The sequence below is a fragment of the Arachis stenosperma genome, chromosome 10, assembly GCF_014773155.1.
Source record: "Arachis stenosperma cultivar V10309 chromosome 10, arast.V10309.gnm1.PFL2, whole genome shotgun sequence".
NCBI classification, from domain to species: Eukaryota; Viridiplantae; Streptophyta; class Magnoliopsida; order Fabales; family Fabaceae; genus Arachis; species Arachis stenosperma.
Genome location: NC_080386.1, coordinates 91,561,135 through 91,633,223, shown reverse-complemented (window position 1 = coordinate 91,633,223; position 72,089 = coordinate 91,561,135). Strand labels below are relative to the sequence as shown.

The 72,089-nt window shown below is 39.0% G+C and overlaps 1 protein-coding gene and 1 non-coding gene across 2 annotated transcripts; both read left to right on the top strand.

Moving 5' to 3' along the window:
- Nucleotides 1-11,765: 11,765 nt before the first annotated feature.
- Nucleotides 11,766-71,168, top strand: LOC130957341 (uncharacterized). The gene is made up of 4 exons (XM_057884207.1): nucleotides 11,766-12,259; nucleotides 38,321-38,433; nucleotides 39,015-40,823; nucleotides 71,155-71,168. Exons 1-4 carry the CDS (start codon nucleotides 11,766-11,768, stop codon nucleotides 71,166-71,168), a joined length of 2,430 nt encoding a protein of 809 aa, XP_057740190.1.
- Nucleotides 67,256-67,363, top strand: LOC130958546 (small nucleolar RNA R71). The gene has a single exon (XR_009077660.1). It is a non-coding gene; the product is annotated as a small nucleolar RNA R71 (small nucleolar RNA).
- Nucleotides 71,169-72,089: the final 921 nt, after the last annotated feature.

Here is a 72,089-nt window from a genome sequence, read left to right as displayed (position 1 = left end):
CTCCCCCTATCCTGGCGTTCAAATGCCAATGAGGGGTCAGACACCTACAAGTGTTGATAATAACTCCCTCAAGAAGGCTTCTCAACCTGCCTCTGTAGGAAATAAACCTGCAGCAACCAAGGTTGAAGAATACAAAGCTAAAATGCCTTATCCTTAGAAACTCCACCAAGCGGAACAGGATAAACAATTTACCTGCTTTGCAGACTATCTCAGGACTCTTGAAATAAAGATCCTGTTTGCAGAGGCACTTGAGCAAATACCTTCTTATGCTAAGTTCATGAAAGAGATCTTAAGTCATAAGAAGGATTGGAGAGAAACTGAAAAAATATTTCTCACTGAAGAATGCAGTGCAGTCATCTTAAAGAGCTTACCAGAGAAGCTTAAGGATCCTGGCAGCTTTATGATACCATGCACATTGGAGGGTACTTGTACCAAGACAGCTCTATGTGATCTTGGGGCAAGTATCAACCTAATCCCTACATCCACTATCAGAAAGCTTGGCTTGACTAAAGAGGTCAAACCAACCCGGATTTGTCTTCAACTTGCTGATGGCTCCATTAAATATTTATCAGGCATAATCGAGGACATGATTGTCACAGTTGGGCCATTTGTCTTTTCCACTGACTTTGTAGTGCTGGAAATGGAGGAGCATAAGAGTGCAACCCTCATTCTAGGAAGACCTTTCCTAGCAACTGGAGGAACCCTCATTGACGTCCAAAAAGGGGAAGTGACCCTGAGAGTCAATGAAAATGAGTTTAGGCTAAATGCTGTTGAAGCAATAAAGCATCTAGACACATCAAAGGACTGCATGAGAGTTGATATTATTGACTCCCTGGTAAAGGAGATTAGTATGGCTGAGAATCTCGAATCAGAGTTAGAGGACATCTTTAAAGATGTTCAGCCTGATCTAAAGGTACCAGAGGAAATAAAAGAACCTCTGAAAACTCCTCAGGAAGAGGATAAACCTCCTAAACCCAAGCTCAAACCATTACCACCGTCCCTGAAATATGCGTTTCTGGGAGAAGGTAACACTTTTCCTGTAATCATAAGCTCTGCTTTAGAGCCACGGGAAGAGAAAGCACTAATTCAGGTGCTAAGGACATAGAAGACAGCTTTTGGGTGGTCTATTAATGATCTTAAAGGCATTAGCCCAGCCAGATGCATGCACAAAATCCTACTGGAGGATAATGCCAAGCCAGTGGTTCAACCACAAAGGCGGCTGAATCCAGCCATGAAGGAGGTGGTGCAGAAATAGGTCACTAAATTACTAGAGGCTGGGATTATTTATCCTATTTCTGATAGCTCCTGGGTGAGTCATGTCCAAGTTGTACCCAAAAAGGGAGGCATGACAGTGGTTCATAATGAAAAGAATGAACTGGTTCCTATGAGAACAGTTACAGGGTGGCGTATATGTATTGACTATAGAAGGCTCAATACAGCCACCAGAAAGGATCATTTTCCTTTACCATTCATAGACAGATGCTAGAAATACTAGCAGGTCATGACTATTACTGCTTTTTGGACGGTTATTCAGGTTATAACCAAATTTCAGTAGATCCTCAGGATCAAGAGAAAACAGCATTCACATGTCCATCTGGAGTATTTGCCTACAGAAGGATGCCTTTTGTTCTGTGCAATGCACCAGCAATCTTTCAGAGATGCATGCTCTCTATCTTCTCTGATATAGTGGAAAATTTCTGGAAGTCTTCATAGATGACTTCTCAGTATTTGGAGACTCATTCAGCTCCTGTCTTGATCATCTAGCACCTGTTCTGAAAAGGTGCCAAGAGACTAACCTGGTTTTAAACTGGGAAAAATGTCACTTTTTGGTGACTGAAGGAATTGTCCTTGGGTATAAAATTTTGAACAAAGGAATAGAGGTAGATCAAGCTAAGGTAGAGGTAATTGAAAACTTACCACCACCCACCAATGTTAAGGCAATCAAAAGTTTTCTGGGACATGCAAGATTCTAGAGGTTTATAAAGGATTTCTTAAAAATCGCAAAACTTCTGAGTAACCTGCTAGCTGCTGATACACCATTTGTCTTTGACACAGAGTATTTGCAGGCCTTTGAGACTCTGAAGGCTAAGTTAGTCACAGCGCCTGTCATTTCTGCACCAGACTGGACATTACCATTCGAACTAATGTGTGATGCCAGTGATCATGCTATTGGTGCAGTATTGGGACAGAGACATAACAAGCTTCTTCATGTCATTTACTATGCCAGCCGTGTTCTAAATGACGCACAGAAGAACTACACAACCACAGAAAAGGAACTGCTTGCAGTGGTTTATGCCATTGGCAAGTTTAGATCCTATTTAGTAGGATCAAAAGTGATTGTGTACACTGACCATGCTGCTTTCAAATATTTACTCACAAAGAAGGATTCAAAATCCAGGCTCATAAGATAGGTGCTTCTTCTGCAAGAGTTTGATATAGAAATAAGAGACAGAAAAAGGACAGAGAACCAAGTGGCTGATCACTTGTCCCGGATAGAACCAGTGGCAGGAGCATCCCTCCCTTCCACTGAGATCTCTGAAACCTTCCCCGATGAGCAACTCTTTGCCATTCAGGAAGTGCCATGGTTTGCAGACATTACAAACTATAAGACTGTAAGATTCATACCCAAGGAGTACAGCAGGCAGCAAACAAAAAAAATTGATCTCTGATGCAAAGTACTACTTGTGGGATGAGCCATATCTCTTTAAGAGATGTGCAGATGGAATAATATGTAGATGTGTGCCTAGAGAAGAAGCACAGAAGATCCTATGGCATTGTCATGGATCACAATATGGAGGACATTTCGGAAGTGAGCGAACAGCCACAAAAGTTCTCCAATGGGACTTCTACTGGCCTACCCTCTATAGAGACTCCCGAGATTTTGTACATAACTGTGACAGTTTCTAGAGAGCTGGTAATCTGCCTCAAGGTTACGCCATGCCTCAACAAGGGATCTTAGAGATTGAGTTGTTTGACGTATGAGGATTGACTTCATGGGGCCTTTCCCACCATCATACTCAAACACTTATATTCTGGTGACTGTAGACTATGTATCTAAATGGGTAGAGGCAGGTGCAACACCCACTAATGATACTAAGACAATGCTGAAGTTCCTCCAGAAACATATCTTTAGCAGATTTGGTGTCCCTAGAGCACTAATCAGTGATGGAGGCACTCATTTCTGCAATAAACAACTTTACTTTGCTATGGTCAGATACGGAATTAGCCACAAGGTGGCAACTTCATATCATCCACAGACAAATGGGCAAGCTGAAGTCTCTAATAGAGAACTAAAGAATCCTGGAACGGACTGTAATTGCCCGTAAAAAGGATTGTGCAAGGAGCTTGGATGATGCTCTCTTGGCATACAGAACAGCATTCAAGACCCCTATAGAAACTTCTCCATACCAGCTTGTGTATGGGAAGGCCTGTCACCTGCCCATGGAACTAGAGCATAAAGCCTACTGGGCAACCAGATTCCTAAACCTTGATACCAAATTAGCTGGAGAGAAAAGATTGCTCCAGCTGAATGAGCTAGAGGAATTCAGACTCAATGCTTTCGAAAATGCAAAAATTTACAAGAAGAAAGCAAAAAGGTGGCATGACAAAAAACTGTCATCCAGAGTCTTTGAGCCAGGACAAAAGGTTCTGCTGTTTAACTCTAGGCTCGGACTATTCCCTGGGAAATTAAAATTCCGATAGAGAGGACCATATGTGATTACAAGTGTGTCACCATATGGATATGTAGAGCTTCAGGATAATGACTCTAACAAAAAGTTCATTGTTAATAGACAGAGAGTCAAGCATTATCTTGAAAGCAATGTTGAGAAAGAATGCTCAAAACTAAGACTAGATTAAAGCTTAGTAAGGTCCAGCTAAAGACAATAAAGAAGCACTTGCTGGGAGGCAACCCAGCCATTGGCATAGTTTATTTATTATTTAAATAATAATTATAGGAGTTTGATATAAATTATCTTCAACATTGATTCTCAATTACAGAAGTTCACAGAGTTACAGAAGGATTCAGAGCATAAAGCAGAGAAAAAAAGAGCTCACTGGCACAAAAATGCCAGTAAGGGGTATTTTGGGCGTTAAACGCCAGAATGGGCACCATTCTAGGCGTTTTAACGCCAGTGAATATACCTTTCTGGGCATTAAACGCCAGAATGGGTACCATTCTGGGCGTTTAACGCCAGAATTGCAGCATCCTGGGCGTTTAGAAAAATGCCCAGTGATAAAGGCCTTCTGGCGTTTAACGCAAGCCAGGGTACCTGGCTAGGCGTTAAACGCCCAAAACAAGCAACAATTGGGCGTTAAACGCCAGAATGGTTGCCATTCTAGGCGTTTAACGCCAGGAATGTGAAGGGGAGGAAGTTTTGTTTCCAACTCAATTCTTTTCAAATCTTCATGTTTTCATCCATACTTTCTTGCATGAACATGTTACAAATTCTCATTTTTTAATTTCAATTTCAAAAAAATCTTAATCCTAAAAAAATCTTTCTTCAACTTCTTTTCAAATCTTTTTCAAAATTCATAAATCTTTTTAATCAAATCTTTTTCAAAACTCATCTATCTTTCTAATATCTTTTCAAATCTTTTTCAACTCATCATACTATCTTTTCAAATTTAGATTTATCTTTTTCAAAAATCTCTCATATCTTTTCAATTTTAAAATTACATCTTTTGCATATCATACTTATCTTTTCTAAATCATATCTTCTATCATATCTTTTTTCAAAATTTTTGCGCACCCCCTCCCTTTTAAATTCACATTCGGCCTCCCCCTCTCCTCCACCACTCGAATTTGACTCTCCTCTTATTCCTCTCATTTCCTTTTTTTTGCTTGAGGACAAGCAAACCTCTAAGTTTGGTGTGTTTATCGTGATCACTGGGCTAAGATTCACCAAGATCATGGCTCCTAAGAGAAAACAAACCACTCCAAGAGGCAAGAAAGAGAACACTCCAAAACCACTTTGGAATCAAGAGAGGTTCTTAACCAAAGAACATGCAGACCATTACCACAAAATAATGGGTCTAAGATCAGTGATCCCGGAAGTTAAATTCGATCTGAAAGAAGACAAATATCTGGAGATCCAAGAGCAGATTCGAACCAGGGGCTGGGAAATTCTAGCTAATCTTGAGACAAAGGTGGGTAGAAATATGGTTCAGGAATTCTACTCAAATCTGTGGCAAACAGATAAGTAGAGAATGACTGGAACCGCCTTCTATACCTTTTGAACTATGGTCAGAGGGAAGATTATTTACTTTGACCTAGACAAAATAAGAGAGGTTTTCAAGCTGCCTCAACTACAAGATGATCCAGAATCCTTTAATAGGAGAATGGTGAGATTAGATAAGCGCTTGGACAAAGTTCTAGAGGACATATGCCTCCCTAGAACCAAGTGGATAACCAACACAAAGGGTGTCCCAAATCAACTCAAGAGAGGAGATCTCAAACCAGTCGCTAGAGACTGGCTGGACTTCATTGGGTGTTCTATACTGCCCACCAGTAACTGCTCTGAAGTCACTGTCAAAAGAGCAGTGATGATCCATTGCATTATGCTGGGAAACGAAGTGGAGATTCATCATCTAATTTCTTGTGAGCTTTACACAATTGCAAACAAGAACTTCACTGACGCCAAATTGGCTTACCCAAGCTTAATCTCTTTGCTATGTAAAGATGCTTGGGTAAAGATGGGAGTGGATGAGTATATCTCAGTCGAGCACCCAATCACCAAAAAGTCAATGGAAGGACAATAAGTGCAAGACAACTCCATCAAAAGGAGGGCGCAGGAGTTCCTCCCAGAAATCCCTCAGATTGACTACTGGACCCGCCTAGAAGCATCTATCACCAAGCTACAAGAAGCCATGGATCAAATGAAAGAAGAACAGCAAAATCAAAATAGCATGCTATGCAAACTGCTTAAGGAACAGGAGAAGCAATGGCGTGAACTACAGGAGCTGAAGCGCCAGAAGCTATCCCTTGAAGGACCAGACACACCACAGATTGAAGGAGTATCCATCTCCCAAAATAAAGGTTGTTGAGTCCTAATCTTAACTCAGTGATAACTTCTGCTATTAGAGATCTACCTTAGGATTCATATGAATAGTAGTAATTAGTATTTTTATTTTTTATTTTTTATCATCTCCAAGTAAGCTATAATTTATTTTTCTCATCATCATTAAACATGATAGCAGATTTTTTAGAATAAGGAGACAATTTTTTTTCTCGAGTTCTTAATAAGAAAAATTCAAATTATTTATATGTGGTGGCAATACTTTTTGTTTTCTGAATGAATGCTTGAACAGTGCATATTTTTTATAGTGAAATTTATGAATGTTAAAATTGTTGGCTCTTGAAGGAATGATGAAGAAGGAGAAATGTTATTGATAATCTGAAAAATCATAAAATTGATTCTTGAAGCAAGAAAAAGTAGTGAAAAACAAAAGCTTGCAAAAAAAAGGGGGGAAAGCAAGCAGAAAAAGCCAATAGCCCTTTATACCAAAAGGCAAGGGTAAAAAAGATCCAAGGCTTTGAGCATTAATGGATAGGAGGGTCCAAAGGAATAAAATCCTGGCCTAAGCGGCTGAATCAAGCTGTCCCTAACCATGTGCTTGTGGCATGCAGGTCCAAGTGAGAAACTTGTGACTGAGTGGTTAAAGTCGTGATCCAAGGCAAAAAAAAAAGAGTGTGCTTAAGAACTCTGGACACCTCTAGTTGGGGACTCCAGCAAAGCTGAGTCACAATCTGAAAAAGTTCACCCAGTTATGTGTCTGTGGCATTTATGTATCTGGTGGTAATACTGGAAAACAAAGTGCTTAGGGCCACGGCCAAGACTCATAAAGTAGCTATGTTCAAGAATCAACATACTAAATTAGGAGAATCAAAACCACTATCTGAATTCTAAATTTCTATAGATGCCAATCATTCTGAACTTCAAAGGATAAATTGAGATACTAAAACTGTTCAGAAACCAAAAAGCTACTAGTCCCGCTCATCTAATGAGAATTTGAGCTTCATATAAAACTCTGAGATGTTATTGCATCTTGATTTTCTTTCTATCCTATTTTATTTATCTAGTTGCTTGAGGATAAGTAACAGTTTAAGTTTGGTGTTGTGATGAGCGGAAATTTTATACGCTTTTTGAAGATATTTTCAAATAGTTTTAGGTAGAATCTGGCTACTTTTTAGTATATTTTTATTAGTTTTTATGCAAAAATCACATTTCTGGACTTTACTATGAGTTTTTGTGTTTTTCTGTGATTTCAGGTATTTTTTGGCTGAAATTGAGAGACCTGAGCAAAAATCTTATTCAGAGGCTGAAAAATGACTGCAGATGCTGTTGGATTCTGACCTCCCTGCACTCGAAATGGATTTTCTGGAGCTACAGAAGCTCAATTGGTGTGCTTTTAATTGCGTTGGAAAATAGATGGGCTTTCCAGCAATATATAATAGTCCATACTTTTTCCAAGTTGTGATGACGCAAACTGGCATTTAACACCAACTTTCTACCCTATTCTGGCGTTAAACGCCAGAAACAGGATACAAGCTGGAGTTAAACGCCCAAACTGGCACAAAAGTTAAAGTTAAACACCAGGAATAGCCTCTACACGTGAAAGCTTCATTGCTCAGTCCAAACACACACCAAGTGGGCCCCAGAAGTGGATTTCTGCACTACCTATCTTAGTTTAGTCATTTTTTGTAAACCTAGGTTACTAGTTTAGTATAAAAACTACTTTTACAGATTCATTTGACATCTCATGACATTTTACATCTGAATTTGTATCTTCTACGGCATGAGTCTCTAAACCGCATGGTTGGGGGTGAGGAGCTCTGTTGTGTCTCGATGAATTAATGCAATTATTTCTGTTTTTTATTCAATCACGCTTGTCTCTATTCTAAGATATTCATTCGCACTTCAACATGATGAATGTGATGATCCATGACACTCATCACCATTCTCAACCTATGAATGCGTGCCTGACAACCACTTCCGTTCTACCTTAAATTGAATGTATATCTCTTGGGTTCTTGGTTCATGAGTTTGACTGCCTCTCCTGACAACAGAGCATTCAATCTGTGAGACCAGAGTCTTCGTGGTATAAGCTAGAATCAATTGGCAGTATTCTTGAGATCCAAAAAGTCTAAACTTTGTCTATGGTATTCTGAGTAGGATCTGGGATGGGATGACTATGAAGAGTTTCAAACTCACGAACGTTGGGCGTAGTGACAGACGCAAAAGGATCACTGGATCCTATTCCAGCACAAGTGAGAACCAATAGATGATTAGCCATGTACATGGACCTTTTTCACTGAAAGGACAGATGGTAGCCATTGACAACGGTGATCCACCAACATACAGCTTGCCATGGAAGGAACCTTGCGTGCGTGAAGAAGAAGATAGTAAGAAAGCAGAGATTCAGAAGACAGAGCATCTCCAAAACTCCAACCCACTCTCCATTACTGCATAACAAGTATTTATTTCATGTTCTTTTATTTTTTGCAATTAAAATTAAGAACCATTGTTGATATCCTGACTAAAAATAATAAGATAACCATAGCTTGCTTCAAGCCGACAATCTCTGTGGGATCGACCCTTACTCACGTAAGTTATTACTTGGACGACCCAGTGCACTTGCTGGTTAGTTATACGAGTTGTGAAAAGTGTGATTTACAACTTCGTGCACCAGTACTAATGCATTTATCTTTTGCATAACAAGGCTCAAGCACATCAAGCCTTTTTGCAATATAAATTGCTCTTTAAAAATAAAACAGGTTATAAAATGAAAACACTACAGACAGATAATGGAAAGGAGTACACCTCTCATGCCTTCACAAAGACACTAATGCAACATGGGATTGCACATAGAATGAGTTGTCCCTACACTCATGAGAAAAATGGGAGCGCTGAACGAAAGCATAGACATATAACAGAGATGGGTCTTACTCTCCTATCCCAGGCCTCAATGCCGCTAAAATTTTGGGATGAAGCCTTTCTTACAGCCACTCACATCATAAACCGACTGCCCTCACCTGTTACTCACAAAAAAACACCGTATGAGCTTATAAACAAGCAACTACCTGGCTATTGATGAGCGGATAATTTGTACGCTTTTTGGCATTGTTTTTAGTATGTTTTTAGTATGATTTAGTTAGTTTTTAGTATATTTTTATTAGTTTTTAATTAAAATTCACTTTTCTGGACTTTACTATGAGTTTGTGTGTTTTTCTGTGATTTCAGGTATTTTCTGGCTGAAATTGAGGGACCTGAGCAAAAATCTGATTCAGAGACTGAAAAGGACTGCGGATGCTGTTGGATTCTGACCTCCCTGCACTCGAAGTGGATTTTCTGGAGCTACAGAAGCCCAATTGGCGCGCTCTCAACGGCGTTGGAAAGTAGACATCCTGGGCTTTCCAGCAATATATGATAGTCCATATTTTGCCCAAGATTTGATGGCCCAAACCGGCGTTCAAAGTCACCTTCAGAATTCCCAGCGTTAAACGCCGGAACTGGCACCAAAGTGGGAGTTAAACGCCCAAACTGGCACAAAAGCTGGCGTTTAACTCCAAGAGAAGTCTCTACACGAAAATGCTTCAATGCTCAGCCCAAGCACACACCAAGTGGGCCCGGAAGTGGATTTTTATGTCATTTACTCATCTTTGTAATTCTTAAGCTACTAGTTCCCTATAAATAGGACCTTTTGCTATTGTATTTTTCATCTTTGGACATCTAGTTCTTAGATCATTTGGGGGCTGGCCTCACGGCCATGCCTAGACCTTGTTCTTATGTATTTTCAACGGTGGAGTTTCTACACACCATAGATTAAGGTGTGGAGCTCTGCTGTACCTCGAGTATTAATGCAATTACTATTGTTCTTCTATTCAATTCCGCTTGTTCTTGTTCCAAGATATCACTTGTTCTTCAACTTGATGAATGTGATGATCCGTGACACTCATCATCATTCTCACCTATGAACGTGTGACTGACAACCACCTCCGTTCTACCTTAGATTGGGTGAATATCTCTTGGATTCCTGATACACGATGCATGGTTGATCGCCTGACAACCGAGCACTCGCCTGACAAACGAGCCAGCCATTCCGTGAGATCAGAGTCTTCGTGGTATAGGCAAGAACTGATGGCGGCATTCAAGAGAATCCGGAAGGTCTAACCTTGTCTGTGGTATTCTGAGTAGGATTCAATGATTGAATGACTGTGACGTGCTTCAAACTCCTGAGGGCGGGGCGTTAGTGACAGACGCAAAAGAATCACTGGATTCTATTCCGGCCTGATTGAGAACCGACAGATGGATAGCCGTGCCGTGACAGGGTGCGTTGAACATTTCCACTGAGAGGATGGGAGGTAGCCACTGACAACGGTGAAACCCTTGCATAAGCTTGCCATGGAAAGGAGTAAGAAGGATTGGATGAAGACAGTAGGAAAGCAGAGAGACGGAAGGGACAGAGCATCTCCATTCGCTTATCTGAAATTCTCACCAATGGAATACATAAGTATCTCTATCTTTATCTTTATGTTTTATTCATCATCTATACCCATTTGAGTCTGCCTGACTAAGATTTACAAGGTGACCATAGCTTGCTTCATACCAACAATCTCCGTGGGATCGACCCTTACTCGCGTAAGGTTTATTACTTGGAAGACCCAGTGCACTTGCTGGTTAGTTGTGCAAAGTTGTAGTGATCACGATTTCGCCCACCAGCTATACAGCTCTTAAAACCTTTGGCTGCTCCTGCTATCCCCAGCTAAGACACTATCAGCCCCACAAGTTTGCTTTTAAGACCTTAAAGTGCCTATTCCCTGGCTACTCACCCTTCCACAAAGGATACAAGTGCCTAACCCAAGCTAGTAAAATCCTGATCTCCATACATGTGATATTTAACGAGACTGAATTCCCCTTTCCTGTCCTATTTTCAAATTTTACCAATGACCAAAGCCTTACCTGTGCTGTACCACATCAGCCCCATACCACAACCACCCAGTTCTTTAGACCTGCTCCACACCCAATAGCCCATGCCCTTCAGCTCACAGCGCAGCAGCCTCAACCCAGCACCATTCCCCTTCCTTCCCACCCACCCTATTCCAACCCAGCAACTAGTGCACCCTCACCAACTCCCCCTTCCAACTCTCACCCTTATAGCACACAACCAATACAGCTAATGTTTATTCTTGTTCATTATCTAATAATACAGATATTTGCTCTTCTACTACTGTGTTTCCCTCTTGTTTTGATGCAGGGTTAACCAAGACAAATGATCAGTCAGCACCCACTCGGACGCATCCCATTATCACTAGGTCACGTGTAGGTATCTTCAAGCCAAAAATGTATCATCTTCAACTCCAGAGTTCTTTACTAGATCTCACAGAGACTGAACCAGCCACGGTTGCTCAAGCACTATCCTCACCACACTGGAAGGCTGCCATGGATGAGGAATTTGGCGCATTGATGAAGAACAATACCTGGCGATTGGTCCTTGAGACTACTGACATAAAAACAATTGGGTGCAAATAGGTGTTTCGGGTCAAACGACAGGCTGATGGAAAGGTGCAAAAGTACAAAGCAAGGTTGGTTACAAAGGGTTTTCGTTAGAGAGAAAGAATGGACTATGATCAGGTGTTCAGCCCAGTAGCTAAACCTGCTACCGTAAGGATAGTTCTCGCAGTTGCAATGACAAAGGGCTGGAAGGTCTAGCAGTTTGACTTTAACAATGCGTTCCTCAATGGGGACTTGCATGAGACGGTCTATATGGTGCAGCTAGAAGGCTATGAGCACGGGTCTGGTGTGGTATGTAAACTAGAGAAGGCGCTCTATGGGCTGAAACAAGCCCCACGAGCCTGGTACCTTAAGCTCAGCAGCACCTTATTCAGCTTTGGGTTCACCAGTACAACCTCTGATCCATGTCTCTTTGTGCGTTCCTGCTCGATATCCACCACTTATCTCCTGGCCTATGTAGATGACATTCTCGTGACGGGAACAAGCGCCACTGAAAGCTTAAGTCAACAGTTGCATGCGGTATTCACCCTCAAAGATCTAGGAGAAATGAGCTTCTTTCTCGGGGTCGAAGTGGTCAGGGACTCGTCGGATTCCCTTCCTCTCAAACAGTCCAAATACTTCAAAAAGCTTCTAGGAAGAGCTAACATGCCAGATGCCAAACCAGTGCCGACTCCTATGCTCAGTAGTCCCAAGCTCACAGCAAGCATGGGATCACCCTTCAAAATCCCTCATTATATAGATCTATGGTAGGGGGCTCAGTATGCTACCATTACCAGACCTGAGATTGCTTATTCTGTCACCAAGGTGTCCCAATACATGCATGCTCTATCAGATCTGCACTGGAAAGCAGTTAAGCGGATTCTTCGCTACATGGCCGGGACAATTGATCTAGGGTTGCAGATCCACAAGAGCGACACCCTAAAAATCATGGCTTTCAGTGATTCTAACTAGGCCACAGACACTGATGATCTCAAGTCCGTATCAGGATACTATTTTTTTCTTGGCACGAATTTAGTTACCTGGTCGAGTAGGAAGCAGCGAACAGTCTCAAGGTCCAGCACGGAGGCTGAATTTCGAGCGTTTACCACCTGGCCCAGCACCCACAATGTTCTGTGACAACCAAAGCACAGTACTGATGACCTAAAATCCAGTTCTCCACAGTCGATCAAAACATTTTGAGATAGATCTACACTTTGTACGGAATAGAGTAGTGCAGTAACTAGCTCATGTAGTTCACATACCCTCACAAGATCAGCTTGCGGATATACTGACTAAGCCACTGTCGTAGCCAACTTTCCACAGTCTCAGGCCAAAGCTTCGTGTTGCCACAGACACACCAAGACCTCCCATAAGTTCAAGGGAGGATTTCAGTGAGGCTATACCAGGGAAGCAGCACCCCTCAAGTTAAGGGAGGATGTTAGGAGTAGCCTATAGGCAGTTAGTAAATAGTGGCTTGGCACCAATTCTGTTATCTGAGTTCTGTTATCTGAGCTATCAATCAGTTAGGAATGTGGTTAGGAATATGGTGAGCTGGCATCAGTTTGTTACAGCCCTCACTATGCATAAATAGCATATCACAGCTCAGTTTAGATATCACTTCTGTAACCCTAATTTCTAGAACTCTCTCTCAAATTCTGGAATTCTCTATGACTCTCATGACACTCTAACATCTTCTTCTTCTTCGTTCTTCTTTTTATCTAGTTCTCTGATACCTTTCACATCATTGAGCAAGGAGATGAGGGTACTTGGAAACAGTTGTGGAAGATTAAAGCTCCACCAAGAGCTTTGACTTTCTTATGGAGGCTACTTGATAAACCACTATTTTATGGTTTATCTTATGCTCAATTGAGTGGTTTTTATCAACTCTTTACTCACTTATTCATACAATTCGCATGTTTTACATTCTCCTTCCTGATTTTGTGCTATGATTGAAAACATGCTTCTTTGATCTTATATTTACTTATTATTAATCCTCTCTTATTACCATTAGATGCCTTAATATGTGTGTTAAGTGTTTTCAGATATTATAAGGCAGGAATGGCTTGGAGGATGGAAAGAAAGCATGCAAAAGTGGAAGGAATGCAAGAAGTTGGAGAAATTGCTAAGTTGTCCAGCCTGACCTCTTCGCACTCAAACGGCTATAACTTTAGCTACATAGGTCCAAACGACGCGTTTCCAGTTGCGTTGAAAAGCTAACGTCCGGGGCTTCGATTTGATATATAATTTACCATAGCTGCCCCGACGCCAGGCGACGCGAACGCGTGGGTCACGCGGACGCGTGACCTGGCAGGAACGCAACCCGCGCGGCCGCGTCACTCTTCTGCGACCTGTACAGACCAGAAAGCGCTGGGAGTGACTTCTGGGCTGCTTTTGACCTAGTCTTCAGCCCAGAACATACAGATTAGAGGCTATAAAGTGGGGGAATGCATGCATTCATAATTATTCACTCATAATTCACTTTTCATGTTTTAGATGTAGTTTTAGAGAGAGAGGTTCTCTCCTCTCTCTCTCTCTTAGGATTAGGATTTAGGACTTCTTCTTGTTTTGGGAGTAACTCTGGATCCAGGTTTAAATGTTCTTTTATTTTAGTTCTACAATTATTTATTCCAACATTTGAATTGATTATTATAATTTGATTTATGAATTATTCCATGTCACAGATTGTTATTTGAATTAATGATAATTGAGGTATTTTCAGTCTATGATTGTTCTCTTTGATTTAAGTTGCCATTGCTTCCCATCTAAGGATATTTTTATTATTTCAGCAAATTTACTTTTTCCCTTTTGGTTCTGGTTAAGAATTCAGTAACTCAACAGTTATTAAACTCAACATAATTGATAATCGTTATCTTGCTAATTGAGCTGAACGTAAATAATCCCAACCTTTTCTTAAGAAATAATTAGGATTCAAAGGTCAATTTAATTAGTCCCTTGACTTTCCTTTGCCCTGGTAAAGTTTGACCAAGTGGAATTAAGATACAACTTTCATTATTGTTGAGAGGGATAACTAAGTTGGACTTCTAATTTCCCTTATCTTGCCAAAAGTTGTTTTACAGTTATTATTTATTTTTAATTGCCATTTAATTCACTCATCATTTAAATCACTTGCTTCTCACCTTCTAAACCCCGATTACAACCTTTATAACCAATAATAAGAACATACTTCCTCGCAGTTCCTTGAGAAGACGACCCGAGGTTTAAATACTCGGTTATCAATTTTAAAGGGGTTTGTTACTTGTGACAACCAAAACATTTGTACGAAGGGATTTCTGTCGGTTTAGAGACTATATCTACAATGCGACTGTTTTTATGAAATTCTTTACTGGCAAAAATCCTGACGTCAAAATGGCGCCGTTGCCGGGGAACTGCTAACGTGTGCCTTATTATTGGCTATTGTAAATATTTTTTTTTCTTTTGCTTGTTTATGTATTTTCGTTGTTCCTTTTTATCTTTATTTGCTACTATAAACTCTCACACCTCTCGCTTTGAGTTTGGTTCTAATATTGTTAAAGGAAATAGAAGTTACAGCAGGAATGTGCATCATGGTCAGACCAATCAAGGATGGATGGAACCAAGAGGATCTAATCAACCCTTTTGGCAGCAACACCCTCCGAGATATCCTAGACAAAGACCATTCTACCGCACATACCCAGCTGAAAGACATGGTGGACAACCTTGTAACTACCAACAAGCCCCACCCCGTGCATATGAACCATCCCTTCAACATAACCTCGAACCACCACACTCACACGCTTCTCTTCACCATTCGCCATCATATGATCCTTCCTTACCCCAATACCAATCCAATCATTCCCAGTCATCACCACTTCCCTATGTATCATGTCTAAGTCCAGCAAACCGCGAAGCAGAGGATCGCCTAAAAGAAACAGTAATTAAATTTCAAACAACCATTCAACAACTGGAGCAAGCACTAATCCAATGGGCCACTAAGCGCTCAAATATACAAGGATCAACCACAGCTCCATGTGGACAACCCGATGAAGAGCGTAGCATGAAAGAAATACTAGAGACTCCAGTGGACAAGGCAGAGAATGAATTCGTACTAGAACAAGTGGAAGAAGTTGTCATTGTTCAAGAAGAAGAGAAGGTTGAAGATCTAGGCAATGCTGAACTTCCTTGGGAATCCAGAATTGAGGAAAACTCCGTCCAAGATGCCACAATTGATGCTAAGGAGGATACCGTACAATCTCCAAGGCAAGTCGTTTACGAAGAATCAGACGGAGTAATCCAAGAAGCAATTTTCCTTGATGGTGATAGTCACAAGTCTAGTTCTCCTAGTGATGAACTTGCGTCCGCAAGTGAATTCTTTGAGATCGAAGAATCTTCCCCAAGTGAATATGAAGATGACGCGGAGGTAGATTTCTCTCAACCTCCAATCTATGACTTGAGTGATGAGGAAGACATAGAAAACTTTGACCAGGATACAAATACAATTGAAGATCTTTGCAAGGAGGTGGAAGAATTCACAGAAGAGCACAAGGAAACGGAACTTGCAGAACCACCAAAAACACCTATTCCAAGGCCATTACCACCTAATACAAGCTTCAAGTGGGGAAAATCCTTAACTCTTATCTTTACTTTTCCACTTGAATATGGTTTGCTTGAAACAGATGGCCAGCTTAGAGCTCTTTGCGGCTTTAAGAGCAAAAGGGAAATGGCTCATACTCAGAGCCGGTGCACAAGGTTCAACAAGGTTCCACGCTTCACTTCGAAGTACACGGATTGGTATCATGCTCAATTACATGGATCACGGAGAACGTTTGGTCACCATGGTGAGATTCTGCTTTTTAAACCGTCTGAAGGGAAACATGTAGATCAAGACAGAGGCGGATTTAAAAGAAAGGCTTGGAATCATGGACTCTATCCTGGCATTTGTCATTCCAGGAGCCTGATATTCTGTTTGAAGCTGCTCAGAAGCTTTACATGCCTAGTTTGGGACCCCGGAGGCTATTGGCATTCCAAGCACTGGTGGAGATTTTTTGACGAATTTAAGCATAAGCCACCATAGAAGAAAGCTCTTCCAATGTCCAACTTAAGGACTTTAACTAAAAGTGCTAGGTGGGAGACAACCCACCATGGTATGGTCGTTTCTTTCATCATTATTTGTTTTTATTTTTATTTCCTTTTCATTTTACTTTAGTAAACCTAGAATCATACATAGCACTCATATTAATCACTGCATTCTGCATTGTTCATGCATTAAAAAAAAATTTCGCTACGCGACGCGATTGCATCAGCTACGCGTCCGCGTCGCTTAGAGAGAAAGGAAAATTAAAAGTGAACAGAGAGTCACGCTGGACCGTGGCTGGAGGCGTGCTAATAGCACATATCGACCCACGCGACCGCGTCGCTGACGCGTCTGCGTCGAATGGAAAGTATGGCCGCCCACGCGACCGCGTGCCCTGGGTTTTCGACGTAAAAGGGTGCACAATGAAATATTGTGCGAGAGTGGTGCTGGATTGGTGCTGGAAACACAATCCTTATCACGCAACCGCGTGCCCCACGCGGCCGCGTCACCCATCTTCTGAAGCACACTCACGCGATCGCGTGACTGACGCGATCGCGTACCCATACTTAACGCGCATCCACGCGAACGCGTGCCCTACGCGGCCGCGTCGCATGCGCCGCACAGCTCACTCTAAAATTGCCACATATCTTATCTTTCTCTCCTCCAAATCCTAATTTTTCTTTTTCTTTCTTATTTACTTCCTCTTCCCTTCTTTCCCTTCTCATTCTTCTTATTTTTCTTTTTATTTTATTTTAATTTGTTTGCATACTTTCATTCATTGCATTATTTTCATTGGTGTTGGAATTTTATTTGGGTCATTGTGGATTGTTGCAAAATTGTTTGGCAATTATATTTTTAAAGGGTTGCTTGCATGTTCACTTTAATACTTTCTATACCGTATTCACCATGCGTGCTATGTGTTTGTGAAAAAGCCCATATAGCATTATGCACTTCTCTATTTTACTTTATACTATTCAATGCTTGCTTTTCATAAACTCCCTTTACTATTTTATTAATTGACCATAATTGTCAATACAAACATGGTGATTTATTACCAGTAATGCTTGGTCTATGCTACTCATGCCTTTTGCCGGCATGCCAATAAACACCTTGCATTCACTTCTCCTTATATGCACTAGCTATTTTCCATCGATGGCTTTTCACATGTACTCGCGAGCATGTGTTAATGTCAGTTACATCCTAATGTGCATCCATCACCACCTTTTCCATTCTCTTCCTTGCTATAGTTATCTCTTTGAATTTAATTTACTTTCTCTTCCCTTTTTCAGGATGGCCACCAAGAAAGGAAAGGAGAAAGCTACTCCCAAACCACAGGCAAGGAGAGGAACAACAAGAGCTCCAGCTGAGGAACCCACAACCCCCATCCACTTGCACATCTTAGCATGCACCGAGGACGGTGCAATCTTTAAGTGTGGGGAGGTCGATACTGATCTCCATGGGTTAGTACTCTCTTGTCTCAACACCATTGTTTTATTTTCTTTATTTGTTCATTATTGCATATGCATGTTTAATTGCGTGTTTGTTTGATTTTATGCATTTAGTTACTACTTGGTTAAAGTAATAAATTTCTTTTTAGGACCCTATTTTTGAAAATTTTCACTAATTTAAATTGAAAATTTTATGTTAAAAATTTGTTTGAAGTTGTATTTGGAACATGGTTTTTGAGTTAAAGAACACACAACCTGTGAGATTTTGAGCTTATTTACATGGTTACATTATTTAACCATAAATTTTTATTCTTGTGTGTTTTCTTCACGATGATTGCATTCTTTGCTTTGTTCCATTCTATATGTCCAATATTTAATATATTTACATGCTTGCATATGATTGAGGCCATTGTTTGATTCTAGCTCACTTATCCCAAAATTAGCCTACCTTTTAGATCACTCTTGTTAGCCCCCTTGAGCCTTTAATTCCCTTTTATTCTATAAATCACAACACTAGCCTTAAGTAGAAAAACAAATTTAAAATCCCAAGCTGAATCCTTGGTTAGCTTAAGATAGAAGTTGTGTAATTGTTTAAGTGTGGGAAACCTATTGGGAACATGGATGATAAAAACAAAGGGTAGGAAGTTGAAAAGAATGAAATAATTCAAAATAAAATTTTTGGGAAGCATGCTCATGTGAAGTCAAAATAATTAAATTACCATGTGCATTGAAAAAAAAAAAAAAATATATATATATATATATATATATATATATATTAAATTAGGGGATACAAAAAAAATAATATTATTACCCCCAATGCAAAATAAAAAGGATCAATGCACATGGGACAAAATTCAAAATTAAATTTGATACATGAGCATGTAATATAAAAGTAGAAAAAAATTATGGGAAGCTAAGTATAATTTTAAATTTTTTATAGAGTATATATATGTTAGGTGAGATCTTAGACTACTCAAGGATTCACTTCACTAGCTCACTTAGCCTTATATATATACCCTTACCCTTACCTTGGCCCCATTACAACCTTGAAAAGACCTCATGATGTTTGTATTGGTACATTAAATATTTATTGATTGGTTAGATGAAGAACAAGGTTTAGAAAGCATGACTAGAGAAGAATAGAGAGATTGACCCTAGACACTTGAGAGTTAGAGTGAGATACACTACCAGTGAGGGTTCAATGCTTGATTCTATGTTCCCTGCTTTCATGAGCTATCTTCTCACAAGTTTACTTGTCCTTATTTTATATGATTTGAATTAGTGGGATTTGAATTATTTTTGTCTTGGAGAACTTATTTACTCTTAACCAAGTAGGTAGAAACATTTGGCATGTAGTTGCATTCATAGGTTGCATTTCATACATTTCACCATTCCTCTTCATCTCTTTATAGTTTCTCTTGAGCTTAGCATGAGGACATGCTATTGTTTAAGTGTGGGGAGGTTGATAAACCACTATTTTATGGTTTATCTTATGCTCAATTGAGTGGTTTTTATCAACCCTTTACTCACTTATTCATACAATTCGCATGTTTTACATTCTCCTTCCTGATTTTGTGCTATGATTGAAAACATGCTTCTTTGATCTTATATTTACTTATTATTAATCCTCTCTTATTACCATTAGATGCCTTGATATGTGTGTTAAGTGTTTTCAGATATTATAAGGCAGGAATGGCTTGGAGGATGGAAAGAAAGCATGCAAAAGTGGAAGGAATGCAAGAAGTTGGAGAAATTGCTAAGCTATCCAGCCTGACCTCTTTGCACTCAAACGGCTATAACTTTAGCTACAGAGGTCCAAACGATGCGGTTCCAGTTGCGTTGAAAAGCTAACGTCCGGGGCTTCGATTTGATATATAATTTATCATAGCTGCCCTGACGCCAGGCGACGCGAACGCGTGGGTCACGCGGACGCGTGACCTGGCAGGAACGCAACCCGCGCGGCCGCGTCACTCTTCTGCGACCTGTACGGACCAGAAATTGCTGGGAATTACTTCTGGGCTGCTTTTGACCCAGTTTTCAGCCCAGAACACACAGATTAGAGGCTATAAAGTGGGGGAATGCATGCATTCATAATTATTCACTCATAATTCACTTTTCATGTTTTAGATGTAGTTTTAGAGAGAGAGGTTCTCTCCTCTCTCTCTCTCTTAGGATTAGGATTTAGGACTTCTTCTTGTTTTGGGAGTAACTCTGGATCCAGGTTTAAATGTTCTTTTATTTTAGTTCTACAATTATTTATTCCAACATTTGAATTGATTATTATAATTTGATTTATGAATTATTCCATGTCACAGATTGTTATTTGAATTAATGATAATTGAGGTATTTTCAGTCTATGATTGTTGGTGGACGAAATTGTGATCCTTAAAGTTGTCCATACTCGAACAATCCCCGGCAACGGCGCCAAAAACTTGGTGGACGAAATTGTGATCCTTAAAGTTGTACTCCTTGTACTTGTATGGAATTTAAAATTGGCACCTGTGATCACAACTCCGTTCAACTTAACCAGCAAGTGTACTGGGTCATCCAAGTAATACCTTACGTGAGTAAGGGTCGATCCCACAGAGATTGTTGGTATGAAGCAAGCTATGGTCACCTTGTAAATCTCAGTTAGGCAGATTAAATGGTTATGGGTTTCGAAAATTAATAATAAATAGAAAATAAAAAGGGATAGAAATACTTATGTAAATCAATAGTGGGAATTTCAGATAGGCGTGTGGAGATGTTAGAATCCTTTCGAATCTCTACTTTCTTATTGCTTTCATCCAATCCTTCTCACTCCTTTCCATGGCAAGCTGTATGTAGGGCATCACCATCATCAATGGCTACTTTTAATCCTCTCAGGAAAATGGTCCTATGCGCTATCACTACACGGCTAATCGCCTAGAGGCATCACCCTTGTTGATGGCTACATCCCATCCTCTCAGTAAAAATGGTCCAAATGCTCTGTCACAGCACGGCTAATCATCTGTCGGTTCTCAATCAGGTTGGAGTAGAATCCCTTAATTCTTTTGCGTTTGTCATCACGCCCAGCCTTCAGGAGTTTTAAGCTCGTCACAGTCATTCAATACCGGAATCCTACTCGGAATACCACAGACAAGGTTAGACTTTTCGGATTCCCGGGATCCTACTCGGAATACCACAGACAAGGTTAGACTTTCCGGATCCCCATGAATGCCACCATCTATCTAGCTTATACCACGAAGATTCTATTGGGGAATCTAAGAGATATGCGCCCGGCCTAAAGTAGAACGGAAGTGGTTGTCAGTCACGCGCGTTCATAGGTGAGAATGATGATGAGTGTCACGGATCATCACATTCATCAATTTGAAGTGCAACGTATATCTTGGAATAAGAATAAAAGAGAATTGAATAGAAAGTAATAGTAACTGTATTGAAACTTGAGGTACAGCAGAGCTCCACACCCTTAATCTATGGTGTGCAGAAACTCCACCGTTGAAAATACATAAGTGAAAGGTTCAGGCATGGCCGAATGGCCAGCCCCCATGAAGGTGATCAAAAGACCGAATGGTCAAGAGATGTCTAATACAATAGTAACTTATCCTATTTATACTAGACTAGCTACTAGGGTTTACATGAGTAAGTAATTGATGCATAAATCCACTTCCGGAGCCCACTTGGTGTATGCTTGGGCTGAGCTTGATCTATCCACGAGCTGAGGCTTCTCTTGGAGTTGAACTCCAAGTTATAACGTGTTTCTGGCGTTTAACTCCAGACAGCAGCATGTACTTGGCGTTCAACGCCAATTTACATCGTCAATTTCCGAGTAAAGTATGAACTATTATATATTTCTGGAAAGCTCTGGATGTCTACTTTCCAACGCCGTTGAGAGCGCGCCATTTGGAGTTCTGTAGCTCCAGAAAATCTATTTTGAGTGCAGGGAGGTCAAATTCCAACAGCATCAGCAGTCCTTTTGTCAGCCTTTTTCAGAGTTTTGCTCAAGTCCCTCAATTTCAGCCAAAAATTACCTGAAATTACAGAAAAACATACAAACTCATAGTAAAGTCCAGAAATGTGAATTTAACATAAAAACTAATGAAAACATCCCTAAAAGTAGCTTGAACTTACTAAAAACTACCTAAAAACAATGCCAAAAAGCGTATAAATTATCCGCTCATCACAACACCAAACTTAAATTGTTGCTTGTCCCCAAGCAACTGAAAATCAAATAGGATAAAAAGAAGCGAATATACTATAAATTCCAAAATATCAATGAATATTAATTCTAATTAGATGAGCGGGACTTGTAGCTTTTTTCTTCTGAACAGTTTTGGCATCTCACTTTTTCTTTTGATGTTTAGAGTGATTGGCGTCTCTAGGAACTCAGAGTTCAGATAGTGTTATTGACTTTCCTAGTTAAGCATGTTGATTCTTGAACATAGCTACTTATGAGTCTTGGTTGTGGCCTTAAGCACTTTGTTTTCCAGTATTACCATTGGATACATAAATGCCACAGACACATAACTGGGTGAACCTTTTCAGATTATGACTCAGCTTTGCTAAAGTCCCCAGTTAGAGGTGTCCAGAGCTCTTGAGCACACTCTTTTTGCTTTGGATCACGACTTTAACCACTCAGTCTCAAGCTTTTCACTTGGACCTTCATGACACAAGCACATGGTTAGGGACAGCTTGGTTTAGCCGCTTAGGCCTGGATTTTATTTCCTTGGGCCCTCCTATCCATTGATGCTCAAAGCCTTGGATCCTTTTTACCCTTGCCTTTTGGTTTTAAGGGCTATTGGCTTTTTCTGCTTGCTTTTTCTTTTTCTTTCTATTTTTTTCGCCATTTTTTTTTCGCAAGCTTTTGTTTTTCACTGCTTTTTCTTGCTTCAAGAATCAATTTCATGATTTTTCAGATTGTCAATAACATTTCTCTTTGTTCATCATTCTTTCAAGAGCCAACAGTTTTAACATTCATAAACAACAAGAAAAAATTATGCACTGTTCAAGCATTCATTCAGAAGACAAAAAGTATTGTCACCACATCAATATAATTAAATTAAATTCAAGGATAAATTCGAAATTCATGTACTTCTTGTTCTTTTGAATTAAAACATTTTTCATTTAAGAGAGGTGAAAGATTAATGGATTTTATTCATAGCTTTAAGACATGGTTACTACATACTAATGATCATAAAGTAGAGACACAAAACATAGATAAACACAGCATAAAAACTGAAAAGCAGAAAGAAATAAGAACAAGGAATGAATTCACCTGAGTGAGGGTGGCGCCTTCTTGAAGTTCCAATGGTGCTTTTTGAGCTCCTTTATGTCTCTTCCTTGCTTCTGTTGCATGATTCCTAGTAATTTTGGTATTCCTATCCTTAGTTGCTCCCAATAATTGTGTGGAGGATAATTTATCCCCTGAGGTATCTCAGGGATCTCTTGATTTGCAGTCAAATGTTCTACCACTGAGCTATAAACCCTTTACATGAGTCTTTCCATCTCTCATGACTCAGAGGTGGAAGCTTTTGTCTTCCCTTTTTTCTCGTTTTTTTTTTTGGGATGTCTTTGGCCTTAGGTGCCATTAATGGTTATCGAAACCATTAATGGTTATGGAAAAGCAAAAAGCTATGCTTTTACCACACCAAACTTAGAAAATTGCTCGCCCTCGAGCAAGAGAAGAAAGAAAAGATGAAGAATAAGAAGAAGATATGGAGGAGATGGAGGAAGATGTGTATTCGGCTATATGGATGGGATTGGGTGGGAAAGAGATTTTGAATTTTGAAGGTAGGTGGGGTGTATGGGGAAGAGTGGATGAATGTAAGTGGTTAATGGAAAACAGAAGAGAGATTGAGGTGATTGGTGAAGGGTTTTTGGGAAGTGTGACATGGGGAAGAGTAAAATAGGATTAGGAGGTAAGGTGAGAATATAGTAGGTGGGGATCCTGTGGGGTTCACAGATCCTGAGGTGTCAAAGAATTCCATCCCTGCACCAAATAGGCATGTAAAATGCCTTTGCACACCATTCTGGCATTTAAACGCCGAGTGGTGCACATTCTGGGCGTTCAACGCCCATGTAAAGCATGTTCTGGGTGTTCAACGCCATATGTAGCATGTTTCTGGCGTTGAACGCCAGTTCCATGCTTGTTACTGGCGTTCAGCGCCAGCTTTTCTTGAGGCACATTCCTGGCGTTCAAACGCCAGAATGTTGCTTGTTTTTGGCGTTCAGCGCCAGATTCATGCTCTGTTCTGGCGTTGAACGCCAGCTAGATGCTCCTTACTGGCGTTGAACGCCAATCTGTGCTTCCTCCAGGGTGTGATTTTTTTTCTGCTATTTTTTGATTATGTTTTTAATTTTTATATTTTTTTCGTGACTCCACATGATCATGTACCTAATAAAACACAAAATAACAATAAAATAAAATAAAATAAAAATGAGATAAATAAAATTGGGTTGCCTCCCAACAAGCGCTTCTTTAATGTCAATAGCTTGACAATGGCTCTCATGGAGCCACAAAAGTGATCAGGTCAATGTTGTATAGTCCCAACACCAAACTTAGAGTTTGGATATGGGGTCTTAACACCAAACTTAGAGTTTGGTTGTGGCCTCCCAACACCAAACTTAGAGTTTGACTGTGGGGGCTCTTCTTGACTCTGAACTGAGAGAAGCTCTTCATGCTTACTCTCTTTTGTCACAGAGAGATGGCCATGTGCCTTAAACACAAGGTAGTCCCCATTCAATTGAAGGACTAATTCACCTCTGTTGACATCTATCACAGCTCCTGCTGTGGCTAGGAAAGGTCTTCCAAGGATGATGCAATCATCCTCTTCCTTCCTAGTGTCTAAGATTATGAAATCAGCAGGGATGTAAAGGCCTTCAACCTTTACTAACACGTCCTCCACTATTCCATAAGCTTGTCTCAATGACTTGTCTGCCAATTGTAATGAGAACAAGGCAGGTTGTACCTCAATGATCCCCAGCTTCTCCATTACAGAGAGTGGCATAAGATTTATCCCTGACCCCAGATCACACAGAGCTTTTGCAAAGGTCATGGTGCCTATGGTACAAGGTATCAAAAACTTGCCAGGATCTTGTTTCTTTTGAGGTAGAGTTTGCTGAATCCAGGTATCTAGTTCATTAATGAGCAAGGGAGGTTCACTTTCCCAAGTCTCATTACCAAACAACTTGGCATTCAGCTTCATGATAGCTCCTAGATATTGAGCAACTTGCTCTCCAGTCACATTTTCATCCTCTTCAGAGGAAGAATAGTCTTCAGAGCTCATGAATGGCAGAAGGAGATTTAATGGAATCTCTATGGTCTCTATATGAGCCTCAGATTCCTGTGGATCCTTAATAGGAAACTCCTTCTTGCTTGAGGGACGTCCCAGGAGGTCTTCCTCACTAGGATTTTCGTCCTCCTCCTCCCTTGTGCATTCGGCCATATTGATTATATCAATGGCCTTGCACTCTCCTTTTGGATTTTCTTCTGTATTGCTTGGGAGAATACTGGGAGGAGTTTCAATGATTTTTTTACTCAGCTGGCCCACTTGTGCCTCCAGATTTCTGATGGAGGATCTTGTTTCACTCATTAAACTGAAAGTGGCCTTTGACAGATCAGAGACTAGATTGGCTAAATTAGAAGTGTTTTGTTCAGAATTCTCTGTCTGTTGCTGAGAAGATGATGGAAAAGGCTTGCTATTGCTCAGCCTGTTGCGTCCACCATTGTTAAAGCCTTGTTGAGGCTTTTGTTGATCCTTCCATGAGAAATTTGGATGATTTCTCCATGATGAGTTATAGGTGTTTTCATAAGGTTCACCCATGTAATTAACCTCTGCCATGGCAGGGTTCTCAGGATCATAAGCTTCTTCAGAAGCTGCCTCTTTAGTAATGTTGGATGCATGTTACCATCCATTCATATTTTGAGAGATCATGTTGACCTGTTGAGTCAACACTTTGTTCTGAGCCAATATGGCATTCAGAGCATCAATTTCAAGAACTCCTTTCTTCTGAGGTATACCATTATTCACGAAATTCCTCTCAGAAGTGTACATGAATTGGTTGTTTGCAACCATATCAATGAGTTCTTGAGCCTCTTCAGGCGTTTTCTTTAGGTGAATAGATCCACCTGCAGAATGGTCCAATGACATTTTCGAAAATTCAGATAGACCATAATAGAATATATCTAATATGGTCCATTCTGAAAACATGTCAGATGAGCACCTTTTGGTCAGCTGCTTGTATCTTTCCCAAGCTTCATAGAGGGATTCACCATCTTTCTGTTTGAAGGTTTGAACATCCACTCTCAGCTTGCTCAGCTTTTGAGGAGGAAAGAATTTATCCAAGAAGGCAGTAACCAGCTTATCCCAGGAGTCCAGGCTATCCTTGGGTTGTGAATCCAACCATATTCTAGCTCTGTCTCTTACAGCAAAAGGGAAAAGCATGAGTCTGTAGACTTCAGGATCAACTCCATTCGTCTTTACAGTCTCACAGATCTGCAAGAACTCAGTTAAAAACTGATAAGGATCTTCAGATGGAAGTCCATAAAACTTGCAGTTTTGTTGCATTAAGGCAACTAGCTGAGGTTTCAGCTCAAAGTTGTTGGCTCCAATGGCAGGAATGGAGATGCTTCTTCCATCAAATTTGGACGTTGGCTTTGTGAAGTCACCAAGCATTCTCCTTGCATTATTATTATTTTCGGCTGCCATCTCCTTCTCTTGTTCGAAAATTTCTGAAAGGTTGTTTCTGGATTGTTGTAATTTAGTTTCTCTTAGTTTCCTTTTCAGAGTCCTTTCAGGTTCAGGATCAATTTCAACAAGAGTGCCTTTTTCCCTGTTCCTACTCATATGAAAGAGAAGAAAACAAGAAAAGAAGAGGAATCCTCTATGTCACAGTATAGAGATTCCTTTATGTTAGTAGAAGAAGAAAGGGAAGAAGAGTGAAAAAGAATGAATAGTCTGTATAAAGAGTAAGGATAGGGGAGGTGAAGAGAAGTGTTAGTAAATAAATAATTAAATAGAATAAGAAAAGAGAGGGAAAATTTCGAAAATAATTTTGAAAAGGGGGTTAGTAATTTTCGAAAATTAAAGATAAGATAAGATTAAAATTAAAATTTAGAACAAAAAGAATTTTTGAAAAAGAGGTGAGATATTTTCGAAAATTAGAGAGGGAAAAGTAGTTAGGTGGTTTTGAAAAAGATAAGAAACAAACAAAAAGTCAGATAGTTAGTTGAAAAAGATATTAAAATCAAATTTTAAAAAGATAAGAAGATAAGAAGTTAGATAAGATATTTTAAAATCAAATTTTTTTTTTTGAAAAAGATAAGATATAAAAGATAAGATAAGATATTTTTGAAAAAGATTTAATTTTTAAATTAAAATTAATTACTAGCAAGAAACTAAAAGATAAGATTCTAGAACTTAAAGATTGAACATTTCTTAACAAGAAAGTAACAAACTTCAAATTTTTGAATCAATCACATTAATTGTTAGCTAATTTTCGAAAATATGATATAAAGATAAGAAAAAGATTTTGAAAATATTTTGAAAAAGATTTTTGAAATTTTTGAAAAATAGAAAAAAATGAAAAAGATATAATTTTTGAAAAAGATTTTGAAAAGATAAGATTTTTAAAATTGAAATTTTGACTTGACTTGTAAGAAACAACTAATTTTGAAAATTTTTGACTAAGTCAACTCAAATTTTCGAAAATTATGAGAAAAATAAGAAAAAGATATTTTTTATTTTTGAATTTTTAATGAGAGAGAAAAACACAAACATGACCCAAAACATAAAAATTTTGGATCAAAACACAAGATGCATGCAAGAACACTATGAATGTCAAGATGAACACCAACAACACTTTGAAGATCATGATGAACATCAAGAACATATTTTTGAAAAATTTTTGATGCAAAGAAAACATGCAAGACACCAAACTTAGAAATCTTTAATGCATGGACTCTAACAAACAAAAAATGCATATGAAAAATAACAAACAACACAAAACAAGAAAACATCAAGATCAAACAAGAAGACTTGTCAAGAACATCTTGAAGATCATGAAGAACACTATGAATGCATGAAATTTTCGAAAAATGCAAGAAAAAAATTTTAAAGCATGCAATTGACACCAAATTTAAAAATTGACTCAAGATTCAAACAAGAAACACAAAATATTTTTTATTTTTATGATTTTATTAATTTTTTTGGATTTTTATTAATTTTTTTCAAAAATAAAGTTTGTAAAAACGAAAAAGAAAAGAAAAATTTTGAAAAGATTTTTGAAAAGAAGATTACCTAATCTGAGCAACAAGATGAACCGTCAGTTGTCCATACTCGAACAATCCCCAGCAACGGCGCCAAAAACTTGGTGGATGAAATTGTGATCCTTAAAGTTGTACTCCTTGTACTTGTATGGAATTTAAAATTGGCACGTGTGATCACAACTCCGTTCAACTTAACCAGCAAGTGTACTGGGTCATCCAAGTAATACCTTACGTGAGTAAGGGTCGATCCCACAGAGATTGTTGGTATGAAGCAAGCTATGGTCACCTTGTAAATCTCAGTTAGGCAGATTAAATGGTTATGGGTTTCGAAAAATAATAATAAATAGAAAATAAAAAGGGATAGAAATACTTATCTAAATCAATAGTGGGAATTTCAGATAGGCGTGTGGAGATGCTAGAATCCTTTCGAATCTCTACTTTCTTATTGCTTTCATCCAATCCTTCTTACTCCTTTCCATGGCAAGCTGTATGTAGGGCATCACCATCATCAATGGCTACTTTTAATCCTCTCGGAAAAATGGTCCTATGCGCTGTCACTGCACGGCTAATCGTCTGGAGGCATCACCCTTGTTGATGGCTACATCCCATCCTCTTAGTGAAAATGGTCCAAATGCTCTGTCACAGCACGGCTAATCATCTGTCGGTTCTCAATCAGGTTGGAGTAGAATCCCTTGATTCTTTGCGTTTGTCATCATGCCCAGCCTTCAGGAGTTTGAAGCTCGTCACAGTCATTCAATATCGGAATCCTACTCGGAATACCACAGACAAGGTTAGACTTTCCGGATTCCCGGGATCCTACTCGGAATACCACAGACAAGGTTAGACTTTCCGGATCCCCATGAATGCCGCCATCTATCTAGCTTATACCACGAAGATTCTGTTGGTGAATCTAAGAGATATGCGCCCGGCCTAAAGTAGAACGGAAGTGGTTGTCAGTCACGCGCGTTCATAGGTGAGAATGATGATGAGTGTCACGGATCATCACATTCATCAATTTGAAGTGCAACGTATATCTTGGAATAAGAATAAAAGAGAATTGAATAGAAAGTAATAGTAATTGTATTGAAACTTGAGGTACAGCAGAGCTCCACACCCTTAATCTATGGTGTGCAGAAACTCCACCGTTGAAAATACATAAGTGAAAGGTTCAGGCATGGCCGAATGGCCAGCCCCCATGAAGGTGATCAAAAGACCGAATGGTCAAGAGATGTCTAATACAATAGTAACTTATCCTATTTATACTAGACCAGCTACTAGGGTTTACATGAGTAAGTAATTGATGCATAAATCCACTTCTGGGGCCCACTTGGTGTATGCTTGGGCTTAGCTTGATCTATCCACGAGCTGAGGCTTCTCTTGGAGTTGAACTCCAAGTTATAACGTGTTTCTGGCGTTTAACTCCAAACAGCAGCATGTACTTGGCGTTCAACGCCAATTTACGTCGTCAATTTCCGAGTAAAGTATGGACTATTATATATTGCTGGAAAGCTCTGGATGTCTACTTTCCAACGCCGTTGAGAGCGCGCCATTTGGAGTTCTGTAACTCCAGAAAATCCATTTTGAGTGCAGGGAGGTCAGATTCCAACAGCATCAGCAGTCCTTTTGTCAGCCTTTTTCAGAGTTTTGCTTAAGTCCCTCAATTTCAGCCAGAAATTACCTGAAATTACAGAAAAATACACAAACTCATAGTAAAGTCCAGAAATGTGAATTTAACATAAAAACTAATGAAAACTTCCCTAAAAGTAGCTTGAACTTACTAAAAAGTACCTAAAAACAATGCCAAAAAGCGTATAAATTATCCGCTCATCAATTGTTCTCTTTGATTTAAGTTGCCATTGCTTCCCATCTAAGGATATTTTTATTATTTCAGCAAATTTACTTTTTCCCTTTTGGTTCTGGTTAAGAATTCAGTAACTCAACAGTTATTAAACTCAACATAATTGATAACGTTATCTTGCTAATTGAGCTGAACGTAAATATCCCAACCTTTCTAAGAAATAATTAAGATTCAAAGGTCAATTTAGTCCCTTGACTTCCTTGCCCTGGTAAAGGTTGACCAAGTGGAATTAAGATACAACTTTCATTATTGTTAAGAGGGATAACTAAGTTGGACTTCTAATTTCCCTTATCTTGCCAAAAGTTGTTTTACAGTTATTATTTATTTTTAATTGCTATTTAATTCACTCGTCATTTAAATCACTTGCTTCTCACCTTCTAAACCCCGATTACAACCTTTATAACCAATAATAAGAACACTTCCTCGCAGTTCCTTGAGAAGACGACCCGAGGTTAAATACTCGGTTATCAATTTTAAAGGGGTTGGTTACTTGTGACAACCAAAACATTTGTACGAAGGGATTTCTGTCGGTTTAGAGACTATATCTACAACGCGACTATTTTTATGAAATTCTTTACTGGCAAAAATCCTGACGTCACTACTCCAAAACTCCCTCCTAATAAGGGAGAACTTGAACTTGAGTTATAAGTAAATAAATTGCTTTTCTATCTATATTAGATGTATGGACAAGAAATAGGAGAGCATATCTTAAGAGATTGTTGATTCACAAGGAAATTCTAGTTTGCATCACCCTTTACTCTAAAATCGAAAACTTCGGATATCTCAGAATTGAAAGAATGGATAATAGGCATATTGGAAAAACTCTAAGCTAAGAAAAAAAGGTTTGTTTTGTATCTTAATATAGCAATTATAGTGGGCAAGAAACTCATTGATTTTTAGGAGAAGCCATTGCCAATTAAAGAGTACTTTTTATTATTTCTGGAATGTTTAAGTTTAACTCATGGTAGAAGAGAGGATAACAATTTGTTTCTATCGCCTCTAACATCACAGAATTAGAAAAGTCCACCAACCACCAAATGAAAAGTAAATGTGGACATTATTGTTTGCATAGGCAATGACAGAGGGGTTTGTAGTGGTGAAAAATGAGATGGGCCAAATCATGCGAGTAACAACTTTGGTCATCCCTTTCTCTTCAAAAATCCATGAGGCACAGACATCTACATCATATTAGGGGTAAAATTGGCAAAGGAATGCTGCTTCACAAGGTGACAATTCAGAAGCAATGAAAGTTCTCAAACAGGGAGGTACCAATGACTCGAGATGTTCGCATTGTGGTTTGATTTGGTTTAATTTAGTTCAGTTTTGACAGGAAAAACTATCTGATCCAATCATATAGAATTAATTAGATTGGTTTAGTTCGATTTTTCAGTTTTTAAACTAATTAAAAAAACCAACCTAACTTTGTCATATTGACTAAAAACTTATCCTATGTTATTTTCAACTAATAGTATGCAACAAAATATAACACATGAAAAATAACAAGTACAATTTCACAAAATCAGAAACAAAGTCAGACAATATAATAACTAACATAGGTCTTGATTAAACACAAGTTCAACAACAACAAAGCAAAACACATACAAATGTCTTTGATTTAAATATAATAAATTCAGCAACAACAAAGCAAAAACAAAGGTCTCTTGATTTTCATTTCATTTTTTAGCCACATGTTAATTGTTCTAACTATTCACTTGAAGTTATAATACATCAACACACCGTAAATCAGAATGTATAAAGTTAATTTAAATCTTCAACCATCAAAACAACCAAAAACAAAATTATTAGAACACTACAAAAATAATTAGAACCAAGAACTAATTTAAAAAAGAACTGACAACAAATTTAGAACATAAAAAATCATTAAAACCAAATACTTAGAATAATGGGTAGAGTGTTAGAGTTGGGTTTAAGGATATTTTTATAATTTTGCTATATCTTTTTATTTTATTTGATTTGGTTTAGTTCGAATTTTTTTATTTAAAAACTGAAATTTGAATCAAACCGCAAAAAAAGGCTAAAATTCAATTTTTTAATTTATTTTTTATTTTTTTAGTTTGATTCATTAATTTTGTTTGATTTTGAACACCCCTACTAATTACTCTTATTTTGGATCCAATTCTTCATTACTAATGCACTCTCATTAGTAAGTAATTTTAGTTCAATTATTTTTTACTTTGTAAAGAGGGAAGGAAATAGAGTTGCTCATAAATCAATATAATTGACTCTTATCAAGTAAATTTAGTAAGTAATTTTAGATCAATTATTTTTAACTATGTAAAGAGTAGAGAAAATAGAGTTGCTAATAAATCAACACAATTGATTCTTGTCTGGGACGAAGTTACATACAAGGGAGGGGAGACAGTACCATTACCAAATATTTTCTTTATAAAAAAAACAGAAAAAAAAAGTGGCTCTACCAAGTTAAAAATGTATGGCCTTCCTACTCACTTAGACTCTTATGAATTTAGTTTGGACCATGGACATAATTTGGGCCATGGACTAATTATAGTCTTAAGTAAAAAAAAGCCCAATAAATTATGTAGTATTTAATGTATTTTTAAATTGAATCAAAAATTAAAAACCTCTTTTTTTCTTCTCTCTTACTTAGTGCCATTCTCTCAATCTCTAACAAAAAAAAGTAGAACAGTCATTCACTAATGAGTGGATATTTTATACGCTTTTTGGCATCATTTTCATATAGTTTTTAGCATGTTTTGTTTAAGTTTTATTATATTTTCATAGGTTTTAGTGTAAAATTCACATTTTTGGATTCTACTTAGAGTTTATGTATTTTTGTATAATTTCAGGTATTTTCTGACTGAAATTAAGGAGTTAGAGCAAAAGTCTGATTCAGAAACAGAGAAAGTACTGCAGATGATGTCCGGATCTGACCTTGCATTCGAAAGATCTTTTATGGAGCTATAGAATTCCAAATGGAGCGTTCTTAACGGCTATGAAAAGCTAACATTCATAGATTTTCAGAAATGTATAATAGTTGATACTTTACTTTAGAATTGAAGGGCCAAAATTGGCGTTCAACGCCAGCCTCCTGCCCTATTCTTGCGTCTAGCGCCCACAAGGAGGAGACCAGTGTCCAAACGCCCAAAGAGGACCTCCTAGCCAGTGTTCAATGCCCTAGAGGCCTTCTAGCACGTGGATCTCATCAAAACTCAGTCCAAATACTCACCAAGTTGGCTCCAAAAGCAGATTTTAGCACTAAAAGACTGTTTTACCCTTTCTTATGTAATCCTTAGTCATTAACTTAGTATTTAAAGAACTTTTACACGATCTTCAAGGGGGATCTGTCATATTTCATTTTCCACATTGTATTTTCTATCAGTATGAGTTTCTAAATCTCCTAGGTTGAGGGGAGGAGTCCTGCTGAATTTTATTGATTAATAAAAGTATTACTGTTTCTCTTCAACCCATGTTTGATTCAATTCTAAGATGTATCTTTGTTCTTCAACTTGATGAATGGGATGACCCGTGACAATCATCTTCGTTTTTCATACTAAGACTGCGTGCCTGATAACCACTCGTGTTCTTCTTGGGTTCGTGTGAATACGTAACTGAAAAGCATCAAACCACCAGCTTGATTATACATCTCTTAGATGCCTAATCCACGACTTCGTTGGGGACTTCTCGAGACACCAGTTCAACCGAGGTATGGGGAGATTAGGGTCTCTGTGGTAGAGGCTAGAATCCAAAGGCGCAGCATTCTCTTATTCGGAAGATTCGACCTTATCTGTGACGTTTTGAGTAGGATCATTAAGGAGAATGGACTGCAGGAACTTCACCCTCAATCAGAATGGATCCACACTAACCCTGGGGTTCATATCTGGAGGAGCATTGGCGACCTCTCAACTGGCGACAATCACATACAGCCTGCTATAGAAGAAATCATTCACAATTGAAGAAGATAGTAAGACCAGAGTTAATCCATAAGGACAAAGCATCTCCAAGCCTTAACCATCTTCTTATTATTATAAACAGGTCAACCTAGTTCAGATCTCACTATTCCTTTTTATGAATTTAAACAAATCAAATTACCTACCTTTCTATCCACCTGACTAAGATCTACAAGATAACCATAGCTTGCTTCAAACCATAATCCTCATCGGATCGATCCTGACTCGCTTAGGTATTACTTGGACGACCCAATACGCTGGTACAGTTGTACGAAGTGTGGGGATTCGTGTACCATTCATTCATACTTCTCTTCTCCTTGTCTCTATAAATTATTTTTTATTATTTTTTATGAATCTTACTTAATTAATTTCGTATTAATATGTTCATCTTCCTTTTTTTTATTTGACTTGTAAGTTGTAATTGTTATTTGTTAAGAAGTCAAGTTCCATTCCTTTTACCGACACCGGCAACCAAACAATGTTTATACTGTGAAACGACATATAGTCTTTATCATTGAAAAATAAAGAGCAATGAAAGTTATATACTTGTAAAGAGATTGAATAATTTTGCATGAAACGTCAAAAAAAGAATTGAATAATATTTATATATTTTAAATGCAACAACCTATTTTTACAATATTTAAGGTTAGTTTTAAGATATTTATGTTTGATTATTTTAATATATGGTATGTTCAATTATTTTGTAAAGAGTAAGTTTAAGTCTTAATTATTATTCTTAATTAAATTTTTTATATATTTTTAATTATTTTCTATTAAAACAAAAAACTAAAAAAAAAAACCCTAAAGATAGATTGGAAGTTTGGAACCCAAATATACATGACGAAGATTCGCCATAATATTAAACTACTCCGGCAACTCAGCCATGACTTGCTTGTTGTTTTGGGTCGTGATCATGCATTATCAAAATTTGTCATGTTAAATTATGACTTTTCTTTTTGGTCAGACATTTTCCTCTTAAAACTTTAATGACCAAAATATAATGGTTCTAATTGTTGGAACACAATGCCTTGGGTGGCCCAACTCTTAGTGGGCACCAATTTAAAGAAAAGAGTGATTGGGATCCATTGACCGGAAAAGTTACTGGGTCCTTCTCCGTCTAACACTCTAACTCAATGGTTTTTATTCAGGCCCCAAAACATAAACTCAATTATTTATTATCTAGGCTATAGTACTTGACAAATGTGATCTGAACTTATACTATTGAGCTAGGAGTCTAGGATCAAATGATTGAGTCAATAATAGCATGTCTATTGATGTTTAAAAAATAAAGAATGTTATATACATTAATTTTGTGTATATTTTTTATTTCAATAGTATTTGAAAAAAAAAGAGTCAAAATAGTTTAAATTTGTCTTCTTTAATATTTATTAATTATCGTTATAATTAATAAATATTAAATAAAGTAAATTTAAGTTTTTTTTTGTCTCTCTATTATTACTTTTTTTATTTTTATTGCAAAAAATAATTAATAAAAAGTGAAAAAATGATCTTTTATATAAAAAAAAAAAAGAAGAAAGATGTACAAGTAAAGTGTAAAAAAAACAAAAGCAAATTTCGCTTCTCTTTAAAAGTTACACTTACATGATAATGAACTAATAATACAAGGCCAATATTGATGTGCATGCTTAATAAATGAAAGAACTAGAGGGAAAATTGCACAATAATTGGAGAAAAATATTCAAATAGAGAAAAAGATTCACAGAGAAGGAAGAATCAAAATAAGAAAAAGAAATTCAACTTTATTTTTTAAAAGTTATTTTTAATATGAAAATAAAGATGATATTTTAGTTTAATATTGATATTTAAAGTGTATTATAATATTGTTGATGTGTAAAAAATATGTCAATATGCATTTTGCGTTTTAATTAAAATATTAACACGTGTCCAATGTGTTACTAGAATGATGACACATATTCAACATATTTCCTATACATTACTAGAATAATGACATATGTCTAATACACAAAATATATATTGCAACACACATTTTATGTATTAATTTTTCACCAATAAAATTTATCTACCTTAATTACACCAAATAATTTTATTTGTAATAAAAAATTAATATTTTTTTTCATATAAAAAAAATTAGTCCTATTTCCCAACCAAACAATTTTTTTAGATTTGTTATCTCTAAATTTTTCTACTGTATCCGAAAGCAGCACTAGAGAATAAAGTATTGAAGCAGGGGTCCACTTAGTACCATATGGAGCCATGGAATGGCATTGGAAGTGGCTCCCCTCAGCAGAAGCACGTGATGATAATGGCTTTGCATTCCAATGGTGGCTTCGTGTCACCATTGAGAGGGATTTCAGGGTCAGGACCACTTCTAACTCGAGGAACAACATTTAGAATAGTTGACATTCACAATTTCACATACGTTCATTCTGTTTTTGTTATATGATATGATATATAAAGATATAAAAAGAGAGACATAGAGTGCAGGATCGATATATTGCCGATTTGACTCAATTTTTTTTCATGCCTATAAGAGAGTCTTGGCATTATCCTAATTAGCATCTACTTTTTTAGATATCATTTTTCATGAGTTGAATTTCATTTTAGCCTTTGAAATTGACAAATTGCATTAATTTGGTCCCTCACTTTTTAATTGTTACAATTTGATGATCTTTCAAATTTAAAAAAAAAATGCACCAATATAATCTTTCGTATATCTTTTATCGCTGGAACTCAACACCATTAGTGACGTAGCTCGAACCTTATCACGCTAGATATATTAAAACGACGTGATATGCGTTTTGACGCTAAAAAAGACACTAAATGACGTCGTTTGAGTGTTTAAACAATACTAAAACGTTATACCCCTCCCTTTTAATATTGTTCAAATCATGAAATGACATTATTTAGTGTTTTTTTAGCGTTAAAACGTGTCAAACGTCGTTTTAATATGTCTAACATGATAAGATTTGGGCTATCTCACTAACGACATTAAGGAGGGACTATATTGATGCATTTTTTTTAATCTGGAGGACCAAATTGTAATTGTAACAATTGAAAAGTCAAAGACTAAATCAGTGCAACTCGCCAATTTTAGGGACTAAAGTGGGGCTTAACTCCATTTTTCATTTATAATTATAATTTATAAGATATATATTTTTTTTTGTGACTATTCATAAGATATACATAATTATACCATATTTATACGAGTAAATAGTTAAATTTGTCTTTAAAAAAGTATTCATCTTCTAAATTAATTTTTAAATTTCTTTTTCAAATTAAATTCGCCTTTAAAAAATTTTAAGTTAATTACGTTAGTCATTTCGTTAATTTCTTTGTTGATGACATCAAAATTTACTAATGTGATACATTAGGTGTACTACAACACACACCTAAGAGTTTTAATTGACTATTAACATAATTAGTTTATAAAATTATATCAAATCAAAACCTAATTAATAGAAGACCTTGAGGCATTAGAATTCCTCAATTTGAGATTAATTTGATCTAATTTCATAAATTTATCATGATTTTAATTACTCTATAAATCCTTATAGTTTCACCAAATTTTCAATTAGGTCCATATACTTTTTTTCTTTTCAACTAGGTCCCTAGACGTTAATTTTTTTTTCAATTTAGTCCCTGCCGTGAAAATAACGTTTAAGATAACAGAATATTCTATTTAAAAAATGAATATTCTCATGATTGCGATAGAATAGCTAATTGAGGACACCTCCATTTTTTTAAAGTACCAAAAGAACCTTTGGCATGTTGTCCTAGAGAACCCTAGCCAACCCTAACTTGTTCTCTGAAGTTCCTATGCAACGGCATTTCTCCTCCATCGCTTGGTGTCGTCGTCCATCTGCATCATCGTCCGTGGCGGCATCATCGTCCATCGCTTGATGGTCATCTGTCCGTCACTTCCCTTCCCGCCCCTCGCCGTGTCTCACCATGCCTTGCCTTGCTGCCTGAATTGGCTCTGCAAAAACAGGTGACGAGTTAAATTTTTTTTTAGTTATTCAAAGTTGATGGAATAGGTTTAAGTATATGTGAATTTTTTCGATATAATGATTTATGAGCTGATTAGAAAAAAATATGACATTGATTGAATACCTATTTTTTGAATTGATTTCTAATTTTTTTTATATAATGGTTTAGGGTTTACAAAATATATAATATATATATATATATATATATATATATATATATATAATTGATGAATTGATTTTGCTAATTATGAATTTTGTTTATTGTTGATAGTTGTTGTTGTAATGATGTTGGTTTATTAGGGTTCTGTTTTCCTTTTTTTTTTACGTAGTTATGGGAATTTGGATTTCACCATAGACCTACATCGTGGTGACAAGTTTCATGATACAGAGCATGGTCTAGAATATTTGGAGAGGAGGGAAACAGGGACGGATACATGGGGGGGCAAGTGGAGGCCTGGGCCCCCTCAGCTTTTTACAAAAAAAAAATTAATTTAAGAAGCCCAATCCATAAAATATAATAATTTTTAAAATTTTTTTAAAAACCTAAATTGACTAAACAGAAACAGTGAAATACTATTCTTCTTTTATTCCTTTTGGTTTTGACGCTTAGCATTCCTTTTGGTTTTGACGCTTAGCATTCCTTTTGAATTGAAGCCATAGTGACGACTGACGCGATGCCCTCTAGTCCTCTACTCCACTCAGTTAGTGACTACTATCTCACAAGGTACATTTTATTATATATTTTAAATTTTAAATTTGTTATTATATATCTTAAATAGTTACTATGCAGATTTATTGTTCTTGTTGATATATCTGAATATCTCTATGACTCTATGTACTGTACTACAGTGTGATTATGTATATTATTAATTTGTCTAGTAGTTTTTTTATTTTTTATTTTTAGTAAAATTGATAGTGATTTAGTAAAAAAAATATTATTAATTTTTATTGATGTTTAATTAATAAAAAATATTTAGACTTTATTTATTCATGTGAGTATATAATTATTTGAATTTTTTTCAGGTAAAAAGAAACTAGAACATTTTATGATGAAAAAGCAAAGTAAAATTGATGCAATTTTTAAGAGAAAAGCTGCTGATAATGTTGGAGTTCAAACAAGCCAACCCTCTAATCTTATTTCACAAGAAGTTCAAGTAAGTGAACTCTCTAATCTTACTCAAAATGCACATCAACATGAATCCAAAGTTTCAAGATTAGAAAGAGATGTTGATATCTCTTTACTAGAAAGGGATCCAGGAAAGCGACGTCTAATTTGGCAGTATAATGTCAATGAACGTGATAAGATTCGTAGAGCATACATAATAGCTGGGCCATACCAACCAACAAATATTAGTTATCCAGCTTCTGGTAATAACAATCACCGTCGATATTTTCAATCTTCTTGGTTTAAGAAATTTCCAAGTTGGTTAGAATATTCACCAGAAAAAGATGCTGCTTATTGTTTGCCTTGCTACTTGTTTAGTAAACATTATGGTGCTCGCAATGATGGAAAAAATGCATTTTCAGAGTTAGGATTTAGTAATTGGAAGAAAGTAAATAATGGAGTGAATTGTGCATTTGTATGTCATGAGGGTTCTATTCCTAATTCTCCCCATAATTTATGTGTGAAATCTTGTGATGATTTAATGGCTCATTCTAAGCATATAGACAAAGTTCTTGATAGGAATAGTGATGAAACTATTGCAAATAATCGCTTAAGGTTGAAGACATCTATTGATGATATTCGATGGCTTGCATTTCAAGCATGTGCATTTAGAGGCGACGATGAAAGTCCTGGATCTTTGAATAGGGGAAATTTTATTGAGTTAATTAAGCTTTTAGCTTCATGCAATCAGAATGTTAATAATGTTGTCCTTGAAAATGCTCCTGGAAATACTCAATATATATCTCCCAGTGTTCAAAAAGATATATTGCATATCTTTGCTAGAAAAGTGCGTGCAACAATTCGAGAAGAAATTGGTGATTCTAAATTTTGTATAATTATTGATGAAGCAAGAGATGAGTCAAAGCAAGAACAAATGTCTGTGGTTTTGAGATTTGTAGACAAGCACGGTTGTGTTCAAGAAAGATTTTTTGATCTTATACATGTTTCTGATACGTGTTCTTTGACATTGAAAACAGAAATTTCATCAGTTCTTTCTCGTCATAATCTTGATGTTCAAAATCTTAGGGGACAAGGGTATGATGGAGCTAGTAATATGCGTGGTGAATGGAATGGATTGCAAGCTCTATTTTTGAAAGATTGCCCTTTTGCTTATTACATTCATTGTCTTGCTCATCGATTACAATTAGCACTTGTTTCTGCAGCCAAAGAAGTTTGTTATGTTCATCAATTCTTTTCAAAACTTACCCTAATTGTGAATGTTGTGACTGTTTCTCCTAAACGTCATGATCAGTTAAGGGTTGCTCAAGCAAATAATGTTGCAAACTTAATTGCCAATGATCAAATTGTGACAGGTAGTGGACTTAATCAAATTGGTACTTTGCAAAGAGCTGGAGATACTAGATGGGGGTCTCATTTGAATTCTGTACGTAGCTTGCTATGCATGTTTGATGCTACTTGTGAAGTTCTTGAAAAAAGCAGTGAAGAAGGTAATTTCTCCACTCGTGGTGATGCTAGTGCTGCTTATGATGCTATCACATCCTTTGAATTTGTCTTTGTTTTGCATTTGATGAGAAATATTTTGGAAGTTAGTCATGATCTTTGTCAAGCTTTGCAACGAAAAAATCAAGACATATTGAATGCTTTAACTCTGGTTTCTACTACCAAGACTTTAATCCAACGAATGAGAGAATCAAGTTGGGAAGCTGGTGCGCGAAATTGTGATCACTACACAACTTTGCACAACTAACCAGCAAGTGCACTGGGTCGTCCAAGTAATACCTTACGTGAGTAAGGGTCGATCCCACGGAGATTGTTGGTATGAAGCAAGCTATGGTCACCTTGTAAATCTTAGTCAGGCAGACTCAAATGGGTGTAGATGATGAATAAAACATAAAGATAAAGATAGAGATACTTATGTATATCATTGGTGAGAGCTTCAGATAAGCGTATGAAGATGCTGTCCCTTCCGTCTCTCTGCTTTCCTACTGTCTTCATCCAATCCTTCTTACTCCTTTCCATGGCAAGCTGTATGTAGGGTTTCACCGTTGTCAGTGGCTACCTCCCATCCTCTCATTGGAAATGTTCAACGCACCCTGTCACGGCACAGCTATCCATCTGTCGGTTCTCAATCAGGCCGGAATAGAATCCAGTGATTCTTTTGCGTCTGTCACTAACGCCCCGCCTTCAGGAGTTTGAAGCACGTCACAGTCATTCAATCATTGAATCCTACTCAGAATACCACAGACAAGGTTAGACCTTTCGAATTCTCTTGAATGCCGCCATCAGTTCTTGCCTATACCATGAAGACTCTGATCTCACGGTATGGCTGGCTCGTTTGTCAGGCGAGCACTCGGTTGTCAGGCGATCAACCATGCATCGTGTATCAGGAATCCAAGAGATATTCAGCCAATCTAAGGTAGAACGGAGGTGGTTGTCAGTCACACGTTCATAGGTGAGAATGATGATGAGTGTCACGGATCATCACATTCATCAAGTTGAAGAACAAGTGATATCTTGGACAAAGAACAAGCGGAATTGAATAGAAGAACAATAGTAATTGCATTAATACTCGAGGTACAGCAGAGCTCCACACCTTAATCTATGGTGTGTAGAAACTCCACCGTTGAAAATACATAAGAACAAGGTCTAGGCATGGCCGTGAGGCCAGCCTCCCAAAGTGATCAAAAGATCTAAAGAACAAAGGATTCCAAAGATCCGAAGATGAAAATACAATAGTAAAAGGTCCTATTTATCGGGAACTAGTAGCTTAAGAGTTACAAAGATGAGTAAATGACATAAAAATCCACTTTCGGGCCCACTTGGTGTGTGCTTGGGCTGAGCATTGAAGCATTTTTCGTGTAGAGACTCTTCTTGGAGTTAAACGCCAGCTTTTATGCCAGTTTGGGCGTTTAACTCCCATTTAGGTGCTAGTTCCGGCGTTTAACGCTGGGAAATCTGAGGGTGACTTTGAACGCCGGTTTGGGCCATCAAATCTTGGGCAAAGTATGGACTATCATATATTGCTGGAAAGCCCAGGATGTCTACTTTCCAACGCCGTTGAGAGCGCGCCAATTGGGCTTCTGTAGCTCCAGAAAATCCACTTCCAGTGCAGGGAGGTCAGAATCCAACAGCATCTGCATTCCTTTTCAGTCTCTGAATCAGATTTTTGCTCAGGTCCCTCAATTTCAGCCAGAAAATACCTGAAATCACAGAAAAACACACAAACTCATAGTAAAGTCTAGAAAAGTGAATTTTAACTAAAAACTAATAAAAATATACTAAAAACTAACTAGATCATACTAAAAACATACTAAAAACAATGCCAAAAAGCGTACAAATTATCCGCTCATCACAACACCAAACTTAAATTGTTGCTTGTCCCCAAGCAACTGAAAATCAAATAAGATAAAAAGAAGAAAATATGCAATGAATTCCAAAAACATCTATGAAGATCAGTATTAATTAGATGAGCGGGGCTTTTAGCTTTTTGCCTCTGAACAGTTTTGGCATCTCACTCTATCCTTTGAAATTCAGAATGATTGGCTTCTTTAGGAACTCAGAATCCAGATAGTGTCATTGATTCTCCTAGTTAAGTATGATGATTCTTGAACACAGCTACTTTATGAGTCTTGGCCGTGGCCCAAAGCACTCTGTCTTCCAGTATTACCACCGGATACATACATGCCACAGACACATAATTGGGTGAACCTTTTCAGATTGTGACTCAGCTTTGCTAAAGTCCCCAATTAGAGGTGTCCAGGGTTCTTAAGCACACTCTTTTTGCCTTGGATCACAACCTTATTTCTTTCCCTTTTTTTTCTTTCTCTTTTTTTTTTCGTTTTCTTTTCTCCTCTTTTTTTTTTCGTTTTTCTCTTTTTTTTTTGTATTCACTGCTCTTTCTTGCTTCAAGAATCATTTTTATGATTTTTCAGATCCTCAGTAACATGTCTCCTTTTTCATCATTCTTTCAAGAGCCAACATTCATGAACCACAAATTCAAAAGACATATGCACTGTTTAAGCATACATTCAGAAAACAAAAGTGTTGCCACCACATCAAAATAATTAATCTGTTATAAAATTCAAAATTCATGCAATTCTTCTCTTTTTCAATTAAGAACATTGTTTATTTAAGAAAGGTGATGGATTCATAGGACATTCATATCTTTAAGGCATAGACACTAAGACACTAATGATCATAAGACACAAACATGGATAACATAAGCATGAAATTTTCGAAAAACAAGAAAACAAAGAACAAGGAGATTAAAGAACGGGTCCACCTTAGTGATGGCGGCTTGTTCTTCCTCTTGAAGGTCTTATGGAGTGCTTGAGCTCCTCAATGTCTCTTCCTTGTCTTAGTTGCTCCTCTCTCATGATTCTTTGATCTTCTCTAATTTCATGGAGGAGGATGGAATGTTCTTGGTGCTCCACCCTTAGTTGTCCCATGTTGGAACTCAATTCTCCTAGGGAGGTGTTCAATTGCTCCCAATAATCTTGTGGAGGAAAGTGCATCCCTTGAGGCATCTCAGGGATCTCATGATGAGAGGGGTCTCTTGTTTGCTTCATCCTTTTCTTAGTGATGGGCTTGTCCTCATCAATGAGGATGTCTCCCTCTATGTCAACTTCAACTGAATAACAGAGGTGACAAATGAGGTGAGGAAAGGCTAACCTTGCCAAGGTAGAGGACTTGTCCGCCACCTTATAAAGTTCTTGGGCTATAACCTCATGAACTTCCACTTCTTCTCCAATCATGATGCTATGAATCATGATGGCCCGGTCTAGAGTCACTTTGGACCGGTTGCTAGTGGGAATGATTGAGCGTTGGATAAACTCCAACCATCCTCTAGCCACGGGCTTGAGGTCATGCCTTCTTAATTGAACCAGCTTCCCTCTTGAATCTCTCTTCCATTGGGCGCCCTCTTCACAAATGTCAGTGAGGACTTGGTCCAACCTTTGATCAAAGTTGACCCTTCTAGTGTAAGGATGTTCATCTCCTTGCATCATGGGCAAGTTGAATGCCAACCTTACATTTTCCGGACTAAAATCCAAGTATTTCCCCCGAACCATAGTAAGCCAATTCTTTGGGTTCGGGTTCACACTTTGATCATGGCTCTTGGTGATCCATGCATTGGCATAGAACTCTTGAACCATTAAGATTCCGACTTGTTGAATGGGGTTGGTGAGAACTTCCCAACCTCTTCTTCGAATCTCATGTCGGATCTCCGGATATTCACTCTTTTTGAGTGAAAAAGGGACCTCGGGGATCACCTTCTTCAAGGCCACAACTTCATAGAAGTGGTCTTGATGCACCCTTGAGATGAATCTCTCCATCTCCCATGACTCGGAGGTGGAAGCTTTTGCCTTCCCTTTCCTCTTTCTAGAGGTTTCTCCGGCCTTGGATGCCATAAATGGTTATGGAAAAACAAAAAGCAATGCTTTTACCACACCAAACTTAAAAGGTTTGCTCGTCCTCGAGCAAAAGAAGAAAGAAGAGGGTAGAAGAAGAAGAAATGAGGAAGAAGGGAATGGCTTTATGTTCGGCCAAAGAGGGGGAGAAGTGGTGTTTAGGTTGTGTGAAAATGAAGGGGTGAAGAAGGGTTTATATAGGAGTGAGGGGCTTATGGTTCGGTCATGTATGGGTGGGTTTGGGAGGGAAAGTGGTTTGAATTTGAAGGGTGAGGTAGGTAGGGTTTTATGAAGGATGGATGTGAGTGGTGAAGAGAAAGATGGGATTTGATAGGTGAAGGGTTTTTGGGGAAGAGGTGTTGAGGTGATTGGTGAATGGGTGAAGAAGAAAGAGGGTGGTGGGGTTGGTGGGGATCCTGTGGGGTCCACAGATCCTGTGGTGTCAAGGAAAAGTCATCCCTGCACCAAATGGCATGCAAAAACACGTTTTGTGCCAAATCTGGCGTTAAACGCCGGGCTGGTGCCCATTTCTGGCTTTTAACGCCAGGTTCTTGCCCTTTTCTGGCGTTTAACGCCAGTCTGGTGCCCCTTTCTGGCGTTAAACGCCCAGAATGGTGCCAGACTGGGCGTTAAACGCCCAACTGCTAGCCTTACTGGCGTTTAAATGCCAGTAGATTCTTCCTCCAGGGTGTGCTGTTTTTCTTCCTGTTTTTCATTCTGTTTTTGTTTTTTCAATTGATTTTGTGACTTCTTATGATCATCAACCTACAAAAAAATAAAATAACAAAAGAAAATAGATAAAATATAACATTGGGTTGCCTCCCAACAAGCGCTTCTTTAATGTCAGTAGCTTGACAGATGGCTCTCATGGAGCCTCATATTTTCTCAGAGCAATGTTGGAACCTCCCAACACCAAACTTAGAGTTTGAATGTGGGGGTTCAACACCAAACTTAGAGTTTGGTTGTGGCCTCCCAACACCAAACTTAGAGTTTGACTGTGGGGGCTCTGTTTGACTCTGAGTTGAGAGAAGCTCTTCATGCTTCCTCTCCATGGTGACAGAGGGGTATCCTTGAGCCTTAAACACAAAGGATTCTTCATTCACTTGAATGATCAGTTCACCTCCATCAACATCAATCACAGCCTTGGCTGTGGCTAGGAAGGGTCTGCCAAGGATGATGGTTTCATCCATGCACTTCCCAGTCTCTAGGACTATGAAATCAGCAGGGATGTAATGGTCTTCAATCTTCACCAAAACATCCTCTACAAGTCCATAAGCTTGTTTTCTTGAGTTGTCTGCCATCTCTAGTGAGATTCTTGCAGCTTGTACCTCAAAGATCCCTAACTTCTCCATTACAGAGAGAGGCATGAGGTTTACACTTGACTGATACGTAAAAATTATATTTCACGTACAACCGGCAAGTATACCGGATCGTATCAAGTAGTAAAACTCACTAAGAGTGAGGTCGATCCCACGAGGATTGGTAGATTAAGCAACTTTAGTTAAATGGTAGATTTAGTCAAGCAAACATAGTTTTGATTTCATGAGCATTTTGATTTTTGGACATAATTACAAGAATTTAAATGGCAAAGAATGTAAAGAACTAGAAGAGAGAAAAGTGAAAGTAAATAACGGAAACTTAAATTGCAAGAAACTTAAATGACATCAAAAGTAAATTGCAGGAAAATAGAGTGCTGAATTCTAAAGAGCAAAAGAGTAAGTAGCAAGAAATAAAGAAGCAGAATGTAAATGACAAGAATAATAAATTGCAAGAGTGTAGAAGGGAATTGGGCAATGGGTATTCAAGCACTAAGAGCAAAAGAAATGAGAATTAATGATAGAGAGAATCATTAAGGATCAGAGATGCTAGTTTTCATGAATTGATGTTAGTCAAATCCTTCTCAATCATGGGTATAGATCCATGGCAAGTGGGTAATTGAATCCCAATCTCTTGGTGATTCAATTTCTCTCAACATAACCAATTGCCACTCTCGTGATCTAATTGTTCATGAGAAGAGTTGAAGCTCAAATCTAGTCCAGCCACACAAATCCCATAATCTCAACCAAGGAGAGTTACATCTCACATACTAACCAAGGTGTATTGATTAAAGAAATCATGAAAGGATGAACTCTAAACTGAATTATGTGGCTCATTCCTCAAATTCACCACATAATTCATATAGATTAACCCCTCTCTCGATGGTGGTTGAATCTTTGAAGAACAAGAGTTCCCTCTTTAGATCAACCACTAGAATTGAGGAGGAAAAGATGAGTTCACCAATGCATTCCAACCAGCAGAGCTCTTCCCCCTAATGAAAGTGGGGTTTAGTGAGTCATAGCTCCAATTTCAACAACAATTGCCATAAACCAAAATTTAACTAAGATGCAAAAGAAAGATGAAGAAGAATAAGGAAAATGCTTAAAGCTTAAGAAATGAAGAAGAGAAGTTCCAAGAAGAAACAAAATAGCTCTCCGGGTATCCTCCCGGAAGTGCTAAAAGAGTTCTCAAAGTAAAAGCTAAAAGTATAAAAATTCTAAGTGTCGAAAGTCCTTCTCAAGTACAAACTCAATCTCTATTTATATTAGTCCTAAAATTCCTTCAAAGATCTTCAATTGGTCTAGCAATGTGGGCTTTCTCTTTGTTGAATTTCTGGTTCAATTGATGAAGTTTCTGGCCTTTGTGAGGAATAGAGGAAGTGAGCAAGTTGGCTACAATTCTGGCCCATTGAGGGCGTTATTGGCAACAACTCTAGGCTTAATGCACGTTGGCAACGTGCTTGGCATTTTCCTGGAAGTGAAGTTTGAGACTTGGGCGTTGCTGGCCCAAGTTATTGCCAACAACTTGCTTTTCTTCTTCTTGACTCTTCTTTCATGTCTAATGTTGCCCAGAATTTGAGTGTCAATCCTCTGCTTCAATATGGACTATTATACATCATTGGAAAGCTCTTGATGTCTTCTTTCCAATGCCACTGGAATCACCTCATTTGGACTTTCCTAGCTCAAGTTATGCTTCCTCAAAGAAGGTAAGGTCAAGCTGCCAAGTTGTTGCCAAAAACGCACCCATTTTGCCAAGTTGGCAACGTGCCCGTGCCTAGCCTCCCAAAGCAGGGAAATGAGGTTGGCGTTGTTGCCAAAAACGCACCCTTGCTAGCACGTTGGCAACGTGCTCGTGCCCCCCTCCAGGGCTCATCTATAGCCTTCTTGAATTTCAACTTCATATTCTTGTTTTTAGGGCCTAAAGATGACTCTGGTTTGGCTTCAATTTTGTGCTCCACCATAGACTATTATATATGGTTGGAAAGCTCTGAATGTTAGCTTTCCAACGCAACTGGAAGCATTCAATTTGGATCTCTGTAGCTCAGGATATCTTCCATTGAAGAAGGTAAGGTCAGGCTGCCTTGTTGGAGTTGTTGTGGATAACGCCCCTATATTCCAAGTTGGCAACGTGCTACCTCCATTCTTCACCATCCAAAGCTTCCTGGCGTTGTTGCCAAACACGCCAATGTTTTCTTGAGTTGGCAACGTGCCCGATGCTTCTTCAAGGCTCTAAACATTGCTTCCCAAGTTGCCATTGAACACGCCTATAGAAGCTGGCGTTGGCAACGTGGTTGGCAGCTCTTCCTGGCGTTGGCAACGTGGTTGGCAAGGCTTCCTGGCGTTGGCAACGTGGTTGGCACCAAGACTTGGCGTTGGCAACTTGATTGGCACCAAGACTTGGTGCCTAGCCAAGCAACCATTCCTGGCGTTGGCAACGTGGTTGGCGCCCAAGATTGGCGTTGGCAACGCCCTCGTGTGCCATACTCCTAGCTTGCATGCGTTGCCAAGGAACACGCCCATGGTTCCTAGCTCAACAACATGCTCGAGCTCCCCATTTGATGCCAAAGTTGCTTGCTACGTTGCCAAGGAACACGCCTTCATAACTTGGCGTTGGCAACGTGCATCTCCTTTTCCTGGGCCAAGCTTTCCTCTCAGCGTTGTTAGCCTGCGTTGTCTTGAATAACGCCTCTTCATTCCCACGTTGGCAACGCCCTCGAGCTCTCCTTGGCTCAGCTCTTTGCTTGCCTGGGCGTTGCCTTCAAACACGCACCCTTTTCTTCAAGTTGGCAACGCCAACTTCTCTTCTCCAGGGCTGCCTGGCGTTGCCTCTAACAACGCAGCCTTTCACCAAGTTGGCAACGCCAACTTCTCTTCCAAGACTGCCTGGCGTTGCCTCCAACAACGCAGCCTTTCACCAAGTTGGCAACGCCAACTTCTCTTCCAAGGCTGCCTGGCGTTGCCCCCAACAACGCAGCCTTTCACCAAGTTGGCAACGCCAACTTCTCTTCCAAGGCTGCCTGGCGTTGCCCCCAACAACGCAGCCTTCCACCAAGTTGGCAACGCCAACATGTACTTCTCTTCTCCTTGCCCAGCTTGCCTCATTCTTGCTTCCATGCTTTCTTGTTTCATCACCTATCATCATCAAAGTAAATAGCTTCAAAGTCTTACCAATTCATGCAATAAATTTCATGAGATTCATTCATACTCATTCATGTATGTATTCCTTAAATCATTTGCATGAATTTGGCTAGAATCAACATGTTCCTTGGTATTCTTATGCATGAAGACAAAACTCATAAAAGGACTTGTTTATTTAGAGAAATTGAGCGAAATTAAGCTAAAACCAACTAAACTAACTAGCTAATATAACCAATATGCAATTGCATCACAACACCAAACTTAAAGTGTTGCTTGTCCTCAAGCAAAATATAAGGGACTTTGTCACAAGGATCTAAGATGTAAGACTTGAATGTTTGACCAGAGAAGAATTTTTTCATTGAACATGTCATCCTCATTTGTGTGGTCCTTGATTTATTGCAAATGAACATGGCTATTCAATTTTTCAATTAAAATGCTTGCTTCAATACTAAATTGGTTAACTTCACTAAACTTCTTTTTCTATACTGTAGCATATGATCCTTGAACCATTTTTTTTTTGCTTCTTTTTTTTTCTTTCTTCTTTTCTTTTCTTCAATTGAGCTCGAAATCTTGTCTTAAGGCGGCTCTTTAGCATAAGCTTTCAATCAACAATCCCAAACCAGTTGGTTCAAGTTGTTAAGTGTTGAGACACTCTTAAAGATTTACTAACTCAAGCCTCTCTCCTTAACACATTCAATCACAGGCATATAACATTGAAATTTTTGTTTGGATAGTGGTGTCCAGCACCTCTTTGGGTTGCTAAATGTTCTGTTATAGAGCTACTCTTGATTGTGAGTTTTCAATCGATAATCCCGAGTTAGTTAACTCAAGTTATCGGGTGATGAAGCACCCCTCGGATTTACTAGCCCAAGTATGTCTCCTAACATCAATCACCACAGACACATATCCAAACTTTGTCATTGATGCCTAGCCTTTCATTCTTTGTCTTCTGTTTTCTTTATTGTCAAGGTTATTTGTGCTATTACTGATAAAGTCTTTGTGATCTTTAACCGAACTAGTCTTGTATAGGCAAGCATTCTTTTGAGCTCATTGAGCCTTGACTCTTTCACAATAAATGCATGTATGCCAGCACTTTTCTCATGGGACAACATGATTCTTTTTAAACTAGGATTCTCTCTGTTCTTGCTAAAACTACATCTTTTATTCCATTGACAAGTAAAAGTACTTAAGACAAACAACCATTCCAAATCCGTGAGTGGTGATGCATGGAATGGGCAACATAAAAGATAATGCTTCAAAAGAAAATGCATCCTAGAAGGTATACCATATTTCAGACATACATCTTCTTTATTTAATAAAACATAAAGAAAAACAAAGGAACTTCACCACCTTTAGTCTTCATGTCCCTTTTTCTTTGCTTGATTCTCCTTGCTTTCCTTTGCCCTTTGGGTCTTCTTTTTTTTCTTCCTCAACTCTCCTTGCTGTTTTGTTGTTGAATCCCCCTTTGAATCTTCTTTCTTTTTCCTTCTTAGCTCTCCTTGTTGCTTTGTTGTTGAATCCCCCTCTTCTCTTTGCCAAATTCCTGAGCTTATCATTGTCTCCTTTAGCCTCTGTTGATTAAACCTCACCCTTGCAAGTTCCTGCTCTTCAAATATCTTGCGAGCTTCATTAAAGGTTTTAATTTGTGGGTTGAGCAATGGGGGTGTGGAACAGAGGTAACTGAGCTTTTCTTGGGTGCATATATCATAGTCAAGTCTATCTTTATGCCTGGCTTCCCTGAACATTCTGCTTTCATTGAAATCTTTGTGAAATGTATCATGTCTAGCATCCAACCTATGGAGAAGCTCCCTTTGCTGAGCTTGCTCTTTCCTTAGTTGAGCTTGTTCTTGTATTACTTTCTCCATGGCTTTTCCATATTCAACAGTTGAATTGTTGATGGCTTCATGCATCTTGGCATATTGTTCTTGTTGTATTTCCATCATGTGTGCTTGGTATTCATTTTGTTGGTTCATCCATTGAACTTGAACCCCTCTTTGTTGATCCATCAATTGCCAAAGGTCCCTTTGTTGTTGAGCTTGTTCCTCTTGGCTTCTTTGAATTTGTGAATATTGCCCAGAAATTCCTTCTAAAGCGGCTTGGAGTTGATCCATGTTCAAGGTATGAGGTTCTTCCATTTCTTGAGGCTCCTCCTCTTGTCTTGCTTCTTTCCTTTTCTTCCTTCTTGCTAAAGGTTGCCTTTCCAATTGGGTTGTGGTGATGAATTCCAACCTTTCTCGGGTAAGAGGTTTTCCAACAGAGACCACATCAGTTTCTCCAAATTCTTCCAGAGGCACTCCAGCTTCTTCACATAAGCGCAGAATAGTACTGGGATATCCTAGCCAGCTGTCCTGTTTGACTTTTTGAGCTATGTCAATGATGTTCTTGGCTATAATGTCTCCAACATTGATTTCCCCTCCTTTCATTATACAATGGATCATTATTGCTCTATTCACTGTTACCTCAGAATTATTTGAAGTGGACATCAATGATCTCCTCACTATGTCATGCCATCCTTTTGCTTGAGGTATGAGATCACCTCTCCGAAGTTTGAGTGGTTGTCCATGTGAATCCAACACCCAATCCGTGCCTACTCTGCATAAGTCACTTACCACATCCATATATCTTGGTTCATTTTCAACCCTTTCTTCATAGCTAGCTCGTTTGAACTATTTTGCCTTGACCTTTAGCACCCTGTTGATGGTGTCCGGGCTAAAATCAACAGTCACACCTCTTACATAACTCATGTATGGTTCTTCATCATCATATTCTCTTATCACATTAGTGTAAAACTCATGGATGAGAAGCATGCTCACTTCTTGAGATTGGTCACAGAGAAGCTCCCATCCCCTTTTCCTGATTATTTTTTGTATCTCAGGGTATTCATCTTTCCTTAGCTTGAAAGGTAACTCCGGAACAACATCCTTGCTTGACATCCAACTAAAGATGCGCTCATTGTGTTTGGATTTGAATCTTCTTTGATCAAAGGTGTTTTGTCCTTCATCTTCTCTCCTATCCCTTGATGATGAGGCCATTGAGATTCACTTGCAAGGGTTGAATCTCTCCAACACCAAACTTAGGTGAATGCTTGTCCTCAAGCATAAAGAAAGTGGTTGTGAATGGGATAGATATATGACAACAAGGTGACTTAGACAAGCTAGAAAATGATGATGAGGGGGGGTGGAGTGTTTCGGTTATGTGGAGAAATGTGGTGCTTCATGAGTTTTGTTGGGTAAAGATTAGGCCTAAGGTGAGAATATGGGAAACATGGAATGAGTTGGAGGTGGAGTGTGACTTCGGGTGATGAAATGGGGTTATGGGGGTAGAAGGATGAGTGAGGAAAAGTGAAGTTTGATGAATATGGTTGAAGTATTTAAAGTGAAATTTGGTGGGGATGCATGGTTCTAGTGGTTTCCGTGGTGAGATGCTCGGTCATAGCATGGGGAGCATACTTCCTTGTGCCCAATGCATGTTGAGTTGTTTTTCCCCATGCACAAAGTTCAAGACTCATGTGACTCCAATGCATCCGTGATCTCACTTCCAAGATTCCCCATCACTTCTTTCTTTCTTTCCTGCAACAAAATTCCAAAAGCTTGAGATTCTTAAAGTGACATTACTAGCTAACAACTTATGATGATATTCCTATGCAAAATTGACTAAGCAAAAATTAAGATTTATGAATTGATTCCCTGATCTATTTTTTTTTAGCATTATTAATGTAAGTAAAGACACCAAACTTAGTTTGTGACTAAGTGTTCTATGGAATTAATTCCAAAGTTATGTGCTATTTCAACGTTTTTTTTTATATATATAACTAAAATAGATGACTGTACTTTCATAGTCTAGCATTTTCGTGTATGTATGGACACCAAACTTTGTTTGTGGCTAAGTGTTGTAGAATACACTTTTGCCATTACTTCAAGATTGGCCACACCAAACTTAGTGCCTTGCATACACCATATACTAGTCTACTTAATCATTATTGATTACTAAAGTATGAAAATAAAAGACTCCCTGTGCATGGGTTGCCTCCCATGAAGCGCTTGTTTATTGTCCTTAGCTTGACAATGCAACTTCCTTGCTTATGTTAGCATTTTCACACTTTCTTCCTTGCTCCAGGGGCCACCAAAATAGTGCTTCACCCTGTGTCCATTAGCTGTGAAAGTTTGTTTAGAGGCTTCATCAAGTAATTCGACATAGCCATGAGGTGATACTTTGATGATGGTGTATGGCCCAGTCCATCTAGACCTCAGCTTCCCAGGAAAGATCTTCAATCTTGAATTGAATAACAACACCCTTTGGCCTGGTTCGAATGTTCTTTGAGAGATCCTCTTATCATGCCATCTCTTTGCTCTTTCTTTGTATATTTTGGCATTTTCATATGCCTCCAATCTGAACTCCTCAAGTTCATTGAGTTGTAGCAACCTCTTCTCTCCTGCTGCTTGAGCATCTAGATTCAGAAGTTTGGTGGCCCAAAAGGCCTTATGTTCAAGCTCCACAGGGAGGTGGCATGCCTTTCCATACACCAGCTGAAATGGAGATTTTCCTATGGGTGTCTTGAAGGCTGTCCTATATGCCCAAAGTGCATCATCCAGCTTCCTAACCCAATCCTTTCTTGTTGTTCCCACAGTTTTCTCCAAAATCCTTTTTAGCTCTCTGTTGGCAAGTTCAGCTTGCCCATTGGTTTGTGGGTGATATGGGGTAGCTACTTTGTGAGTAACACCATATTTGTGGAGTAAAGAGTTTAGTTGCTTGTTGCAGAAGTGGCTTCCTCCATCACTTATGAGTCCTTTGGGCACTCCAAATCTAGTGAAGATGTTCTTCTTGAGGAATTGCAAGACCACGTTGGTGTCACATGTGGTGGTGGCTATTGCTTCTACCCATTTGGAGACATACTCTACTGCTACCAAAATGTATTTGAATGTGTAAGACGGAGGAAAAGGTCCCATGAAGTCTATTCCCCACAGATCAAAGAGTTCCACTTCCAAAATGAACTTTTGAGGCATCTCATTTTTCTTTGACAGACCCCCTGTTCTTTGACATTCATTGCATTGGCTCACAAACTCCCTAGCATCCTTGAAGATTGAAGGCCAGTAGAAACCACTTTGAAGGACCTTTGCAGCTGTTCTTTCCGCTCCAAAATGACCACCATAGCTAGAGTTGTGACAATGCCATAGTATGTCCTTCATTTCTCCTTCTGACACACATCTTCTTATCATTCCATCTGGGCATCTTTTAAACAAGAATGGTTCATCCCAGAAGAAGAACTTAGCCTCATGTAGCAGCTTCTTGACTTGTTGTTTTGTGTACTCTTGTGGAATGATTCTCACCGCCTTGTAGTTGGCCATATCTGCAAACCAAGGGACATGTTGGATTTGCAAGAGATGTTCATCTGGAAATTCTTCATTTATTGATGGAAGGTTGTCTTGACATGCATCTTGTGGTACCCTTGATAAGTGATCAGCAACTTGATTTTCATTGCCCTTTCTATCTTTTATCTCAATGTCAAACTCTTGTAGGAGTAGCACCCATCTGATTAGCCTTGGTTTGGCATCCTGTTTTGACATAAGATACTTAAGGGCAGCATGGTCAGTATACACTAAGACTTTAGATCCAATCAAATATTGTCTAAACTTATCAAAAGCATATACCACAGCTAGTAGCTCTTTCTCTGTTGTGGTGTAGTTTTTTTGAGCTTCATTCAATACCTTACTTGCATAGTAGATAACATGAAGCTTCTTTTCCTTCCTCTGCCCCAACACAGTACCAATTGCAAGGTTACTTGCATCACACATGAGTTCAAAAGGTAGTCCCCAACATGGGGGTGTGATGATTGGTGCTGTGGTGAGCTTAGTCTTTAGAGTTTCAAAAGCATGTTTGCATTCATCATCAAAGATAAAAGGATTGTCTGCCACCAGCAAATTGCTTAGTGGCTTTGCTATTTTGGAAAAATCTTTGATGAATCTCCTATAGAATCCAGCATGCCCTAAGAAACTTCTAACGGCTTTCACACTAGTTGGCAAAGGAAGTTTTTCTATAATTTCTACTTTTGCCTTGTCAACTTCTATACCCTTTCTTGAAATTTTATGACCAAGAACAATGCCTTCGGGTACCATGAAATGGCATTTCTCCCAATTCAAAACTAAATTGGTTTCTTGGCACCTTTTCAAGACTAAGGTAAGATGGTGCAAGCAAGTATTGAAGGAATCACCAAAAACAGAGAAATCATCCATAAAGACTTCAATAAATTTTTCTACCATGTCTGAGAAGATTGATAGCATGCACCTTTGAAAGGTAGCTGGAGCATTACACAGTCCAAATGGCATTCTCCTGTATGCAAAGACTCCAAAGGGACAAGTAAAGGAAGTCTTCTCTTGATCCATGGGGTCAACCACTATCTGGTTATACCCAGAATATCCATCAAGAAAACAATAATAGGCATGGCCAGCCAACCTTTCAAGCATCTGATCAATGAAAGGGAGAGGAAAGTGATCTTTTCGTGTGGCATCATTCAGCCTTCTATAGTCTATGCACATTCTCCACCCTGTCACTGTTCGTGTTGGAATAAGCTCATTCTTCTCATTAACAATAACAGTCATCCCCCCTTTCTTAGGTACTACTTGCACTGGACTGACCCATGGGCTGTCAGATATAGGGTAGATGATCCCAGCTTTACACAACTTCAAGACTTCCTTTTGAACAACCTCCTTCATTGTGGGATTCAATCTTCTTTGAGGTTGCACCACTGGTTTGGAATTCTCCTCTAGAAGTATCTTGTGCATGCATATGGCAGGGCTTATGCCTTTCAAGTCATCAATGGTCCATCCCAACGCCTCTTTGTAAGTTTTCAACACTACAAGGAGCTTTTATTCTTCCTCTGCATTCAATGTGGAATTGATGATCACTGGGAAGCTATCCTTCTCACCAAGGAATGCATATTTAAGATGAGGGGGTAGTGGTTTCAACTCTTGTTGTGGTGCCTCTTCTTTCGTAGCTTCACTTGGTTCCTTTGATGCTTCCAATTTGTTCCCTTCTTGTCCCTTGATGTCATGGACTTCCTCTTGTTTCATTTGATGGTTTGTGTCAAGCACTTCTTCAACCAAAGAATCTACTACATCAATCCTCATGCAATTTTCTTTCTCAACAGGGTGTTGCATTGCTTTGAAGACATTTATGGTCATTTGCTCATCATGCACTCTGAAAATCATCTCTCCCTTTTCCACATCAATGATTGTTCTAGCTGTAGCCAAAAAGGGTCTACCAAGAATAACTGAATTGTTTCCCTCTTCATCCATGTCTAGGACCACAAAATCAGCTGGGAATATGAAGTTTTCCACCTTCACCAAGAGGTTTTCAACTACTCCATTTGGTATTTTGATGGATCTGTCAGCAAGTTGGAGTGACATTCTTGTGGGTTTAAGCTCTTCAATCATCATTTTCTTCATCATGGTAAGAGGCATTAGGTTAATGCTTGCTCCAAGGTCACAAAGTGATTTGTCAACGGCCATGCTCCCAATCGTGCAGGGTATGAGGAAGCTGCCAGGGTCTTTGAGTTTTGGAGGTAGCCCCTTTTGAATGATGGCACTACACTCTTGATTGAGAATCACCGTTTCTTTTTCTTGCCAACTTCTCTTCTTGGTAATCAATTCCTTAAGAAACTTTGCATATAATGGCATCTGTTCCAGAGCTTCTGCCAATGGGATGTTGATTTCAAGTTTCTTGAAGATTTCTAAGAACCTTGGGAATTGTTGGTCCTTTGCTCCTTTGTGTATCCTAGTTGGGTACGGCAGCTTGGGTACATAGGCTTTTACTCCTTCATTTTTGTTTTCTTGTTGTGGAGTCGCATTCTCCTTGCTATCATGGTTGCTTCCTTGACTGGGTGGTTTGCCTTGTGGCTTGACAACCTCTTTGCCTTTGTTAGATGTTGAAGCCTTTTCTTCATCTTGCCTTTCCACATGAATTTCCACTGTGTCTTGCTCTTTGGGTTTTATTGCTTCTTTATTCGAACTTTCACCAACTACCTTGCCACTCCTTAACTGCAGAGCTTTACATTCTTCTCTTGGGTTGGGTATTGTATCACTTGGGAGAACATTGGTTGGTCGCTCTGCTTGTTTGGCTAATTGTCCCACTTGTCTCTCAATATTCTTCATGGTGACCTCATGTTCCTTTTGTCCCTTGGCTAAGGCTTGAGTGGTTTGAGCGAGTGCTTGCAAGGTTGCTTCAAGACTTGCAATTCTGGTCTCATGATGGTCAATTGGGGATATGATGGGGGTTGATTGTTGTTGGTAGTTGTTGGGTGGATTAGTGTGGTAATTCTGTGTGTTGGATGTTGGTGCAGGGAAGTTGTTTTGGTGAGTTTGTGAGTTATTATGAGGTTGTTGATATGTGTTTTGTGTTTTTCTATATTGGTTAGTGTTGGTGGCATGGTGATTTTGGTTATTTGTGTTGCGGGTGTGGTTGTGGTTGTTGTTCTTTTGCCAATGGTTTTCACCCCACCTTAGATTGGGGTGATTTTTCCAAGAGGAGTTGTAGGTATCACCATGAAATTCATCCTGAGAATTTGAAGTATTTTGCATGTATTGAACTTGTTCTTGTGGCTGTTCAACAGTGGTCCCTTCACCTTGGCTCCATTCAAGTGATGGTTGATTTGTTGTGTTCACTGATGCTAGCTGAAAACCATCCATTCTCTTTGTTATCATCTCCATTTGTTGTTGGATTTGTTGGTGCATTAACTTATTTTGTGCCAAGATAGCATCAACACCTTCAAGCTCCATTACACCTTTCTTTGGGGCCGGGTTATGTTGCCTCTCTGATGAGTAATAATACTGATTGTTTGCCACAATCTCAATGAGGTCTTGAGCCTCCTCAGCAGTTTTCATCATGTTGAGTGATCCCCCTGATGAGTAGTCTAGTCCCTTCCTTGCTTCTAAGCTTAAGCCTTCATAGAAGTTTTGGAGTTTGACCCAATCACTAAACATATCAGGTGGACATCTTCTCATTAGTGCCTTATATCTTTCCCAGGCTTCATATAATGACTCCCCTTCCATTTGCCTGAAAGTTTGAACCTCTGTCTTCAACTTGATGATTCTTTGAGGTGGGTAGAACTTTGCTAGAAATATGCCCATCAAGTCATTCCAATTGTCGAGGCTTTCCTTGGGGAATGACTCTAGCCATTGAGTGGCCTTGTCCCTCAAAGAGAATGGGAATAGCAACAATTTGTAGACATCTGGATGCACTCCATTTGTCTTCACTGTGTTGCATATCCTCAGAAAAACAGACAAATGTTGATTTGGGTCTTCAAGAGGTCCCCCTCTATAGGAGCAGTTGTTTTGTACCAACGTGATGAGTTGGGGTTTTAACTCAAAATTATTGGCCTGAACTGGAGGAGTGGCAATACTGCTCCCACAATGTCTTGGATCAGGGATGGTATAAGAAGATAGCACCCTTCTAGGTGGTCCATCATTGTTGTTGACCCCTCCAGGATTGTGCATCTCATCCTCCATGACTTGATCTTCTCCCTCTGACTCCTCTTCACCAACTATTCCCTTTCCTCTTTCTGCTCTTCTTCTCCTTCGGAGGGTTCTCTCGTCCTCAGTATTAAGTCTATTAGCTCCTGACATACACAAACAAAACCAAAATCACAAGTGAAATACTCTAGAACTAGAGTGGAATTGGAGTTAGTGAAACAAAGTATCAAACAGTTAGTGGGCTTAACAAAAATACTAAAAAAAATGCTTAATCTAAACCACCTTTCACTTAATCATTGTCAATCTTTTCCAATCCCCGGCAACGGCGCCAAAAACTTGATACGTAAAAATTATATTTCACGTACAACCGGCAAGTATACCGGATCGTATCAAGTAGTAAAACTCACTAAGAGTGAGGTCGATCCCACGAGGATTGGTAGATTAAGCAACTTTAGTTAAATGGTAGATTTAGTCAAGCAAACATAGTTTTGATTTCATGAGCATTTTGATTTTTGGACATAATTACAAGAATTTAAATGGCAAAGAATGTAAAGAACTAGAAGAGAGAAAAGTGAAAGTAAATAACGGAAACTTAAATTGCAAGAAACTTAAATGACATCAAAAGTAAATTGCAGAAAAATAGAGTGCTGAATTCTAAAGAGCAAAAGAGTAAGTAGCAAGAAATAAAGAAGCAGAATGTAAATGACAAGAATAATAAATTGCAAGAGTGTAGAAGGGAATTGGGCAATGGGTATTCAAGCACTAAGAGCAAAAGAAATGAGAATTAATGATAGAGAGAATCATTAAGGATCAGAGATGCTAGTTTTCATGAATTGATGTTAGTCAAATCCTTCTCAATCATGGGTATAGATCCATGGCAAGTGGGTAATTGAATCCCAATCTCTTGGTGATTCAATTTCTCTCAACATAACCAATTGCCACTCTCGTGATCTAATTGTTCATGAGAAAAGTTGAAGCTCAAATCTAATCCAGCCACACAAATCCCATAATCTCAACCAAGGAGAGTTACATCTCACATACTAACCAAGGTGTATTGATTAAAGAAATCATGAAAGGATGAACTCTAAACTGAATTATGTGGCTCATTCCTCAAATTCACCACATAATTCATATAGATTAACCCCTCTCTCGATGGTGGTTGAATCTTTGAAGAACAAGAGTTCCCTCTTTAGATCAACCACTAGAATTGAGGAGGAAAAGATGAGTTCACCAATGCATTCCAACCAGCAGAGCTCTTCCCCCTAATGAAAGTGGGGTTTAGTGAGTCATAGCTCCAATTTCAACAACAATTGCCATAAACCAAAATTTAACTAAGATGCAAAGAAAGATGAAGAAGAATAAGGAAAATGCTTAAAGCTTAAGAAATGAAGAAGAGAAGTTCCAAGAAGAAACAAAATAGCTCTCCGGGTATCCTCCCGGAAGTGCTAAAAGAGTTCTCAAAGTAAAAGCTAAAAGTATAAAAATTCTAAGTGTCGAAAGTCCTTCTCAAGTACAAACTCAATCTCTATTTATATTAGTCCTAAAATTCCTTCAAAGATCTTCAATTGGTCTAGCAATGTGGGCTTTCTCTTTGTTGAATTTCTGGTTCAATTGATGAAGTTTCTGGCCTTTGTGAGGAATAGAGGAAGTGAGCAAGTTGGCTACAATTCTGGCCCATTGAGGGGCGTTATTGGCAACAACTCTAGGCTTAATGCACGTTGGCAACGTGCTTGGCATTTTCCTGGAAGTGAAGTTTGAGACTTGGGCGTTGCTGGCCCAAGTTATTGCCAACAACTTGCTTTTCTTCTTCTTGACTCTTCTTTCATGTCTAATGTTGCCCAGAATTTGAGTGTCAATCCTCTGCTTCAATATGAACTATTATACATCATTGGAAAGCTCTTGATGTCTTCTTTCCAATGCCACTGGAATCACCTCATTTGGACTTTCCTAGCTCAAGTTATGCTTCCTCAAAGAAGGTAAGGTCAAGCTGCCAAGTTGTTGCCAAAAACGCACCCATTTTGCCAAGTTGGCAACGTGCCCGTGCCTAGCCTCCCAAAGCAGGGAAATGAGGTTGGCGTTGTTGCCAAAAACGCACCCTTGCTAGCACGTTGGCAACGTGCTCGTGCCCCCCTCCAGGGCTCATCTCTAGCCTTCTTGAATTTCAACTTCATATTCTTGTTTTTAGGGCCTAAAGATGACTCTGGTTTGGCTTCAATTTTGTGCTCCACCATAGACTATTATATATGGTTGGAAAGCTCTGAATGTTAGCTTTCCAACGCAACTGGAAGCATTCAATTTGGATCTCTGTAGCTCAGGATATCTTCCATTGAAGAAGGTAAGGTCAGGCTGCCTTGTTGGAGTTGTTGTGGATAACGCCCCTATATTCCAAGTTGGCAACGTGCTACCTCCATTCTTCACCATCCAAAGCTTCCTGGCGTTGTTGCCAAACACGCCAATGTTTTCTTGAGTTGGCAACGTGCCCGATGCTTCTTCAAGGCTCTAAACATTGCTTCCCAAGTTGCCATTGAACACGCCTATAGAAGCTGGCGTTGGCAACGTGGTTGGCAGCTCTTCCTGGCGTTGGCAACGTGGTTGGCAAGGCTTCCTGGCGTTGGCAACGTGGTTGGCACCAAGACTTGGCGTTGGCAACTTGATTGGCACCAAGACTTGGTGCCTAGCCAAGCAACCATTCCTGGCGTTGGCAACGTGGTTGGCGCCCAAGATTGGCGTTGGCAACGCCCTCGTGTGCCATACTCCTAGCTTGCATGCGTTGCCAAGGAACACGCCCATGGTTCCTAGCTCAACAACATGCTCGAGCTCCCCATTTGATGCCAAAGTTGCTTGCTACGTTGCCAAGGAACACGCCTTCATAACTTGGCGTTGGCAACGTGCATCTCCTTTTCCTGGGCCAAGCTTTCCTCTCAGCGTTGTTAGCCTGCGTTGTCTTGAATAACGCCTCTTCATTCCCACGTTGGCAACGCCCTCGAGCTCTCCTTGGCTCAGCTCTTTGCTTGCCTGGGCGTTGCCTTCAAACACGCACCCTTTTCTTCAAGTTGGCAACGCCAACTTCTCTTCTCCAGGGCTGCCTGGCGTTGCCTCTAACAACGCAGCCTTTCACCAAGTTGGCAACGCCAACTTCTCTTCCAAGACTGCCTGGCGTTGCCTCCAACAACGCAGCCTTTCACCAAGTTGGCAACGCCAACTTCTCTTCCAAGGCTGCCTGGCGTTGCCCCCAACAACGCAGCCTTTCACCAAGTTGGCAACGCCAACTTCTCTTCCAAGGCTGCCTGGCGTTGCCCCCAACAACGCAGCCTTCCACCAAGTTGGCAACGCCAACATGTACTTCTCTTCTCCTTGCCCAGCTTGCCTCATTCTTGCTTCCATGCTTTCTTGTTTCATCACCTATCATCATCAAAGTAAATAGCTTCAAAGTCTTACCAATTCATGCAATAAATTTCATGAGATTCATTCATACTCATTCATGTATGTATTCCTTAAATCATTTGCATGAATTTGGCTAGAATCAACATGTTCCTTGGTATTCTTATGCATGAAGACAAAACTCATAAAAGGACTTGTTTATTTAGAGAAATTGAGCGAAATTAAGCTAAAACCAACTAAACTAACTAGCTAATATAACCAATATGCAATTGCATCACAACACCAAACTTAAAGTGTTGCTTGTCCTCAAGCAAAATATAAGGGACTTTGTCACAAGGATCTAAGATGTAAGACTTGAATGTTTGACCAGAGAAGAATTTTTTCATTGAACATGTCATCCTCATTTGTGTGGTCCTTGATTTATTGCAAATGAACATGGCTATTCAATTTTTCAATTAAAATGCTTGCTTCAATACTAAATTGGTTAACTTCACTAAACTTCTTTTTCTATACTGTAGCATATGATCCTTGAACCATTTTTTTTTTGCTTCTTTTTTTTTCTTTCTTCTTTTCTTTTCTTCAATTGAGCTCGAAATCTTGTCTTAAGGCGGCTCTTTAGCATAAGCTTTCAATCAACAATCCCAAACCAGTTGGTTCAAGTTGTTAAGTGTTGAGACACTCTTAAAGATTTACTAACTCAAGCCTCTCTCCTTAACACATTCAATCACAGGCATATAACATTGAAATTTTTGTTTGGATAGTGGTGTCCAGCACCTCTTTGGGTTGCTAAATGTTCTGTTATAGAGCTACTCTTGATTGTGAGTTTTCAATCGATAATCCCGAGTTAGTTAACTCAAGTTATCGGGTGATGAAGCACCCCTCGGATTTACTAGCCCAAGTATGTCTCCTAACATCAATCACCACAGACACATATCCAAACTTTGTCATTGATGCCTAGCCTTTCATTCTTTGTCTTCTGTTTTCTTTATTGTCAAGGTTATTTGTGCTATTACTGATAAAGTCTTTGTGATCTTTAACCGAACTAGTCTTGTATAGGCAAGCATTCTTTTGAGCTCATTGAGCCTTGACTCTTTCACAATAAATGCATGTATGCCAGCACTTTTCTCATGGGACAACATGATTCTTTTTAAACTAGGATTCTCTCTGTTCTTGCTAAAACTACATCTTTTATTCCATTGACAAGTAAAAGTACTTAAGACAAACAACCATTCCAAATCCGTGAGTGGTGATGCATGGAATGGGCAACATAAAAGATAATGCTTCAAAAAGAAAATGCATCCTAGAAGGTATACCATATTTCAGACATACATCTTCTTTATTTAATAAAACATAAAGAAAAACAAAGGAACTTCACCACCTTTAGTCTTCATGTCCCTTTTTCTTTGCTTGATTCTCCTTGCTTTCCTTTGCCCTTTGGGTCTTCTTTTTTTTTTCTTCCTCAACTCTCCTTGCTGTTTTGTTGTTGAATCCCCCTTTGAATCTTCTTTCTTTTTCCTTCTTAGCTCTCCTTGTTGCTTTGTTGTTGAATCCCCCTCTTCTCTTTGCCAAATTCCTGAGCTTATCATTGTCTCCTTTAGCCTCTGTTGATTAAACCTCACCCTTGCAAGTTCCTGCTCTTCAAATATCTTGCGAGCTTCATTAAAGGTTTTAATTTGTGGGTTGAGCAATGGGGGTGTGGAACAGAGGTAACTGAGCTTTTCTTGGGTGCATATATCATAGTCAAGTCTATCTTTATGCCTGGCTTCCCTGAACATTCTGCTTTCATTGAAATCTTTGTGAAATGTATCATGTCTAGCATCCAACCTATGGAGAAGCTCCCTTTGCTGAGCTTGCTCTTTCCTTAGTTGAGCTTGTTCTTGTATTACTTTCTCCATGGCTTTTCCATATTCAACAGTTGAATTGTTGATGGCTTCATGCATCTTGGCATATTGTTCTTGTTGTATTTCCATCATGTGTGCTTGGTATTCATTTTGTTGGTTCATCCATTGAACTTGAACCCCTCTTTGTTGATCCATCAATTGCCAAAGGTCCCTTTGTTGTTGAGCTTGTTCCTCTTGGCTTCTTTGAATTTGTGAATATTGCCCAGAAATTCCTTCTAAAGCGGCTTGGAGTTGATCCATGTTCAAGGTATGAGGTTCTTCCATTTCTTGAGGCTCCTCCTCTTGTCTTGCTTCTTTCCTTTTCTTCCTTCTTGCTAAAGGTTGCCTTTCCAATTGGGTTGTGGTGATGAATTCCAACCTTTCTCGGGTAAGAGGTTTTCCAACAGAGACCACATCAGTTTCTCCAAATTCTTCCAGAGGCACTCCAGCTTCTTCACATAAGCGCAGAATAGTACTGGGATATCCTAGCCAGCTGTCCTGTTTGACTTTTTGAGCTATGTCAATGATGTTCTTGGCTATAATGTCTCCAACATTGATTTCCCCTCCTTTCATTATACAATGGATCATTATTGCTCTATTCACTGTTACCTCAGAATTATTTGAAGTGGACATCAATGATCTCCTCACTATGTCATGCCATCCTTTTGCTTGAGGTATGAGATCACCTCTCCGAAGTTTGAGTGGTTGTCCATGTGAATCCAACACCCAATCCGTGCCTACTCTGCATAAGTCACTTACCACATCCATATATCTTGGTTCATTTTCAACCCTTTCTTCATAGCTAGCTCGTTTGAACTATTTTGCCTTGACCTTTAGCACCCTGTTGATGGTGTCCGGGCTAAAATCAACAGTCACACCTCTTACATAACTCATGTATGGTTCTTCATCATCATATTCTCTTATCACATTAGTGTAAAACTCATGGATGAGAAGCATGCTCACTTCTTGAGATTGGTCACAGAGAAGCTCCCATCCCCTTTTCCTGATTATTTTTTGTATCTCAGGGTATTCATCTTTCCTTAGCTTGAAAGGTAACTCCGGAACAACATCCTTGCTTGACATCCAACTAAAGATGCGCTCATTGTGTTTGGATTTGAATCTTCTTTGATCAAAGGTGTTTTGTCCTTCATCTTCTCTCCTATCCCTTGATGATGAGGCCATTGAGATTCACTTGCAAGGGTTGAATCTCTAAACATTGCTTCCCAAGTTGCCATTGAACACGCCTATAGAAGCTGGCGTTGGCAACGTGGTTGGCAGCTCTTCCTGGCGTTGGCAACGTGGTTGGCAAGGCTTCCTGGCGTTGGTAACGTGGTTGGCACCAAGACTTGGCATTGGCAACTTGATTGGCACCAAGACTTGGTGCCTAGCCAAGCAACCATTCCTGGCGTTGGCAACGTGGTTGGCGCCCAAGATTGGCGTTGGCAACGCCCTCGTGTGCCATACTCCTAGCTTGCATGCGTTGCCAAGGAACACGCCCATGGTTCCTAGCTCAACAACGTGCTCGAGCTCCCCATTTGATGCCAAAGTTGCTTGCTACGTTGCCAAGGAACACGCCTTCATAACTTGGCGTTGGCAACGTGCATCTCCTTTTCCTGGGCCAAGCTTTCCTCTCAGCGTTGTTAGCCTGCGTTGTCTTGAATAACGCCTCTTCATTCCCACGTTGGCAACGCCCTCGAGCTCTCCTTGGCTCAGCTCTTTGCTTGCCTGGGCGTTGCCTTCAAACACGCACCCTTTTCTTCAAGTTGGCAACGCCAACTTCTCTTCTCCAGGGCTGCCTGGCGTTGCCTCTAACAACGCAGCCTTTCACCAAGTTGGCAACGCCAACTTCTCTTCCAAGACTGCCTGGCGTTGCCTCCAACAACGCAGCCTTTCACCAAGTTGGCAACGCCAACTTCTCTTCCAAGGCTGCCTGGCGTTGCCCCCAACAACGCAGCCTTTCACCAAGTTGGCAACGCCAACTTCTCTTCCAAGGCTGCCTGGCGTTGCCCCCAACAACGCAGCCTTCCACCAAGTTGGCAACGCCAACATGTACTTCTCTTCTCCTTGCCCAGCTTGCCTCATTCTTGCTTCCATGCTTTCTTGTTTCATCACCTATCATCATCAAAGGAAATAGCTTCAAAGTCTTACCAATTCATGCAATAAATTTCATGAGATTCATTCATACTCATTCATGTATGTATTCCTTAAATCATTTGCATGAATTTGGCTAGAATCAACATGTTCCTTGGTATTCTTATGCATGAAGACAAAACTCATAAAAGGACTTGTTTATTTAGAGAAATTGAGTGAAATTAAGCTAAAACCAACTAAACTAACTAGCTAATATAACCAATATGCAATTGCATCACAGACCCTAAGTCACACAGAGCCTTCTTGAAGGTCATGGTGCCTATGGTGCAAGGTATGGAAAACTTCCCAGGATGTTGTCTCTTTTGAGGTAGTTTCTGCCTAGACAAGTCATCCAGTTCTTTGGTGAGCAAAGAAGGTTCATCCTCCCAAGTCTCATTTCCAAATAACTTGTCATTTAGCTTCATGATTGCTCCAAGGTATTTAGCAACTTGCTCTTCAGTGACATACTCATCCTCTTCAGAAGAAGAATACTCATCAGAGCTCATGAAAGGCAGAAGTAAGTCCAATGGAATCTCTATGGTCTCATTTTGAGCCTCAGATTCCCATGCTTCCTCATTAGGGAACTCATTGGAGGCTAGTGCACGCCCATTGAGATCTTCCTCAGTGGCGTTCACTTCCTCTCCCTCCTCTCCAAATTCGGCCATGTTGATGGCCTTGCACTCTCCTTTTGGGTTTTCTTCTGTACTGCTTGGGAGAGTACTAGGAGGGAGTTCAGTAACTTTCTTGCTCAGCTGTCCCACTTGTGCCTCCAAATTCCTAATGGAGGATCTTGTTTCAGTCATGAAACTTTGAGTGGTTTTGATTAGATCAGAGACCATGGTTGCTAAGTCAGAGGGGTTCTGCTTAGAACTCTCTGTCTGTTGCTGAGAAGATGAAGGAAACGGCTTGCCATTGCTAAACCTGTTTCTTCCACCATTATTGTTGAAACCTTGTTGAGGTCTCTCTTGATTCTTCCATGAGAAATTTGGGTGATTTCTCCATGAAGAATTGTAGGTGTTTCCATAGGGTTCTCCTAGGTAATTCACCTCTTCCATTGAAGGGTTCTCAGGATCATAAGCTTCTTCTTCAGATGAAGCATCCTTAGTACTGCTTGGTGCATTTTGCATTCCAGACAGACTTTGAGAAATCAAATTGACTTGCTGAGTCAATATCTTGTTCTGAGCCAGAATGGCATTCAGAGTATCAATCTCAAGAACTCCTTTCTTCTGACTTGTCCCATTGTTCACAGGATTCCTTTCAGAAGTGTACATGAATTGGTTATTTGCAACCATTTCAATTAGTTCCTGAGCTTCTGTAGGCGTCTTCTTCAGGTGAAGAGATCCTCCAGCAGAGCTATCCAAAGACATCTTGGATAGTTCAGAGAGATCATCATAGAAAATACCTATGATGCTCCATTCAGAAAGCATGTCAGAAGGACATTTTCTGATTAATTGTTTGTATCTTTCCCAAGCTTCATAGAGGGATTCTCCTTCCTTCTGTCTGAAGGTTTGGACTTCCACTCTAAGCTTACTCAATTTTTGAGGTGGAAAGAACTTTGCCAAGAAGGCATTGACTAGCTTTTCCCATGAGTCCAGGCTTTCTTTAGGTTGTGAGTCCAACCATGTCCTAGCTCTGTCTCTTACAGCAAAAGGGAATAGCATAAGTCTGTAGACCTCAGGGTCTACCCCATTAGTCTTGACAGTGTCACAGATTTGCAAGAATTCAGCTAAGAACTGATGAGGATCTTCCAATGGAAGTCCATGGAACTTGCAATTCTGTTGCATTAGAGAAACTAATTGAAGCTTAAGCTCAAAGTTGTTTGCTCCAATGGCAGGGATAGAGATGCTTCTCCCATAGAAGTCGGGAGTAGGTGCAGTAAAGTCACCCAGCACCTTCCTTGCATTGTTGTTGTTTTCGGCTGCCATGTGTTCTTCTTCTTTGAAGAATTCGGTTAGGTCCTCTACAGAGAGTTGTGCCTTAGCTTCTCTTAGCTTTCGCTTCAAGGTCCTTTCAGGTTCAGGGTCAGCTTCAACAAGAATGCCTTTGTCTTTGTTCCTGCTCATATGAAAGAGAAGAGAACAAGAAAATATGGAATCCTCTATGTCACAGTATAGAGATTCCTTGAAGTGTCAGAGGAAAAGAAAAATAGAAGGAAGAGGTAGAAGAATTCGAACTTAATTAGATAGAGTTCGAATTGTGCATTGAGAAGGAGTGATACTCCATAAATAGAAGGATGTGGGAAGAGAGGAAGAAATTTTCGAAAATCAAGTGAAATATTTTGAAAACATTTTTAAAAAAAAATTAATTAATTTTCGAAAATCAAGAGTGAGAAAGAGATCAAGTAATTTTTGAAAAAGATTTTTGAAATTAGAAATCAAAAAGATATGATTTGAAAACTATTTTGAAAAAGATGTGATTAAAAAGATATGATTGAAAAGTTATGGTTTTAAAAAGATATGATTGAAAAGATATGATTTGAAAACAATTTTAAAAAGATTTGATTTTAAAAATTAATGACTTGCCTAACAAAAAAAGATATGATTCAAACATTAAACCTTTCTCAACAGAAAAGGCAACATACTTAAAATGTTCAATCAAATCATTAATTGTTAGTAAGTATCTTTGAAAAAGGAAAGAAATTGATTTTGAAAACATTTGATTGAAAAGATATGATTTGAAAAAGATTTGATTTTGAAAAACTTTGAAAACTTGAAAAAAATTGATTTTGAAAACAAAATCCTCCCCCTTGTGCCATCCTGGCGTTAAACGCCCAGAATGGTGCACATTCTGGCGTTTAACGCCCAATGCACTACCTTTTTGGGCGTTAAACGCCCAACCAAGTACCCTGACTGGCGTTTAAACGCTAGTCTGTCCTTCTTCACTGGGCGTTTTGAACGCCCAGCTTTTTCTGTGTAATTCCTCTGCTGCATGTTCTGAATCTTCAGTTCCCTGTACTATTGACTTGAAAATAGAACCAAGATCAATTAAACAATGCATGCAAGACACCAAACTTAAATTTAGACTCTAGACTCAAACAAGAAACATAAAATATTTTTGGTTTTTATGATTATAATTTTTTTTGTGCTTTTTCGAAAATTATATGAAAATAGAAAATAAAGGTTTCAGAATTCTCAATTTGGATTCCAAGAATCATTGCAATGTTAGTCTAAGACTCCGGTCCAGGAATTAGACATGGCTTCACAGCCAGCCAAGCTTTCAAAGAAAGCTTCGGTCCAAAACACTAGACATGGCCAATGGCCAGCCAAGCCTTAGCAGATCATTGCTCCAATAGCAAGATTGATAGAAATCAACAAGCTCTTGTGATGATAGGTTGAAACCTCGGTCCAATTAGATTAGACATGGCTTCTCAGCCAGCCAGACTTCAACAGATCATCATGAAACACTAGAATTTATTCTTAAGAACTCTGAAGAAAAATACCTAATCTAAGCAACAATATGAACCGTCAGTTGTCCATACTCAAAACAATCCCCGGCAACGGTACCAAAAACTTGGTGCACGAAATTGTGATCACTACACAACTTTGCACAACTAACCAGCAAGTGCACTGGGTCGTCCAAGTAATACCTTACGTGAGTAAGGGTCGATCCCACGGAGATTGTTGGTATGAAGCAAGCTATGGTCACCTTGTAAATCTTAGTCAGGCAGACTCAAATGGGTGTAGATGATGAATAAAACATAAAGATAAAGATAGAGATACTTATGTATATCATTGGTGAGAGCTTCAGATAAGCGTATGAAGATGCTGTCCCTTCCGTCTCTCTGCTTTCCTACTGTCTTCATCCAATCCTTCTTACTCCTTTCCATGGCAAGCTGTATGTAGGGTTTCACCGTTGTCAGTGGCTACCTCCCATCCTCTCATTGGAAATGTTCAACGCACCCTGTCACGGCACGGCTATCCATCTGTCGGTTCTCAATCAGGCCGGAATAGAATCCAGTGATTCTTTTGCGTCTGTCACTAACGCCCCGCCTTCAGGAGTTTGAAGCACGTCACAGTCATTCAATCATTGAATCCTACTCAGAATACCACAGACAAAGTTAGACCTTCCGGATTCTCTTGAATGCCGCCATCAGTTCTTGCCTATACCACGAAGACTCTGATCTCACGGAATGGCTGGCTCGTTTGTCAGGCGAGCACTCGGTTGTCAGGCGATCAACCATGCATCGTGTATCAGGAATCCAAGAGATATTCACCCAATCTAAGGTAGAACGGAGGTGGTTGTCAGTCACACGTTCATAGGTGAGAATGATGATGAGTGTCACGGATCATCACATTCATCAAGTTGAAGAACAAGTGATATCTTGGACAAAGAACAAGCGGAATTGAATAGAAGAACAATAGTAATTGCATTAATACTCGAGGTACAGCAGAGCTCCACACCTTAATCTATGGTGTGTAGAAACTCCACCGTTGAAAATACATAAGAACAAGGTCTAGGCATGGCCGTGAGGCCAGCCTCCCAAAGTGATCAAAAGATCTAAAGAACAAAGGATTCCAAAGATCCGAAGATGAAAATACAATAGTAAAAGGTCCTATTTATAGGGAACTAGTAGCTTAAGAGTTACAAAGATGAGTAAATGACATAAAAATCCACTTCCGGGCCCACTTGGTGTGTGCTTGGGCTGAGCATTGAAGCATTTTTCGTGTAGAGACTCTTCTTGGAGTTAAACGCCAGCTTTTATGCCAGTTTGGGCGTTTAACTCCCATTTAGGTGCCAGTTCCGGCGTTTAACGCTGGGAAATCTGAGGGTGACTTTGAACGCCAGTTTGGGCCATCAAATCTTGGGCAAAGTATGGACTATCATATATTGCTGGAAAGCCCAGGATGTCTACTTTCCAACGCCGTTAAGAGCGCGCCAATTGGGCTTCTGTAGCTCCAGAAAATCCACTTCGAGTGCAGGGAGGTCAGAATCCAACAGCATCTGCAGTCCTTTTCAGTCTCTGAATCAGATTTTTGCTCAAGTCCCTCAATTTCAGCCAGAAAATACCTGAAATCACAGAAAAATACACAAACTCATAGTAAAGTCCAGAAAAGTGAATTTTAACTAAAAACTAATAAAAATATACTAAAAACTAACTAGATCATACTAAAAACATACTAAAAACAATGCCAAAAAGCGTACAAATTATCCGCTCATCAGAAGCTTTCATAAAAGAAGTTATGTTATTTTGTGAGAAACATGAAGTTGAAGTTCCTGATATGAATGCAATGCATATTCCTGGAAGAGGCCGAACTCGCAAAATTGTTGACCAGAGCATCATTACCGTGTTAATTTATTTCTGGCTGTAATTGATACACAGTTGCAAGAGATTAATGGAAGATTCAATGATAATATGGTGGAATTGCTTACTTTAAGTTCAACTTTAGATCCCAGAGAAAATTATAAGCTCTTCAGTGTCAACAAAGTATGTGAATTCGTAGAACGGTTTTATCCAGGCGACTTCAGTGACCAAGAGAAATTTCACATTAGAATGCAAGCTCAACATTATGAACTTGATGTTCCTAATCATATTGAGTTAACTAACTTGTGCACAATTTCGGAGTTATGTCAAGGATTAACGAAGACAGGAAAGTCTTTAACATATCCTTTGATTGATCGTTTGATTCGCTTGGTATTAACTCTACCTGTTTCAACTGCTACAACTGAGAGATCTTTTTCAGCTATGAATATTGTGAAGAATAGACTCAGAAACAAAATGGAAGATGAATTTCTTGCTAATTGTCTTTTGATTTATATTGAGAAGAAGATTGCTGAAAGATTTGACACTGATTCTATTATCGATGAATTTTATGATATGAAGAATCGACGTGTACCACTTCGTTGGTAAAAAGTATACATATTTTTTTGTACTTTAAATATATTCTCTATTGGTATATTTTTGTAATGCATCTTACATTATAATTTATTTATATATATTTTTAATATTATATATGTTATTGGCCCCCCCATGATAACATTTCTGGATCCATCCCTGGAGGGAAAGGATATTGGAAGACCTACATTTTGAGCTCGATGAATGGAGTTTGTAAGAAATAGTTAGTGAGTTGAAGAAGTTAGGGTACAAAGGTTATGCTAAGATATGGTACTGTAAACCAGGCTGTCAATTAAACTCAGGTCTTAGAGAGTTGATGAGTAATGGAGATGCCATGAGAATGAGTAGGTTATTAGTGTTACAGACTGTTAAACATTGCTTGGTGTATATTGTTAATGGATGTAGGAAAGGTAATGGTGTTG

Bases quoted from the DNA above. Each gene is read 5' to 3' on its own strand.
- LOC130957341 (XM_057884207.1), top strand. From the start codon at position 11,766: ATGGTGCAGCTAGAAGGCTATGAGCACGGGTCTGGTGTGGTATGTAAA. The intron at 12,260-38,320 runs GTAGGGGGCTCA...TTTTTTACGTAG, and splicing joins CCTCATTATATAGATCTATG to TTATGGGAATTTGGATTTCA. The intron at 38,434-39,014 runs GCAAGTGGAGGC...AATTTTTTTCAG, and splicing joins AGGGACGGATACATGGGGGG to GTAAAAAGAAACTAGAACAT.